This window comes from Hypomesus transpacificus, chromosome 2 (assembly GCF_021917145.1).
Source record: "Hypomesus transpacificus isolate Combined female chromosome 2, fHypTra1, whole genome shotgun sequence".
Classification (NCBI taxonomy): Eukaryota; Metazoa; Chordata; class Actinopteri; order Osmeriformes; family Osmeridae; genus Hypomesus; species Hypomesus transpacificus.
The window spans coordinates 1-68,841 of NC_061061.1; the positions used below are offsets into that span (position 1 = coordinate 1).

At 48.3% G+C, this 68,841-nt stretch overlaps 7 protein-coding genes across 12 annotated transcripts in view; 1 reads left to right on the top strand and 6 right to left on the bottom strand.

Annotated features, from left to right (window-relative positions):
• Positions 1-6: 6 nt before the first annotated feature.
• On the bottom strand, positions 7-2,027 carry rhbdl2 (rhomboid, veinlet-like 2 (Drosophila)). Of its 4 annotated transcripts, none has more exons than XM_047033308.1 (3): positions 1,714-2,027; positions 690-923; positions 7-292 (listed from the first exon to the last, which is right to left on the bottom strand). In XM_047033308.1, exons 2-3 carry the CDS (start codon positions 906-908, stop codon positions 140-142), a joined length of 372 nt encoding a protein of 123 aa, XP_046889264.1. In that variant the 5' UTR covers positions 909-923; positions 1,714-2,027; the 3' UTR covers positions 7-139. The 4 variants fall into 4 exon arrangements, with proteins under 4 accessions (XP_046889264.1, XP_046889255.1, XP_046889234.1 ...); XM_047033299.1 differs by having other exon boundaries at positions 690-956; positions 1,714-2,026; XM_047033278.1 differs by lacking the exon at positions 1,714-2,027 and adding an exon at positions 1,332-1,707 and having other exon boundaries at positions 8-292.
• A 1,062-nt stretch (positions 2,028-3,089) lies between these two features.
• Positions 3,090-16,396, bottom strand: akirin1 (akirin 1). Its single transcript, XM_047033264.1, has 5 exons — positions 15,782-16,396; positions 7,055-7,186; positions 6,784-6,912; positions 6,136-6,207; positions 3,090-3,489 (listed from the first exon to the last, which is right to left on the bottom strand). Exons 1-5 carry the CDS (start codon positions 15,984-15,986, stop codon positions 3,479-3,481), a joined length of 549 nt encoding a protein of 182 aa, XP_046889220.1. The 5' UTR covers positions 15,987-16,396; the 3' UTR covers positions 3,090-3,478.
• A 3,816-nt stretch (positions 16,397-20,212) lies between these two features.
• Positions 20,213-22,187, bottom strand: cnr2 (cannabinoid receptor 2). Its single transcript, XM_047031879.1, has 2 exons — positions 21,506-22,187; positions 20,213-21,312 (listed from the first exon to the last, which is right to left on the bottom strand). Exons 1-2 carry the CDS (start codon positions 21,582-21,584, stop codon positions 20,213-20,215), a joined length of 1,179 nt encoding a protein of 392 aa, XP_046887835.1. The 5' UTR covers positions 21,585-22,187.
• Positions 22,188-38,934: 16,747 nt separating this feature from the next.
• Positions 38,935-43,139, top strand: pnrc2 (proline-rich nuclear receptor coactivator 2). Its single transcript, XM_047037799.1, has 3 exons — positions 38,935-39,107; positions 39,737-39,958; positions 40,187-43,139. The coding sequence occupies exon 3, from the start codon at positions 40,209-40,211 to the stop codon at positions 40,659-40,661; it is 453 nt and encodes a 150-aa protein (XP_046893755.1). The 5' UTR covers positions 38,935-39,107; positions 39,737-39,958; positions 40,187-40,208; the 3' UTR covers positions 40,662-43,139.
• A 2,611-nt stretch (positions 43,140-45,750) lies between these two features.
• On the bottom strand, positions 45,751-50,930 carry srsf10a (serine and arginine rich splicing factor 10a). The gene is made up of 6 exons (XM_047040965.1): positions 50,564-50,930; positions 49,777-49,881; positions 48,696-48,799; positions 48,215-48,383; positions 47,863-47,913; positions 45,751-46,903 (listed from the first exon to the last, which is right to left on the bottom strand). Exons 1-6 carry the CDS (start codon positions 50,626-50,628, stop codon positions 46,636-46,638), a joined length of 762 nt encoding a protein of 253 aa, XP_046896921.1. The 5' UTR covers positions 50,629-50,930; the 3' UTR covers positions 45,751-46,635.
• Positions 50,931-54,451: 3,521 nt separating this feature from the next.
• Positions 54,452-55,594, bottom strand: fabp10a (fatty acid binding protein 10a, liver basic). The gene is made up of 4 exons (XM_047037683.1): positions 55,466-55,594; positions 55,197-55,369; positions 54,704-54,793; positions 54,452-54,553 (listed from the first exon to the last, which is right to left on the bottom strand). Exons 1-4 carry the CDS (start codon positions 55,530-55,532, stop codon positions 54,503-54,505), a joined length of 381 nt encoding a protein of 126 aa, XP_046893639.1. The 5' UTR covers positions 55,533-55,594; the 3' UTR covers positions 54,452-54,502.
• A 1,457-nt stretch (positions 55,595-57,051) lies between these two features.
• myom3 (myomesin 3) overlaps positions 57,052-68,841 on the bottom strand; it is a 49,405-nt gene continuing 37,615 nt past the window's right edge. For 2 of the 3 annotated variants that reach the window (XM_047043418.1, XM_047043417.1), the window contains exons 27-37: positions 68,782-68,841; positions 68,417-68,484; positions 68,087-68,197; positions 67,591-67,678; positions 67,299-67,337; positions 62,101-62,206; positions 61,340-61,503; positions 60,672-60,708; positions 60,128-60,150; positions 59,548-59,603; positions 57,052-57,349 (exon numbers count right to left, since the gene is read on the bottom strand). In XM_047043418.1, coding sequence (XP_046899374.1) covers positions 57,080-57,349; positions 59,548-59,603; positions 60,128-60,150; positions 60,672-60,708; positions 61,340-61,503; positions 62,101-62,206; positions 67,299-67,337; positions 67,591-67,678; positions 68,087-68,197; positions 68,417-68,484; positions 68,782-68,841 — 1,022 coding nt within the window. In that variant the 3' untranslated portion in view covers positions 57,052-57,079. The remainder of the gene's footprint in view (positions 57,350-59,547; positions 59,604-60,127; positions 60,151-60,671; positions 60,709-61,339; positions 61,504-62,100; positions 62,207-67,298; positions 67,338-67,590; positions 67,679-68,086; positions 68,198-68,416; positions 68,485-68,781) is intronic. The other variant, XM_047043419.1, reaches the window with a different exon arrangement.

Consider the following 68,841-nt stretch of genomic DNA (forward strand, 5'->3'; position numbering starts at 1 on the left):
TCCTGTAGGTGTGGCTAGCAGTGACAGGTACTTCCTGTAGGTGTGGCTAGCAGTGATAGGTACTTCCTGTAGGTGTGGCTAGCAGTGATAGGTACTTCCTGTAGGTGTGGCTAGCAGTGATAGCTCTTTGTCGGCCATCTTACCCGGCGTGGACGAACATGTAGGACAGGAACCTCCAGGCTTCCTGGCGCAGGCCTGGCTTGTAGGAGAGAGGGCTGTTCCAGATGCCTTCCCCCAGGGTCACCCACTGCTTCTGGGGCTTCCACACCGCATAGTAGATAAACACAGCCAGCTGGACACACATGGTGGAGAGAGAGAGAGCGAGAGAGAGAGAGAGAGGCAGAGAGAGAGAGAGAGAGAGAGAGAGAGAGAGGGGGGGGGGAGGGATGGATGGAGAAAGAGATGTAAGTAACTGTAGGGTTTCTTCAGTTGTGGTCTTGGCTGCATGCGAGTTAGCCTGAGCTCTTAGTATCTGCTCTATTTAAAGAGAGAACTAGTTCATGTAATAACCCTATAATAACCCTATAACTGCACAGCAGTGAAGTCACAAAACGTTTCCTTAGTGCACCAGACGGCTCCAGTAGTTACTCTGGGGTGGCACACTTATAAACATTACTTTTAGTTTAACTGAAACTGTCCCCCCCCCCCCCCCTTCTGATACCGTCACTCCCGTGTGTAGTGGCCCCCACCTCTCCGATACTGATGAGGATGATGAAGATTGGCGGCGGGCAGCAGTTGGCACGCTCCAGGTACGTTTCTCGGATGTCAGAAGGAAGCAGCCACCTGGAGATAGACTGGTGCAGCTTCTCACAACATCCAGCCTTCCTCCGCTCCTCTCCTGCCCCCAGTCGTTTCCCATCTCTGTCCACAGGAAAGGGAGCCTGCTCCTCGATATCTATGTCCTCCATCGACCCTCCTGGGTCCTAGGTCAGGATCGTGTTTGCGAGAATAAGGAGCTTTATGAATGAGAGCAGGTTTTCTGTAATTAGCCTACTACTATTCTAGATACACTTTCAAATACGAATATCAATTGGACTGGATAGACCCTACTGTTCGAAAAACGACAATTTCGAAAACATTCGTTCTGTTGCTTTACAAGTGGTTGAATGAGAGAGACTCTGTCTCTGCTCTTGCATTGAACAGCAGTAACACTGTATTTTGACCTGCGCTCTCTTCTGTCTCTTCATAAACTAACCAAAAAATGCACTCCTCTAAATGTTTTTATACGAAACCTTCCTATTAATTTAAACGACTCCCCCTGAATACACACACTCATGGAATTGGGTGTCACACCTAGGCAACGTGTAAAAAATAAGAATTACTTCACTTACCTAAATACGGATTAATGAAAAGTTGCTTGCGTTTCCAAACGGAAAAAGCATAGGTCTGTATTAGGAATTTCTCTCCAATGTTTGTTAGTTTAAAAAAACAAAAACTATCCGATGAATTACTTCTAAACCTCGAATTCTGCGTATCCGGACATTTTAACTGAAAAACTACACCCACAGATCAATTCCACAAAAAAACCCGCTCGCGGTGTGTCTGCCTTCTTCGGAGCAAAAATATAGAGATAATTTTAGACCTTTTCCTGTTTCAACCTCCTTCCCTGCAAACAGACCAATGATGCGTTCCCCTAGTAGGCTATTTATCTTCAGTCTAAACAAAATACAAGAGGAAGTTCACATAGTGTAAAAGCAGCCGTCGAGAGGTTACCTGTGTTTCCAGTTATCTGCCACACCTGCGCTGTACTCCAATCCGGATATGTTCCTTTGAAGCTACTTTGAAGTGGATGTAAACAGACGTACAGTAGTCTACTTATGGAATATCGTTCATGTAGTTGACCAAAACACACTTTTGTTGTTGTTGTTGCAACACTGAACTTCACTCTTATGTTTTCTTGTCTTATTGTGGAAATGAAACACGCAAGGGGAGGCTGAACCGCGCTGGAATGAGACGCAGCCTTATTCAGTGACGCTAAAGGTGTCTGCAAGTTCAACTGGTTATGATGTTCAATTAACTGGACCTATAACACTGTATTGTTAATCATAAAATTTAAGTCCAACTGGTTATACTGGACCTATAACACTATTGCTCATCATAAAATGTACATTGTAGACGGTGTGTTTTGGACGGTGTACACGTGTTGCAAAGTACGTACCTTGTGTTATGGAGCAGAAAATCATAATTTAGGCAACATTTTCATGATGTAGCCTATGAAAGTTCCAGCATACAGGCTATATTTGCAGAATACCGCTAGAAGGCAAACGTGTTTAGAGAGAACACGCTTTTTCACTTCTACATCCCCGATACACCCACCGATTCATCCCTTCTCCTGTCAGCAGATGGCGCCAACAACACAATCCTACAGTGCTACGCTCCTGTCCTCAACTTCTACTTCCTGTTCCAGGTACAGCTCAGTGGTAGAACATGGGGATAGCTCAGTGGTTAGAGCAATTCACTGCAGATAGTCACTTTGGATAAATACTTCCTCATTGTTCTCCTTCATGGTGCTCAGACAGAGCAGGCGGGATGTCAGTAGAAACCCAGCGCACCCCTGGGCACAATGCAGGCGGGATGTTAGCAGGAACCCAGCGCACCCCTGGGCACAGTGCAGGCGGGATGTCAGTAGAAACCCAGCGCACCCGTGGGCACAGTGCAGACGGGATGTCAGTAGAAACCCAGCGCACCCCTGGGCACAGTGCAGGCGGGATGTTAGCAGGAACCCAGCGCACCCCTGGGCACAGTGCAGGCGGGATGTTAGCAGGAACCCAGCGGACCCCTGGGAACAGTGCAGGCAGGATGTTAGCAGGAACCCAGCGCACCCCTGGGCACAGTGCAGGCGGGATGTCAGTAGAAACCCAGCGCACCCCTGGGCACAGTGCAGGTGGGATGTTAGCAGGAACCCAGCGCACCCCTGGGCACAGTGCAGGCGGGATGTTAGGCTACTTGGACTAGAATTTCAGGTGGCAATTGTGCCATTTTGGATGAAGAAACACAAAACAGAACTGTATCACATATGGAATAACAGGGAAGTACCCAGTGTCTTTCTGGATGAAACTGCAAACCCAAGAAACAGAGAAGAACACAGATTTAATCACAGAACTTTTATTTTTCAAAAGGGAGAAAAAATCCACATGGTCAGGTGAGAGTTGAAGAGAGAGGGGATGTCTGGCAGATTATACAGGATTACAGCAGCCAAGCTTTCTACAGCGCAGATCCACTGATCAATACTAAATCTGCTTTAGTCAAGATCTCCAGGAAGAGGGCACGGCCACACAGGCATCTTCTCCTCAGATTCCTCTAATGTTTTGGCCAGCAGCTACAGTTTTGGAGTAGAAATCAGTTTTGGAAAATAATTGAAGAAAAAAAAGAAAAAAACAATGGCACCCAAATATCTTGAAATTAAAAGGAAAATCAAATGTAAATGAAGAGGCAGTAGAACAGCCATGTTGAGAAACTGGAAGCTGGTGGAAGGAGTTCAGGAGACGTCTGGAAGGAGAGGAGAGGAGGGGTGAGACGACAGACACACAGCTGCTACCACTGGCTAGCTGTCTCCATCTAGAGGACTGTCAGTCGTGTCGAGGATTGTCTGTTGTGTGAATACATAGACCTGACTAGACTGTAGTCTGAATACATATACCTGACTAGACTGTGTTGTCTGAATACATACACCTGACTAGAATGTGTTGTCTGAATACATATACCTGACTAGACTGTGTTGTCTGAATACATAGACCTGACTAGACTGTACAGTCTAGATGTCTGAGTTCTGGGGCCAGTTAAAATAGACCTGTCTAATAGTCTTAGACTTAAATGCAACTTTAAGTCTTTGCCATAGACACTTCAATTTACCTTTTGCATAAAGCTTCACTATCAGTAACTAATGTAAGACTGACTTAGATTGCCTATTGTGCTTTGCATTATGGGTAAAATAAGACACTTCACGAAAAAAGAAAAGATGACAGACAAAACTGTGACACTTTACGGCAAAAGATTGAGACATTTAAACTTGATAAAAACCTATATCTGTTTGAGGAATACAATATTGAGAAAGTTGTCTTATTAATAAATAGTGTTTGCGTTTTTAAGCTTCTTAATTTAACCTCAACGCTACTTCCATTTATCAACAACTCCAACGCAGTTGGCTGGCACTAGCGTCAATAAAGTGAGTTTTGTCATCTACTCACTCGTTTAATAAAACATTTTATTCTGCGGGAAAGCAGAACCCAGTCAACATATTCTGCAGTTACAAATTACACACTCATGCATGATGATGCATGTGCCACGTGAGGCTGGTAATGATGCATGTGCCACCTGAGGCTGGTGATGATGCATGTGCCACCTGAGGCTGGTAATGATGCATGTGCCACCTGAGGCTGGTGATGATGCATGTGCCACCTGAGGCTGGTGATGATGCTTGTGCCACGTGAGGCTGGTGATGATGCATGTGCCACGTGAGGCTGGTGATGATGCATGTGCCACGTGAGGCTGGTGATGATGCATGTGCCACGTGAGGCTGGTGATGATGCATGTGCACGTGAGGCTGGTAATGATGCATGTGCCACCTGAGGCTGGTGATGATGCATGTGCCACGTGAGGCTGGTGATGCATGTGCCACGTGAGGCTGGTAATGATGCATGTGCCACCTAGGGCTGTCACGATAAGTACTTTTTCTTGTGCGATATATTGCACCAAAATTAATTGCGATAAACGATATTATTGCACACACTTCAATTGTCAGTAAATTTTATGCCACTGATTACATAGAGACCTCCCCCCCACCCCCAGAGGCGATTTTTAACAGTTGTTCGCTTCACTTCATCATCGCTTCTTGTTTACAACGTTAACAGGGCTACTTGGTTGGCGTCGCCTTTTCAGCTTGAGATATACAAGGTGTGGCGTGAGAGCGTGTGAAATGGTTGAAATGTGTGTCTCACGGCCAATGCGTGAGAGTTGGCAGCCTTGTGTTTGTCAAAAGTTTGCAACATATTTGTAAATGATGGTTTTTCGACCGTCTTTGATGGCTGCATCTCTTTGGCTACATAGCGAGTTACGCTATCCGTGAGTGTGCACCATTTCGCGCTGTCACGTTTATATTTGGAAAAGGCATCTGTAACAGAACTGTATGGAAGACTCCTTTCCAGCTGCAGTTGTTGTTCACAGGTTGAAAAACTGGGTGGGATAGTTGTATATTGCTAGGTGAGATGTTAGGTTAGTTGCTTATTTTCGTTTCCACTGTTTTTAAACAAAGTCGACATACCGACTCGTTCATGTTAATTGGCTCTCATCTCATTCGGCTTAAAGTCTAAACGTTCCCACACCGGAGCTGAAGATTGCGGCTTTGAAACCAAGTCAATTTTTAATTGTTCTTCCTAACTAGCTGTAGATGTCACGAAACGGAACACCTTATAACACAGTGAGTTCATGCCTTCTCTTCACCTGTCAGTGTCCGCTCTGTGTGTGGAGACGCTAGTCCCGCCTACGCTTTCTACACAGAAAGCAGACAAGATGACTGAGGCAGCGGGATCGAATAAAATGTTGGTGACATTTGTTCTTTTGTAAAAATTGATATAATCATAATTTTTTAAAATAAAAATGATCAGTTGCAATATATAGCAGCACCAAAAATTATTGCGCTCATATCCATAAACCGTGCGATAAGTCAATATATTGACTATCGCGACAGGCCTAGTGCCACCTGAGGCTGGTAATGATGCATGTGCCACGTGAGGCTGGTGATGATGCATGTGCACGTGAGGCTGGTGATGATGCATGTGCCACGTGAGGCTGGTAATGATGCATGTGCCACGTGAGGCTGGTAATGATGCATGTGCCACCTGAGGCTAGTGATGCATGTGCCACGTGAGGCTGGTGATGATGCATGTGCCACCTGAGGCTGGTGATGATGCATGTGCCACGTGAGGCTGGTAATGATGCATGTGCCACCTGAGGCTGGTGATGCATGTGCCACGTGAGGCTGGTAATGATGCATGTGCCACCTGAGGCTGGTGATGCATGTGCCACGTGAGGCTGGTGATGATGCATGTGCCACCTGAGGCTGGTGATGATGCATGTGCCACCTGAGGCTGGTGATGATGCATGTGGCTGGTGGTGATGGGTTAGGGTTGCACTTACAGCTGGCCGTCCGAGCACCGTATCTTCGCATGATCTGGTCCTGTGTGAACTTCACAAAAGATTCGTATTGTTCTGGAAGAGAGGAGGGGGGTGCAGAGGTCTTATAACACATGGGGATGGGTATAGCTCAGTGGTAGTGTGAGGGGGGGGGTATAGCTCAGTGGTAGTGTGAGGGGGTGGGTATAGCTCAGTGGTAGTGTGTGAGGGGGGGTATAGCTCAGTGGTAGTGTTAGGGGGGGTATAGCTCAGTGGTAGTGTGAGGGGGGGGTATAGCTCAGTGGTAGTGTGAGGGGGGGTATAGCTCAGTCGTAGTGTGAGGGGGGGGTATAGCTCAGTGGTAGTGTGAGGGGGTGGGTATAGCTCAGTGGTAGTGTGAGGGGGGGTATAGCTCAGTGGTAGTGTGAGGGGGTGGGTATAGCTCAGTGGTAGTGTGAGGGGGGGTATAGCTCAGTGGTAGTGTGAGGGGGGGGTATAGCTCAGTGGTAGTGTGTGAGGGGGGGTATAGCTCAGTGGTAGTGTGTGAGGGGGGGGTATAGCTCAGTGGTAGTGTGTGAGGGGATGGGTATAGCTCAGTGGTAGTGTGAGGGGGGGTATAGCTCAGTGGTAGTGTGAGGGTGGGTATAGCTCAGTGGTAGTGTAAGGGGGTACCTGCTAGTTTGGTGTTGAGTATGTGTTCGTACTCCTCCCTGATCTTCTCGTCGTGGTCTTTGAGCAGACGCTCACACAGGAAGCTGACCTGCCGCAGCGTGAACGAGGGCTGGTCCTTCCTCGAGGCTCCTGGGTGCACACACACACACACTGATCCCCTGCTGTCCATACACTAGAGTTGAGTCTACAGTGTCTCCTGGTAGGTTGTGTGAAGCCCAGCTGTCACCCTGCCTCAGGCGGTGTGTACCCGGAGGGAAGTGTGTGTGTGTACCTGGAGGGGAGCTGGGCGGGGCGAGGGCGGTGCTGGGGGCATCGCTGGCCTCTGACTGGGTGAAGGCACCCTCCAGCTGCCGTCTCCTCTGGTAGCGGCTGTACTCCTGACGGATGTTCTGAAAGATCTGCTCTGTAGGGCCAGTGGAGCAACAGTCAACATCTAGACACACACGCACATCTTTCAAATTCAAAAGAAAGTTGTTCAAGTTAAACCTTTGTTATTCTGCTTTCATAAAAACAAAGAATGAGCATGTTTGAGCCAGGCCCAGTCCAACTTCCTGTTCCTCTGGAGAGAAGCCCTTCACATCCTCACACCAGCTGAGACACAGCCAGGGCTCACAGGAAATGCAGTTTCAAAACAAAACACTGACAGGAAGTGCAACTTTAAAGCCCCCCCGCCCCAAGTCTTGTGACTGTGGAGAAGAGTGAAGGAATCACTTTCATTTCTGATACTTCATGGAGATGTGCTCCAATCACAACCTGCCAAACCTGACCCATGACCACACCCACTCACCGCTAAACATCCAATCAAAACTATCACCCGGCACTCACATCAACTGTTGCCAACCAACACATCAAATCACAGCTTAAACTACAGAGCTCACACATCCAGATCCATGAGGTGGAAAATCTAAATGCTTTTCTGAAGAAAGTGTGTGTGCTGAACGTGTGTCTGCAGAAAGTGTGTCTGCAGAAAGCAGCTGAAACTTGTGTTTTTGATGGCTTGAATAGTGTCAAAGGTTTTTTTTTTATTATTCAAATGTAGCTGCAATACAATTGAGCATGAAATAGAATAGGGAAGTGTATCTGCCAGTGACTTCCATTCATTTTATAGCATGAAATATATAAGATATACATTTAAGATAAAAAGAAGTGTTTCAGCCTTAGACAAATAACATTTGAATGATGTTTCTAGCTGATATAGTGATGAAGTGCATCTTCATTTGAATTCCATTGATTTTAAAGCATGAAAAGTATAAACGTATAAAAAGATTGTGGTTTTACAGCTGGTCAGCTTGAACAAACTGATTTTTCACACTCCAAGTTAGTTTAGAAATGTAAGAAACCACTAATGTAATTTATGTTATAACAACAAGTTATCAGCGTAATAGAATGACATGCTTTGTGTACTATCAATTAAAGTTGTATAGTTGCTCAAGTTGAAACAGCGTTATGCAGGTGAGACAGGGATGAACGGACTTGATGACATCACAACAGACAGAAAAACACAAACATATCCATTCATTTTTAAGCCCTTTGGGCTGCAAGAACATAACAACCATAAGAGTTATCAACGTGTGTCATAGCACACCAGTGCAAGTCAGCCTCTATCTGACACAGCTGGAACAGAGTTTCTAGCTTAAAGGGGTCATTGATTGCAGAACAGAATTTACCTTGTCACACTTGAATAACGACACTTCAGTGGGTAAAATGGACATACAGTGAACCTCAAAGTCCATTGACACCTCTTTCCTATGCAAATCTCACAATTAAAATGTAGCTGTACAACGGTAGGTTTTGAAAAAGCCACCTAACTGACGTCAGTTGGTAGCTCCACCTTTTTTGGTTTGTCTGTACCTTTGTCACGACTCACGCCCCAAAATGTGCTGCGCGCTGCTCTGTGTACTTCAATAGAATTATAAAGAAGAAGAATGTTTTTCTAGCATATCGAAAATGGACTACGGTGGTAAATGCAGTGTTCCAAGCTGTACAGGGAATGCTAACAGTTATCAGAGTCTTCCTAAGGAACCAAACACTCGACAGACAGATGTTTGTCTATGAGAAGATTCCTGTTCAGTTCGACCCTCAATTACACATTGCTTGAACCACAGTTGAGGACAGTTTTGAAGAAAAAAAAATTAAGCAGGATTTGCTGAGCAGCTGTTGCTGAATTGAGGTGCTGTTCCAACCGTATGCTCATCACAAACGCAAGCTGTAAGTATGATTTTGCCTATTAGCAATGCTAACGTCTCCTGTATCTAGCATAGGTAGAATGCTAAATACCTTTCTAAGCACATCAACATACCTTACTTAGCAAATGACTCCGACTACACTAGCTGTAGTCGGCATTAGAAGGGAAGCTTCCGAAAAAATTGCCAGAAAACTAATAGCAGTCTAGCCTATTGCTAACGCCTGTCTAGATTATCTATTTGAAAGAACTGGAGAAAGGCAGGTTCTAGATACAGGATACGTTAGCATTGCTAATAACTGTTACCGACAAAATCATCCTACAGCTAGCGGTTGTGATGAACATAAGGTAGGAACGCACCTCTTCAGAAACAGCTTCATAGCAAATCCTACTTTACATTGTCCCAGGTTTTCAAAACCGTCCTTGGTAAAATGGTTCGCGCAAATGTGTCGAGGGTCGAGCTGCACATTTACATTTATTCATTTAGCAGACGCTTTTATCCAATGCACAGGGATCTTCTATGCTACGGTAGACAAATCAGCCATGCACGTCTAGTCAATGTTAGCTAGACTCTAGCTCATCTGCTTTTTATTAACGCTGATTTGCAAGGAATGCAAGAACAGCTAGATAGCGAAAACACCTAGACTGTAGGCATGTTAACTAGTTTAGCTTGCTAACTCAAGAACATAGGTAGAATGTGTGATGATTTAGCCTAGTTTATTGGCAATGGGGCTAACGTTATTTCATGTTCCTAACTGTGTTTCATGTAAATAAATAACCTGTGTTGTCATGTAAATCTACAATTCAAGATGCATGTTTGTCCAGATCTATTTTTCAGCAAGATAGTTAGAGCTTACTGAAGCTGAGTTGAATCACGATAGTTTGTTTGCTAAGCTGTAGTACTAACGTTACACACCTAAGGCGATCCTGTTTGCTTCGACAACAGAAGTGGAAACAACTAACGTAATAATTTCAAATGATATCTAGTCAATCTGTTAATAAGTGTTGTGTAGATTGTGGGCATAGAACAGCACTTGGGCCATTGTCAGCCCAACCAATGTTACATACCCTATTTGGAGACCTTAAGGAACAGTGTGAAATACCCCCAAAACCCAGTCAATCACCCCTTTAAACATTGTGAAAGCAAAAGAGTGGGCAAAAGAGGAATAATAAGTATGCAGGATACTTTCAGCAAAACACACTGAAAATTGTAGGATTCAAACTCTAAATGGTACAAATAGACATGGTCTGCTTCCTAGTGTGACATGCAGCAAAAGGCCCAGGCAGCATTCGAACCCAGGCTGGATCAAGTGGCAGTGCGACTGGCATGTAGTCTGATCACCACACGGTGAAGGCTGGGTGTACCCGGCCCCGGCACCAGGCCAGCCACGCCTCACTGTGCCAGTGGGCTAAACAAGTCCTGATGTGTCCAAACCACACGGGAGCCTCTGGTATCTGGTCAAACACGCTGAGCACAGTTCGGGGGACAGGTGTGGCTCCTCCCCCTACTGCAGACCTGGCACTGCTGGGTAGGGCTGCAACGATTAGTCGACGTTATCGACAACAAAAAATTTTCAACAAATATTTATGTTGTCGACAAATCATTTGATCTCATAGGACCTATTTTAAGTTCCTGCAATACCGTGATTTGACCAGTGCAGCGCTGTAGCGCCAGACTAAGCAGCCCTCCCGTATGATATCCAATAGAAGAAAACAGCTGTAAACATTTTAGGGTGTAAAAGGGCCTGAAAAAGTATTGTGTGGGAAAGTTTCACCAAAGATCCAACTAAAAATACTGTCATATGTAATGTGTGCAAGGCGGAACTTGTTTTCCATGGTAGCACAACGTGCATGCATGAACATTTAAAAAGAAAGCATCCCCGCACGATAGGAGATGGAAACGGCAAGAGGTGAGTGTGCTCAAGCTGGATGGCTAGTTAGCTACACCAGTTGATAATAACAAATTACGCAGTATTTCACGGATACTAACACCGTAGCAACATGTCCACAGACAGCAGTTAGACAGTTCAGTTCATACGACAATTGTAATGAGACAAACAAAAAGCCAGTCCAGAAATTACACTATTACTCACTGTTTTCATTGAACAGAACCCTGTTGTCTTACAAGAGATATGTTTACATTCCTCCTTTTTTGGTTTGTAATACAACTGACTTAGTTTTGTTTATTTATCTTTTATATACTTTAAAGCAACATGATTGAAACAATGCTTAAAGAGCATTTTTTATTTAAGTTGGACACAATTGGACAAAAAGAGATGTAATAGCCTGTTCAGTTGGCTCAAAGTGCAATACAAATATTTTTTTCAAAAGCTGAAGTGATTTCTTGGTTTTATTTATTAGTTAGAATAAGTATAACTCAATGTTTTAACAAATTACAGAAGCTGAATAATTGTTCAAAGCTTTCTGATTAATCAATGAAAAAATAGATGATTAGTCGACTAATCGATCAAATAATCGTTAGATTAGTCGATTATCAAAATATTTGTTTGTTGCAGCCCTACTGCGGGTGTAGCTCCTCCCCCTGCTGCCAGTCACTCTCAGCAACCCCCGAATCCCAACCCCGGACGTTACCAAGCAACGCTGCCCCTGCCACGACCCCGGCTATACAACCAATCAGGGAGGGTCCCAGGCAAGGGCTACAGGAAGGCTGAGCCTCTCCCAGGCTTAGCGCAGGCCTAACAACAACAGTCACCAAGGTAGGAGGCCCGGGGAACAGGGACCAGGGGAACAGACGCCCGGGGGAACAGACGCCCGGGGGAACAGACGCCCGGGGGAACAGGGGCCCGGGGGAACAGACGCCCGGGGGAACAGACGCCCGGGGGAACAGGGGCCCGGGGAACAGGGGCCCGGGGGAACAGGGGCCCGGGGAACAGGGGCCCGGGGAACAGACGCCGGGGGAACAGGGGCCCGGGGAACAGGGGCCCGGGGGAACAGGGGCCCGGGGGAACAGGGGCCCGGGGGAACAGGGGCCCGGGGGAACAGGGGCCCGGGGGAACAGGGGCCCGGGGGAACAGGGGCCCGGGGAACAGGGGCCGGGGGAACAGGGGCCCGGGGAACAGGGGCCCGGGGAACAGGGGCCCGGGGAACAGGGGCCCGGGGGAACAGGGGCCCGGGGGAACAGGGGCCCGGGGAACAGGGGCCGGGGGAACAGACGCCCGGGGAACAGACGCCCGGGGAACAGAAGCCCGGGGAACAGGGGCCCGGGGGAACAGGGGCCCGGGGGAACAGGGGCCCGGGAGTGTGGGAGAAAGAACAGCCTGACTCATGTTCCCCTCCGGGGCTGGGGAGGGGGTCAGGCAAGCTCACTGAGTCGCTGAAACAACAGACTTCATTTCATAAAGCCATCCACCATTACAGGCTACAACTGTTCTAACTAGGCTACCCCTTCACTAGAACCCTGGTTGTAAGCTGGGGAACCTGTCACTAGAACCCTGGCTCCATCCACTGCTCCCAAACCTGGGGAGGCCAGATGCATGCTGGGATAGAAGACACAGGAGAGTTCCAGTGTTCCACACAGCAGCACTGGGGGGAGGGGCTTACAGACAGCTGACCTTTACTGCTGGTCACAAACCTTCTTAATGAAGGGAAAATAGTGAGCATAGTAGCAGGTACTGGGACATAATGTCCACACACACAGCTGCTGGACTGCAAGTCAACCACACAGATGGATTGGAATAATGGGTGCAATATAATGCAGGCCCTGAATAGACAACAGGCAAGATCTGTTAACAGTCATAACCAAACAGCTGAGATCAAACTGTTTTTGCCTTACGTAAAACTAGTCCGAGCAGGAAGCTTCATCCAAGCAGGAAGCTTCGTCAGAGCATACACACACAGCAGCATCACACAGGAAGCCGGCCTTGTCACTTCCTTCTATCGTATGTGATGACACCTGCAGGTGTGGAAGCCTTGGTTCCTGCTAGCGCCCCTCACCCCCAGGAACACATACACCCTTATCTGACTGGTGAGGGTCAGTCAAAACAAAGTGCCATCATCAATCAAGACTTGCAAAAACCCCCCAGGCCTCAGTCCCTGCAGCTCACAGTGTGCGGCCCTGGGACACCCTCCCGCTCCATACAGATCACTGCTGGGAGGGACCAGGGAGTTCTGCTTCCACCACCGGCCCATGACCTGGGAGTCTAACAGGACGCGTCGAGGAGAGATGTTCTCAAACTAAACCTCAACACTCCTAACTTTCGTTTTGCCGGGACGTGTGGAAGAGGCGATTGGCCTGGAGGGTTAGAGTTAGAGAAGCTCGATTCCTGGATCCCTCCCCTACAGGTGGATGGGTACCATGTGGATCCACAGCAGACAAAGACAGAGACTCCACCAGCCTGGGGCTAACTGGAGACCACAGCTCCACCAGCCTGGGGCTAACTGGAGACCACAGCTCCACCAGCCTGGGGCTAACTGGAGACCACAGCTCCACCAGCCTGGGGCTAACTGGAGACCACAGCTCCACCAACCTGGGGCTAAATGGAGACCACAGCTCCACCAGCCTGGGGCTAACTGGAGACCACAGCTCCACCAGCCTGGGGCTAACTGGAGACCACAGCTCCACCAGCCTGGGGCTAACTGGAGACCACAGCTCCACCAGCCTGGGGCTAACTGGAGACCACAGCTCCACCAACCTGGGGCTAAATGGAGACCACAGCTCCACCAGCCTGGGGCTAACTGGAGACCACAGCTCCACCAACCTGGGGCTAACTGGAGACCACAGCTCCACCAACCTGGGGCTAACTGGAGACCACAGCTCCACCAGCCTGGGGCTAACTGGAGACCACAGCTCCACCAGCCTGGGGCTAACTGGAGACCACAGCTCCACCAACCTGGGGCTAAATGGAGACCACAGCTCCACCAACCTGGGGCTAACTGGAGACCACAGCTCCACCAGCCTGGGGCTAAATGGAGACCACAGCTCCACCAGCCTGGGGCTAACTGGAGACCACAGCTCCACCAGCCTGGGGCTAACTGGAGACCACAGCTCCACCAGCCTGGGGCTAACTGGAGACCACAGCTCCACCAACCTGGGGCTAACTGGAGACCACAGCTCCACCAGCCTGGGGCTAACTGGAGACCACAGCTCCACCAGCCTGGGGCTAACTGGAGACCACAGCTCCACCAACCTGGGGCTAAATGGAGACCACAGCTCCACCAGCCTGGGGCTAACTGGAGACCACAGCTCCACCAGCCTGGGGCTAACTGGAGACCACAGCTCCACCAACCTGGGGCTAAATGGAGACCACAGCTCCACCAGCCTGGGGCTAACTGGAGACCACAGCTCCACCAGCCTGGGGCTAACTGGAGACCACAGCTCCACAGTCTATAATGTGCCGAGATCCACTTATCCAATTCTGCACTTCTGATCCTTGGTTTTCCGCTGTCTTTCTATATCCGCCATTTGTGTGTCCCTTTGGATAGAAGAGCCTGAATCAAATGTGATGTACGTGATGGTGAGTGTGAGAGCTGCTTGTCCTGCCAGGTTGACACACTGCTGACCCTGGAGGCAGCAGCAGACATATTACATTCATCTGAATCATTGATATTCTTCACACAGCATTCTGTGTGAGAGGCCGTCTATTCATTTAACTACAGCAGGAAATTGCGTTTTAATGAGATTTGGTCATATCAATCACATTCTGGGTTGGGCAGACTAAACGCATGCTTTACTGGGAAACATTGTAATATTCAAATCGTGCACTAGCAATTACGAGTAGAGATAAAAACAAAAGAATAGGATTTTGTACCCCCCCCCCCCCCCCCCCCCCCCCCCCGTGACTTCATATACAAAGGGACTGTGATCGCTGCAGATCCCAGGTAGTCTCTAGCCCCTGGTGCAGCTCATCACACTGGGGACGCATGCGAGCGGGAACGCAGCGTGAAGGATCAGAACAATGGCCTTCTGAGGCCAGGGGCTCACAAAAGGTACTAACCCAACCGCCCGGTTCCCACACTAGACAATGCCATTCGTCTAGTCCGCTAACGTTAGCCAACAGCAAACCGAAGACAGACAATACCCGTCGTAGCACCATTTAATGCCTGGGACGTTTCCCCGGCGACAATGTCACTGATTTATAGAATTACATCGGAAAACTATGAAAGACCGCTGTCGTTGTTATTTCTCAAAAAGCAAATGTCCCTGTTGGCTCTTAAGGTGTGACAATGTTTAGGTAGTTTGGCTAAAAAAGCGATTACCCAAACATAACTTAAGGTCAGTATTCATTATTAAGCAGAACTTATTCGTGAAGACGACTTTTTAATTCGCTGGCTTTCTTAACGTAATATCAACCACGCTACTGCACCGGGTAGCTGGTAAGCGGCTAGTCTATTTAATTTGCTAACACTCCGCAAACGTGAGCTAGCCACCATCATTCCATTATAACCGAATTCCCGATGCTTGGGCTTCGAGCTAGCTAGCTACCTAGTTGCTAACTAGCTAATTGTCTTCCTAGCAGCTGTCTAGATTAGCTAGCGACCCTGGTATCTAGTGCTAGGTACCAGCTTACTAACACAATGACAATCATGGAGACAATAACAGTTAGAGAACGGAACGAAACAACAACGTTAATGATTGCATAAGTACTGACAGCTAGTCAACAGTAAAATGAAAGCAAGTGGCTAGCTACGCACTCTATCCACTAGCTACTTTCAATTTCCATTCTTTCACAACTTGTCTGGCTAGCTACTGTAGCTCGCTAATATCAATTCCACTCCACCCAAACCCCCTCCCCCATTTCTTCACCCAGTTTTAAAAAAATACATTTTTTTCCAGTTATTTTTGGCACCGTTTCTTACCCGGAGTAAGCCTGTTTTCGCCTCCAATGGGTGGGGGAGACATCGAGTGCGAAGGGCTGTCAGCCGCCGGACGGAGGTTGCATCTTTGGGGGGACGGGGTGCTCGGAGTCCCCGTTAGCGGATTGCACCTTCTCCGCTTCGGAGACTGAGGACTGAGTAGGGCCTCAAACTCCATTGAGCGCTTTAACGTTGCTCCACACGCCATTGTGGCTGAATAAAAGAGACGATAGTGAAGTATTGCGGAAACAAACACCCACAAAACGCACAGTACGCACTATAAAATATTTTAAATTTGCTTTCTTCGGTTGTTGCGTCGCTGTGGTTGCTTTCAGCAGCGGTAAAAGAATAGACCAGCGCGGCGGCGTCGCCAGCTGCCGTACCGCTGCTGAATTTCTAGAACGTCACAGGGCAGATTAGACTGTACCATTTGTAAAGAAAAGAAGGGAGGATACATTTTCAAATGTATACTTTAAACGCGAAATCGTATCATTCAAACAATGAATTATTATTATTTCAATAAACATCATTTTTAGAGAGATATTATTAGTGTCGCAAATGTGTTTTAATAGCTCATCAAACACATTCTACGAACTTTGTTACTACAAGTCGACCCTACAGTTCACGTAAATTGTTTAAAATTCAGGCTTCACGAGAACGGAATGGATTCATTTACACTTTCGGAGGCTCATCTCTTTATTCACACGTTTACTGAACTTAATCTTCGATGATTATTCAAAGCTGTAACGTCAAATATGCAAATGTTGCCTGTATTACTTTTTTTACTTTAGTATCTTGCTAGCTAATCCTATCAACAACCGCCTACTTGATTTAGGCCCACAGCGTTGACAGCTGATTCATTAACCCTCGATCGCATGCCAATTTACTCTTTTAGTTCATTTCCTTGCCATTGTCTCTTTAAGATACAACTCTAGATCTCACCCTTCTGACGCCTTAACTTCATATTGTTTATGATGGGATCATGTCACGTAAGATCTGCTTTCCAGAGGCAAGATTCTTACTTAGGTCAACTACTCCTAGTTTCCTATGCCACTTATCAAGACAGAGTCATGTAAACAATCTGACATTGTGATGTTTACTATGATGATGCCGGGATGACATCATGTCCCTTGTGACAGGGCAGAAGGTTGAAACATCCACAACATCTCCCTCACTACACGTTCACCAGCCCAGGTTACACATGGTAGTTTTGACTATGGAGTCAAGTCCCACGTGCCTCCAGGCCGCGTGCTGCCAGGCCGCGTGAAGAGATGCAGTCTACAGCAGGTTTACGGACGCTCAGTCGTGTGAACCACTGAGGTGGGTGGAGGGGAAACCATCCACCATGTTCATCTCCTCATCCCAGACATGTCCTCCATGTTGATGGTGTGTGGTCATGGTTGAACTGGGCAGATCAGATACCAGACGCTGAGTTTGGCTCTGGAGCATAAGGGTTGACAACATCTTTAGTCTTGCCTCTAAACCCCCCACAACACCCACTGCCGGATTTCAGCATTCATTGACATTATTTAATTGAACCACGCCAAAACAGAACTTCTCATCATCCCAGCCAAACCCTCCATCTCCCACAATCTCTCAATCACCCTGGGATCCGTGACAGTGACCCCTTCATCCTCTGCCAGGAACCTCGGGGTGACCAGCTCTCCCTCACAGCCCACATTGCTGCAGTCTCCCGGTCTTGTAGATTCACCCTCTACAACATCCGGAAAATCAGGAGATACCTGTCTGAGTATTCCACCCAGCTGCTTGTCCAAGCACTGGTCCTCTCCAAGTTGGACTACTGCAACTCCCTGCTCGCCAGTCTCCCAGCATGTGCAACCCGCCCTCTCCAGAGGATTCAGAACGCAGCAGCCCGCCTGGTCTTCAACCTACCCAGACGCACCCATGTCACCCCGACTCCTCATCTCCCTTCACTGGCTACCCATCACGGCCCGTATCAGATTCAAGACCCTGGTACTGACCTTCCGAGCGGTGAACGGGACTGCACCGACTACATCAAGTCTCTCCTCCTGCCCTAAACCCCCACCCGCCACCTACGGTCTTCTTCTGACAACCGTCTGGTGGTCCCTCTGCTCAAGAGCGCCCGGTCCCAACACAAGCTCTTCTCCTGTCTGGGCCCCCTGTGGTGGAATCAACTCCCCACCTCCATCAGGGACACTGACTGTCTCTCCACCTTCAAGAAAAGGCTCAAGACTCACTTGTTCCGGGAATACAACGGCACCTAGGAATGATTTGCTGGACCTGATGTTAGTTTCCTCCAGGATCACAATGACTCTTACTTAGAGACTTGTTGCTCTTGTTGGTTAGCTTTAACTGATTTAAAACTGTTGCTTGCTTTTCTACAGGTACACTCCTGCACTTTTTTGAGGTCATGTTGTTTAATTGTAACTTGTTTAACTACATGCTCTTATGGTTCTTCCCTTTGGCACTTATTTTTGGTTTATCACAATGTATGCTTCATGTTTGGCTACCCGCAATATTGGTGGATATTTCGGTGTTATGATCAGTGACCTATGCACTTTTGTAAAGCTCTCTCTTGGAAGTCGCTTTGGATAAAAGCGTCTCTCTCTCTCTCTCTCTCTCTCTCTCTCTCTCTCTCTCTCTCTCTCTCTCTCTCTCTCTCTCTCTCTCTCTCTCTCTCACTATCTCTTTCACTATCTCTCCCTCCCCCCTCTCACTATCTATCTTTCTCTCCCCGTCTGTCACCATCTGTATCTCTCACTATCTCTCTCTCCACACTAAGTTGCGAATAAGTCATTTTTCAGTGAAGCCAAAAACCCAACACAAAGGGTATTGTCCAGCCTCACCTTTAATGTTTAAATAATGGCTTACACAAGCTCTACTATTACTATTCACAAGACACAACACACAGAAGAAGAAAAAAGAGAATGAGTCAAACTAGCTGCCAGTAGTCTCTGTCCCTCATCAGCAGAGTACCAGCCTCCATGTTCCACCTGGCTCTCTTCATGACCTTTGACCTGCTTACCTCAGCGCTCTGCTCGTCGTCACGTGGAGGACATTGTATACAGTCCCACAATGCAACTGGCTAGGCATTCATCTACAGAAGGTCACTCACATGTCGTCCTGTCTGGTTCACCTGTTCTCCTGTCCCCCAGTCCTCCTGTCCCCCTGTCTTCCTGTCCCCCTGTCTTCCTGTCCCCCTGTCCTCCTGTCCTCCTGTCCCCCTGTCTTCATGTACTCCTGTCTTCCTGTCCCCCTGTCTTCCTGTACACCTGTCTTCCTGTCCCCCTGTCTTCCTGTACTCCTGTCCTCCTGTCCCCCTGTCTTCCTGTACTCCTGTCTTCCTGTCCCCCTGTCCTCCTGTCCTCCTGTCTTCCTGTCCCCCTGTCTTCATGTACTCCTGTCTTCCTGTCCCCCTGTCTTCATGTACTCCTGTCTTCCTGTCCCCCTGTCTTCATGTACTCCTGTCTTCCTGTCCGCCTGTCTTCATGTACTCCTGTCTTCCTGTCCCCCTGTCTTCCTGTCCCCCTGTCTGCCTGTACTCCTGTCCCCCTGTCTTCCTGTACTTCTGTCTTCCTGTCTTCCTGTCCCCCTGTCTTCCTGTCTACCTGTCCCCCTGTCTTCCTGTCCCCCTGTCTTCCTGTCCCCCTGTCTACCTGTCCCCCTGTCTTCCTGTCCCCCTGTCTTCCTGTCCTCCTGTCTACCTGTCCCCCTGTCTTCCTGTACTTCTGTCTTCCTGTCCCCCTGTCTTCCTGTACTCCTGTCTGCCTGTACTCCTGTCCCCCTGTCTTCCTGTCCCCCTGTCTTCCTGTACTCCTGTCTTCCTGTCCCCCTGTCTTCCTGTACTCCTGTCTGCCTGTACTCCTGTCCCCCTGTCTTCCTGTCCCCCTGTCTTCCTGTACTCCTGTCTTCCTGTCCCCCTGTCTGCCTGTACTCCTGTCCCCCTGTCTTCCTGTACTTCTGTCTTCCTGTCCCCCTGTACTTCTGTCTTCCTGTCCCCCTGTCTTCCTGTCCCCCTGTCTTCCTGTCCCCCTGTCTACCTGTCCCCCTGTCTTCCTGTACTCCTGTACTCCTGTCCCCCTGTCCTTGTTTATCACACGACTATCTTACTTTACACAACACTTTTTACTTTCCATCATTAAAATACTGTAACAAACTACTGAATTATCTAGCTACTACCTTGACATTCTCTACAATGCCTCACCCCTCCAGTCCTCCTGTCCTCCACCCCACCACCCCAACCCTCCACCTCACCACCCCAACCCTTCACCCCTCCAGTCCTCCTATCCTCCACCCCACCACCCCAACCCTCCACCCCTCCAGTCCTCCTGTCCTCCATCCCTCCTGTCCTCCACCCCAACCCTCCACCCCTCCAGTCCTCCTGTCCTGCATCCCTCCTGTCCTCCACCCCACCCCTCCAGTCCTCCACCCCAACCCTCCACCCTTCCCCAACTACCCACTGGTGTGCAGCTGCTTGTTCACCCTCCCTGAGACAGAGTCCACCGTGCAGGTGTTCCCTTCTGCCCTGTCCTCCTCCAGGGCCATGCTGAAGCTTTTACTCTCTGCTGTGGGCAGGGCTGGAGCCGAGTCCCCCGACCCCATGGGCCTCTGGCAGCCCCCCAGCCCCCACAGCCTCGCCGCCAGCCGCAGCAGCGCCCCCCTCAGCTCCCTGCAGCGCAGGGCGTAGAGCAGCGGGTTCACGGCCGAGTTGACGAGACACAGCGTGCTGCAGAAGGCGAAGGCCCTCTGCTGAGAGCGGTTTAAGTGCCTCCTCACGTCCTCCAGCATGAAGGCCAGCACAGGCACCCAGCAGCCCACCAGGATGAGCAGGATGAGCCCCAGAGTGCGCGCCAGGCGGATGTCCATCCTCATGCGGGACTGCCCCGCCGGCGCCCCCTGCAGGCTGCTCATGGAGGCCTCGTGCTGGTGAGCCCTCCACAGCACCAGGCCGTACGCCCCCAGGATGAGCCCCAGCAACGCCAGGATGAAGCTGGCCCAGCACAGCATGTAGCAGGGCGGGATGTAGGGGAACAGGTCAGAGCAGGGCGAGTGGAGGCCGCCTGGGCAGCGCCAGCCCATCAGAGGCAGGAAAGAGATGAGGAGCACAAGGCTCCACAGGCCCAGCAGGGCGAGCAGGGCGCGGCGGCGGGTGAGCAGCGCGTGGTAGCGGGCCGCGTGGTGGATGCAGACGTAGCGGTCCAATGCCGTCAGCAGCAGGCTGCCCACAGAGCCGGAGAAAGCCATCGTGACGCCGCCCAGCTTGAACAGGTACGTGGCCGGGCTGTCACAGCGCTTGAACAGGTGGAAGTCCAGGAAGTTGACGGTGAAGAAGCAGCTGGCAAAGATGTCCGCCAGGGCGAGGCTGCCGATGAACAGGTAGGAGGGGCGTCTCCGCAGGGGAGCGCTGGCCGCGATCACGCCCAGAACCAGCAGGTTCTCCAGGAGGGTGATGGGACCGGCCAGGAAGCAGATGGAGCCAATGGCTACCTGCTCGGGATGCTTCAGAACCATGTAGCGAGTCAGATCCTTACACGAGCGGTTGGGTTGGACCGCTGGGGTCAGAAGAAGAGACAGAACACATGGAGCAGGTCTCAGCAGGGTTATGGGTCAGGGTTAAAGGTCAGGGGTCAGAGCCAGCAGGGATGACAGCTACTATTCCAGACAGCTCTGGGTTGATGACAGGATGAGATAAGGCTGTGATCGTCATTTCAATGTCATTTATTTCTAAGGTTAAGATATACATACCCATGGGAAGAGCTGTAGGACGACTCTGATTGGCTGTCAGCATTGCTGCTGGTGTGTGTAGCTCCTCCCATCCCTCCATCCCTCCTTCAGAGCACAGAGGCACATTAAACAGTCGGTCACAAGTCACATTAAATACTCGGTCACAAGTCACATTAAACACTCGGTCACAAGTCACATTAAACACTCGGTCACAAGTCACATTCTCTCTTCACATTAAACAATCTGAGCAACACCAACATGTGTGTGTGTGTCTCTGCCATTCGACACCAGCAGTATTACTACTCTGTTGTGGCATTAAAAAGAGAAGTTCTGGTATTAGTTCCAAATGTGACCACTAGATGGGAACATTTCTCTGCTTTCTGAAAAACATTCATGAGGCTGAAAATTATGTTTTTCAGTTTCATGAAAGCAGACGGACAGAGGGACCCCTTTTACAGTAACAATTATCAATAAAACATCATATTAATATGGGTAATATACAATATGTTCATTAATAAAAAAATATTAATATGGGTAATATACAATATGTTCATTAACAAAACTCAGACATCTTGATAAGAATAATCATAATGAATATAATACTTATTGGAAAAATAAATCAAGTAACATGAACAGGGAGAGAGATGGAGAGACAGAGAGAGTCAGAAAGGACAGAGAGAGACAGACAGAGAAAGAGAGAAAGAGCGCGAGGAGAGCAGGAGAGAGAGAGAGAGAGAAAGAGAGAGAGAGAGCGATTGACAGGTAAAAAAGGCCGCCCCCTTTCAGAATTGAAAGAAGGCATTCTAAAAATAGGATCATAATGACTGAATCACCACTTCCATAGGTGATCTATGCAATCTTTAGATGAACCTGACAGGTTGTGCCAGAGCTTGGGCCAGACAGGGTAAACCCCCAGTACCTCAGGGGACGTTTGGGATGTTTTACACACAGCTGAGAAAAACACTGATTTGTAAATAAGCTCCAAAAGATTTGGCGCTGAACCACCAAAGCAACACTAGCAATGGGAACATCAGCCTGTAGGTACACTAAGACATACAATGGGAACATCAGCCTGTAGGTACACTAAGACATACAATGGGAACATCAGCCTTTAGGTACACTAAGACATACAATGGGAACATCAGCCTTTAGGTACACTAAGACATACAATGGGAACATCAGCCTTAAGGTACACTAAGACATACAATGGGAATATCAGCCTTTAGGTGCACTAAGACATACAATGGGAACATCAGCCTTTAGGTACACTAAGACATATAATGGGAACATCAGCCTTTAGGTACACTAAGACATACAATGGGAACATCAGCCTTTAGGTGCACTAAGACATACAATGGGAACATCAGCCTGTAGGTACACTAAGACATACAATGGGAACATCAGCCTGTAGGTACACTAAGACATACAATGGGAACATCAGCCTTTAGGTACACTAAGACATACAATGGGAACATCAGCCTTTAGGTACACTAAGACATATTGGCTCAATGAGTCCAGTCCAGCATTCATACAGACCTGTCAAGGAGGCATAAATAACCACATCATACACATGATCAATACTCCACCAGCATTCTCCAGAACATTCCCCCCTGCAGGAGAATCACACTTTCTCTATGTGACAAAGGAGTTCCCCTTGCAACCAGGAGCACTTTCTTTTAATCCAGATCTTACTGAGCATCGTGACTATTTTGCCTATTAGTGATTATGATGTCTGGGAGGAAAGAGCGGAGATTAAGTTTCAGGAGACGTCTGTCTCCCTGTGGAGAACGCTGGAAGAGGTTCCTGCTTTCTGCTTTCTGCTTACTGCCTCTTACTGCCTCTTACTGCTTCTTACTGCCTCTTCCCAGCCTCTTACTGCCTCTTATTGCCTCTTACTGCCTCTTACTGCCTCTTACTGCTTCTTCCCAGCCTCTTACGGCCTCTTATTGCCTCTTCCCAGCCTCTTACTGCCTCTTACTGCTTCTTAATGCCTATCCCCAGCCTCTTCCCAGCCCCTTACTGCCTCTTATTGCCTCTTCCCAGCCTCTTCCCAGACTCTTACTGCCTCTTCCCAGCCTCTTACTGCCTCTTATTGCCTCCTCCCAGCCTCCCCCCAGCCTCTTACTGCCTCTTACTTCCTCGTACTGCCTCCTCCTAGCCTCTTCCCAGCCTCTCCCCAGCCTCTTACTGCCTCTTACTGCCTCGTACTGCCTCCTCCTAGCCTCTTCCCAGCCTCTTCCCAGCCTCTTACTACCTCTCCCCAGCCTCTTACTGCCTCTTATTGCCTCCTCCCAGCCTCTTCCCAGCCTTTTATGACCTATCCCCAGCCTCTTCCTGCCTCTTATTGCCTCCTCCCAGTCTCTTCCTGCCTCTTACTTCCTCTTCCTGCCTCTCCCCAGCCTCTTACTGCCTCTTTCTGCCTCGTACTGCCTCGTACTGCCTCATACTGCCTCATACTGTCTCCTGCCTCTCTGCGGACACCCAGGACACATCCTCACCTGCTGCTGGTGAGAAGCAAGAAGTTGTTCTGGTCATATGTGTTGTCTTGACTCATTAGACAAGAAAGTCACAGTTTAAATGTTGCAACGCATGAAGCAATTACTTCTTTCATCATTGTTCTATTCTGCCTTGTTTCTAAAGAGAGATACTTTCTTGCGTAAAAAAATGAGTTATACGGAAAGTCCTAGAGCATCTGACCTCTAGATTTCCATAAAAAATACAACAATTCAATGCAATGTAGTTTGAGTATGAATTATTACATTCAGTTTTTCATTACACTTCAACAGTTTAAGATCATTTAAAATATTTAAATACTTCATAATTCATCATTGTTACCACAAACCTAATGCAGCTGTGATTATATTGGAGAGTTAGTGATATTGAGCAACGAGGCTGGTCTTACCTCTCTCTGTCTGGGCTGCTGCAGAACCACTGTCTCTGGCATCAGCTCTCACTTAGTGGGCTGCTCCCACACTGCCCCCCCTCGGCACCATGAGGGGGGGAGGGGGGGGGGGGAGGTCTCATAAACCACATCCTGATCTCTCTCTCTCTCTCTCTGTGCTTGCGTGTTGTCTAAGAAAGCGTGTTGGTGTGTGTTGCCCACACGTTTTTAAAGAAGAGGAAATGGGTGATTGACGATGTACAGCCAACCCAAAGACAGTCACATGTCTCAGAAAAACGACCACAACCTGTCAGCATGTTCTGTTGTCTCTGATCTGTCTATTCTACAGGCTGGGAGGTCCAGACACACTCATTCATCCAGTCTATTAGGATCATTCATTTACATGTTACAATGGGAAGAGAAGACAGAGAGAGAGAGAGAGAGAAAGAGAGAGAGAAGACAGAGAGAGAGAGAGAGAGAGAGAGAGAGAGAGACGAGAGAGAGAGAGAGAGAGAGAGAGAGAGAGAGAGAAGACAGAGAGAGAGAGATAGAGAGAGAGAGAGAGAGAGAGAGAGAGAGAGAGAGAGAGAGAGAGAGAGAGAGAGAGAGAGAGAGAGAGAAGAAAGAGAGAAGACAGAGAGAGAGAGAGAGAGACAGAGAGAGAGAGAGAGAGAGAGAGAGAGAGAGAGAAAGACAGAGAGAGAGAGAGAGAGAAAGAGAGAGAGAGAGAAAGAAAGAGAGGGTGGAATACAATGAATGTTGGCAAATACTGTACAGCTCTTCCTTTATTGAAGTCATATTGTACACATTTTATGTTCTATATAATTTTTTTTATTATATATATTATCAAATCAAATCAAATGTATTTGTATAGCCCTTTTTACACGCAAGCATGTCACAGACGGCTTCACATACGCCCATAGAACTGCCCCTCAACCAACCTAAACCCTCAAGGAAGACAAGGAAAAACTCCAAAAACTCAAAAAATTGAAGAAGACTTGGGAGGAGCAATTCAGAGAGGGATCCCCTCCTCCAGAGACGGTTGGTAGGAGAGAGGAGCAGAACACAAGCTAAACATAGTCATACAGTGTCAATGGGTTTTGAAACACCAAAACCCATTGTTCGCCTTTATAGACGTTGGATGGGACCGGGAAACTCGCTGTTGGCCGTCATGGAGACTGGATTCCGGGTGACGACCTGGTCCAACGTTGGCAGACCGACGACCAAACAGGTCCTGACAGCTCAAACCCCCCACACCAAAGGGAATGTGTGGGGGGGGACAGAGAGAGGAGAGCAGGGATTAGAGAATGCCAGGAGTAGCTAAGAGTTACAGTCATAATAGAATGAGATCCCCACCGGTCAAGTGTGGACTAGTGCAGCAACTTAACAGAGCTAAAAAGGGTATTTGATGCAGCCCCACACACCAAAACAGTGACAGCCCCCCTCGGTTGGAACATGAAATCTGTTCCAGGGTGAAGAACTCTAAAATAGGTTATACTTATACGAATAAGGATGAAAACAACCAGTCCCCCGTTGTCTCCAACTAGTAATAAAAACTATAACAGTAACAATATACAGTAACCGGTTTACTTTATTTGTAACATCTAGATGGGCAATGTGAACATAAGCTATAATTACAATTTAAAAGTGACATGTGATACACACATAGGCAAGCACACACCCCAGGTTTACATAGAAAGTACATGAAACACATACATGAAGTACATACATACTTCCTTATATATGTATATATAATATGTATCTTATTGTACATTTACATTGTTTATATTTCAGTGCTTGTTGTGCACCAGTCGAGTGTTACCAAGTTGAACTGGTTCAAATCACTCTTCAGTTTTAACACCACCCGCACATGCCATCGTAGAGCCAGCTCAGGTGGTGGAGCTGTTTACAGTGGTATTGGTGAAGGTGGTGGAGCTGTTTACAGTGGTATTGGTGAAGGTGGTGGTGTAGGTAAGTCAGTGGAGGGAGCGACATGTTTACTGCTGGTCCTAACCCTGACCCTGACCCATGGTCCTGACCCTAACCCTGACCCACGGTCCTGACCCTGACCCACAGTCCTGACCCTGACCCTAACCCTGACCCACGGTCCTGACCCTGACCCTAACCCTGACCCATGGTCCTGACCCTAACCCTGACCCACGGTCCTGACCCTGACCCACGGTCCTGACCCTGACCCTAACCCTGACCCATGGTCCTGACCCTAACCCTAACCCACGGTCCTGACCCTGACCCTGACCCAAAGTCCTAACCCTGACCCACGGTCCTGACCCTGAACCTGACCCACGGTCCTGACCTGACCACCGGTCCTGACCCTGACCCTGACCCAAGGTCCTGACCCTGGACCCACAGCCTGGACCCTAACCCTGCACCCACAGCTGTCCAGGGCTTATCCTCTTCTGCTGTGAAGAACCGGTTCAAAGTCTGATGGAAGAGTTTAGGAGGTTTATGTTTCTGACACAAGATAACTTGTTTAGCAACATCTTGAAGACGCTTGACTTGTGTCTCAGAAACTGGATGTGTTGCATCATTTACTGGATGAGAAGACAAGTCATACTTTTCCATTTCTTCATTCAGCAGTTTGGGTCCAACTGTTTTGATCTAAAACAGAACACAGCACAGTAGAAGTGTGTGTTTGGCTTTTATAACTAATACATCTCCTTCCAACATGGAAGACAGACTCCTCACGAGGGAACATTCTAACAGAAATCAGTCCAACTAATTTAAGAATGTGTCCTTCGGCAAGAATCATTCAGTACCATCAGAAACTATCTAATCAGGTTACAAGAGCCTTTGCCCAAAGGAAAAACTAAACTGATTATTGTACTATTTTAAATTCATGTTAAAAGTTCAGTAAGTAGGGCCACACTGATGTCAGTAGGCCTCCCTTTTTCCAGACAGGCAGACAGGCTGGCAGACAGGCAGGCAGGCAGGCAGGCAGGCAGGCAGGCAGGCAGGCAGGCAGGCAGGCAGGAGCAGGAGCAGAGACAGAGACAGAGACAGACCAGCACCTACAGAGTCTTCAGCCTCCTAATCCGAACCCTTCACTGCTGCCCGGTTACAAGCAGGCAGAGCAGCCAGTAACCAGGGGGGTGAAGTTAGGTGGGGAGGTCGGGTGAGGGCAGGAGGGGGCAGGGTGGTCAGAGGGGCAGGGTAGCAGTGGGGCGGGGGGGCACAGTGGTCAGGGGGGCAGGGTGGTCAGGGGGGCAGGGACCTTTAGGTCCATTTCCTAAAGTGAATCAATGCGAGGATGATACATTGTTTGCATTTGCAAAGGCCAAACTCTAACAATCCAGAAAGAGTCATGATTAGAAATGAGTCATGTGATTCGAAATGAGTCATTTGATTTGAAATGTGGTTCAATCATTAGTACAATTTGCAGGTAAATTAAAACGGCAATATATTAGGGCCGTTGTATGTAAAAAAATAAATCGGTTGTTTGGTCCGCACCAGAGTTCGATTCACACCACCCCAAATGAATAACATTAAGGGGATGAATGCTGCAGAGTTTGGTTCAACCAGACGAAACAAGGTTGGTCTGAACCTGCCCTTAGTCTGTATGATGCAACTGTGTCACAAAGGGTGTTATAAATACTTTCACACACAACCTTGATGGTGTAAGGTGTGTGTACTGTGTGTGTGTTCAGGGGGAGTGAGTGTGGTGGGGGTGGGGGTATATACAGTGCCCTCCAAAAGTATTGGAACAGTGAGGCCAATTCCTTTATTTTTGCTGTAGACTGAAAACATTTGGGCTTGACATCAAACGATGAATGTGAAACCAGAGATCAACGTTTCAGCTTTTATTTCCAGGTATTTACATCAGGATCTGATGCACAAATTAGAAAATATCACCTTTTTGTTCGAACCCACCCATTTGTCACGTGAGCAAAAGTATTGGAACATATGACTGACAGGTGTGTTTTGTTGCCCAGGTGTGTCCTATTACATACATTATTCAATCAATAAATACCACTGAATGTCTACACTCAGGTTCAGATTGGGTAAGATAGGTTTTGTCTATGCAGACTGTATTCAGAGGTAAAAACAACATGAAAACCGGAGCGCTGTCTTTGGGTGAAAAACAAGCAATTGTGAGTCTTAGAGAAGATGGAAAATCAATCAGAGCCATTGCAGAAACATTGGCCATAGCCAGTACAACCATTTGGAATGTCCTGAAGAAGAAGAAAACTACTGGTGTACTAAGTAACAGACGTCGAACAGGTAGACCAAGGAAAACATCAGCAGTTGATGACAGAAACATTGTGAGAGCTGTAAAGAAAGACCCTAAAACAACTGTTAGTGAGATCAGCAACAACCTCCAGATGGCAGGAGTGAAGGTATCACTATCTACTGTTCGCAGAAGACTTCATGAACAAAAGTACAAGGGCTACACCAGAAGATGCAAACCACTCATTAGCAAGAAGAATAGGAAGGCCAGGCTGGAATTTGCCAAAAAGTACAGAGATGAACCTCAAAAATTCTGGGACAAAGTTTTATGGACTGATGAGACAAAGATTAACTTTTACCAAAGTGATGGAAAGGCTAAAGTTTGGAGAAAGAAAGGAACTGCTCATGATCCCAAACACACAAGCTCATCTGTGAAACACGGTGGAGGTAATGTCATGGCTTGGGCTTGCATGGCTTCTTCTAGGACGGGCTCATTAATCTTCATTGAGGATGTAACACATGATGGCAGCAGCAAAATGAACTCGGAAGTCTACAGAAACATTTTGTCTGCCAATTTAAGGAAAGATGCAACCAAACTGATTGGCAGAGCCTTCATCATGCAGCAAGATAACGACCCAAAACACACTGCCAAAACAACAAAGGAGTTTATCAGGGGCAAGAAATGGAAGGTATTAGACTGGCCAAGTCAATCTCCAGACTTAAACCCTATAGAGCATGCATTTTACCTGCTTAAGAGGAGACTGAAGGGAGGAACCCCACAAAACAAACAACAACTGAAAGAGGCTGCAGTGAAAGCCTGGGAAAGCATCAAAAAGGAAGAATGCAAAAGTTTGGTGACGTCAATGGGTCACAGACTTGCTGCAGTTATTGAAAGCAAAGGATTTGCAACTAAATATTAAGTCTTATTCACTTAAATATGTTTTAAGTATATCTGTTCCAATACTTTTGCTCACATGACAAATGGGTGGATTCAAACAAAATGTGATATTTTCTTAGTTGTGCATCAGATCCTGATGTAAATACCTGGAAATAAAAGCTGAAACGTTGATCTCTGGTCTCACGTTCATTATTTGATGTCAAGCCCAAATGTTTTCAGTCTACAGCAAAAATAAAGGAATTCGCCTCACTGTTCCAATACTTTTGGAGGGCACTGTATCTGGACAGTGTATGTGGTGGAGGTATATATCCGGACAGTGTGTGTGGTGGGGGTATATATCTGAACAGTGTGTGTGGTGGAGGTATATATCTAGACAGTGTGTGTGGTGGGGGTATATATCTGGACAGTGTGTGTGGTGGGGGTATATATCTGGACAGTGCGTGTGTTTGGTGGGGGTATATATCTGGACAGTGTGTGTGGTGGGGGTATATATCCGGACAGTCTGTGTGGTGGGGGTATATATCTGGACAGTCTGTGTGGTGGAGGTATATATCTGGACAGTCTGTGTGGTGGGGGTATATATCTGGACAGTGTGTGTGGTGGGGGTATATATCTGGACAGTGCGTGTGGTGGAGGTATATATCCGGACAGTGTGTGTGGTGGGGGTATATATCTGAACAGTGTGTGTGGTGGAGGTATATATCTAGACAGTGTGTGTGGTGGGGGTATATATCTGGACAGTGTGTGTGGTGGGGGTATATATCTGGACAGTGCGTGTGTTTGGTGGGGGTATATATCTGGACAGTGTGTGTGGTGGGGGTATATATCCGGACAGTCTGTGTGGTGGGGGTATATATCTGGACAGTCTGTGTGGTGGAGGTATATATCTGGACAGTCTGTGTGGTGGGGGTATATATCTGGACAGTGTGTGTGGTGGGGGTATATATCTGGACAGTCTGTGTGGTGGGGGTATATATCTGGAAAGTCTGTGTGGTGGGGTATATATCTGGACAGTGTGTGTGGTGGGGGTATATATCTGGACAGTGCGTGTGGTGGAGGTATATATCCGGACAGTGTGTGTGGTGGGGGTATATATCTGGACAGTGTGTGTGGTGGGGGTATATATCTGGACAGTGTGTGGTGGAGGTATATATTTGGACAGTGTGTGTGGAAATTATATATCAGAATCAGAAATCAGAATCAGAAAGGGTTGTAATCGCCATGAAAGTTTGCACAGACAAGGAATTTATTTTGGCAGGAAGGTGCATACATTAAACATATAGGAATCTTAAAACTTAAATAGGTGATCTAACTACACCAAAGGTACAAGTCTAACTAATACTAAGGGGAATTATAATTAAAAAACAAAATATATATAAGAATTAAGGAGCCATAATTTACAATGTAAAAATAAATAAAACTAATAGTACAAAAGATACAAATAGTGCAAATTGCAATGTTACAAGGTATCATTGTGCAGTTTGTTATTAGAGTCAGTGTGAGTCCTTGGCCTTGTTGAAGGGGCCCAACATCGGATGGGAATTGGTCCTGATGGACTGCAGCCTTCTGCCGGAGGGGAGTGGCTGAAACAGAGTGTGTCTGACATATCTGGACTGTGACTGTGTGTGGTGGGGGTATATATCTGGACAGTGTGTGTGGTGGAGGTATATATCTGGACAGTGTGTGTGGTGGGGGTATATATCTGGACAGTGTGTGTGGTGGGGGTATATATCTGGACAGTGTGTGTGGTGGGGGTATATATCTGGACAGTGTGTGTGGTGGGGGTATATATCTGGACAGTGTGTGTGGTGGAGGTATATATCTGGACAGTGCGTGCGTGTGGTGGGGATATATATCTGGGCAGTGTGTGTGTTTCAGTTTGAGCGTTGTGCCATGACAGTGCAGATGGCAGGGTTCATGACAGTGCAGATGGCAGGGTTCATGACAGTGCAGATGGCAGGGTTCATGACAGTACAGATGGCAGGGTTCATGACAGTGCAGATGGCAGGGTTCATGACAGTGCAGATGGCAGGGTTCATGACAGTGCAGATGGCAGGGTTCGTGACAGTACAGATGGCAGGGTTCATGACAGTGCAGATGGCAGGGTTCATGACAGTGCAGATGGCAGGGTTCGTGACAGTGCAGATGGCAGGGTTCATGACAGTACAGATGGCAGGGTTCATGACAGTGCAGATGGCAGGGTTCGTGACAGTGCAGATGGCAGGGTTCGTGACAGTGCAGATGGCAGGGTTCATGACAGTGCAGATGGCAGGGTTCATGACAGTGCAGATGGCAGGGTTCATTACAGTACAGATGGCAGGGTTCATGACAGTGCAGATGGCAGGGTTCATGACAGTGCAGATGGCAGGGTTCATGACAGTGCAGATGGCAGGGTTTGTGACAGTGCAGATGGCAGGGTTCATGACAGTACAGATGGCAGGGTTCATGACAGTGCAGGTGGCAGGGTTCATGACAGTACAGATGGCAGGGTTCATGACAGTGCAGATGGCAGGGTTCGTGACAGTACAGATGGCAGGGTTCGTGACAGTACAGATGGCAGGGTTTGTGACAGTGCAGATGGCAGGGTTCATGACAGTACAGATGGCAGGGTTCATGACAGTGCAGATGGCAGGGTTCATGACAGTACAGGTGGCAGGGTTCATGACAGTACGGATGGCAGGGTTCGTGACAGTGCAGATGGCAGGGTTCGTGACAGTGCAGATGGCAGGGTTCGTGACAGTGCAGATGGCAGGGTTCGTGACAGTGCAGATGGCAGGGTTCATGACACAAAGTTCACCTGCAGCTCTGTGGCCCGTCACATTTACCCCCTGGATCCCTCCTTCCTTCACCACCTCCTCTCCTCTCTCCACCCTCCCCCCCCCCCCCCCTCCTCCCTGCTCAATTGTGACCTGTAGACCTGCTTCCAGCGCCTCATTTCCAAACGTAACTCCCCAGGAAGTATCAGCAGGAAGTGGGAGTGGCCTGCTGGGGGGAGGGGCCAGTCCTCTCGTAACACCATGTTTACACAACAGGCTGATGTGGAACTGTGAGCCACAAACAGGTCACAAACACGAGCCTGCTAATTGGACTTTACCCCCTCATAACAGGGGCATAACCTCACTTTACGACACAGACCTGGACCTGCCATATCTCTGTACAACATAAACCTTCTCTTAAAACCTAGAAGATCTCTGTTAGACGTGATGGTGGTCTACATCACCCTACAAGGACACAGAGCACGGCCACAGCGTGGCTGACAGAGACACACAGCAGGAGGAAGTGGCCTGGCTCTCTCCAGTGTCAGCTGGGATCCCTGGCCAGGAGAAACAAACGTGATTAGAAGCCAGCAGAGCCAGCCTGCAGACAGACAGCTCATTAGCACACAGGATGCAGAGCTTCAACACCTGCCCACGTCATGACATGGAAACACTGTCGATACAGTGCTGCTTCTGCAGGCTCCATGTCACATGGAGGTGAAAACCTCCTCCGTGCCACATACATTTGATCAAGAACAGTATTTATTTGCATAAAAGAAATAATGTACAATTTTGGTGGCATACACTCCCGAAATTGTATCTGTGATAATCGTTTGCAACCTGTTTTTATTTCTTAACAAAATACTCGCAAATTAGCCTCCTACACAGAATGTGCCTGTTGTGAGCTGATACAGTCCACAGTTATATCCAACGTTACATACAGGGGCGAATCTAGGTTCCTACTTTTGGGGGGGCTAAGCCGGATGAAACCTTTTATTTTTCCTGTGTGCAAAACTAGGGGGGTCTGGGGGCATGTTCCCCCAGAAGACATTTTTGAAAATATCCTTTAAAATAGTGTCCTCTAGTGGGTTTTAGGAAAATAAATTAACAAATTTAGATTTAAAATATATAAAAAATAAAGTATGTCTATTTTTTTAGGGGGGGGCTAATGAAACTTTTGGGGGGCTCCAGCCCATTGAAGTAACCTAAGCCTCATTTACGATGAAGAACAAGCATGCCCGTCTCCTAACAGCAGAGGGATGAAAGAGTCTCGAGGAAGACACGTTGCTGATCTGACTGGAAGCTGTTAGACGCATGATAGGCATGTTTTGTGATCTTAGCAGTTTTAGCTTGAGTTTGAAAGGATTCAAACCAAAATATCCCCTTCAAAGCCACTCCTTCAAAACACATAAACGCACGCGCTGCCTGACAACTGCCGGGAGGCAGACAGACATGGTATAGGTGGCCCGTCCAATCCTTGCATTCGGTCTGAATGCTGTCCAATCATTAGTGCCAGTCCAGCCTTAAAGACAGGTTGTGTTTACTACGGTCCAGCGACGCCCACAAATATTGGATTGATTTTATTTTAATGTCAAAGCTTTATACTTATTGTTTGCCAACAGGATGTGAAATTATTTCGGCAAATATGACAAAAAGTACTTCCCAACAACATTGCCTACTCTGACTTCAACCGTCACACCAAACAGCCGTCTCAACAAAGGACTTCTCCCCACACCTACACCCCCCTCTGCCACACACACACACTTCTCCCCCTGGTGGGTGCCAACGAGAACAGAGACCTACTTTGAAGTCAATAGCCTTGGCCAAGTTTGACACCAGTTGGTTATGCAACAGTATCAGGAGGAAAGGGGCTGTGTGAGAGTGAGACCAGGCTCTGGTCTATAGGCTTTCAGGCTGAACACTTATGACACGACATGGAGGGGTGAGCCCTCCCAGAAGCCTGCATGCATTGAGAGCCCTGTTTGGGGGAAAAATTGATTTAACATGGGAGAGGTCCGGGGCGGGATTTTGCCCCTAATCGCCCAGGAGGGGCGGGGTCATTGGAAGCACGACTTTAGGCTGACTGAATGACTTAACTGATTCAACAATGACATACAGAGGCAGATCAGACAGTCCAGTGGTGGAATCCAACAGAAAAAAATTATCACATTTAAATGTACATGTCGTCATTTACGCGACTTACAAGGATGTAATGCGCTTATAATTTTTTTTTGTTGAGGCAGTGCGTCGCCCCAATCGCCCTTATGGACAGCGATGCCCACCAAAACACCCCTATATATAGGCTACAGCCAAAAGACCCCCTGGACCCCCCCCCCCCCCAAATCCAGCTATCCCACAAGCCCAGGTGCAAGTAGCTGTAAGCTGCTGTACTTTCGACATTTAGAAAATTCAAATATCATTCCAAACCATATTATTTTAATTTTTCTAAAAACATTATACATTTGGTATTACTGTTAGCCAGTATAGAGGCTATGAAGTAAAAGAAATGGCCAAGAGAAAAAGGCACTCATCTAAATATGCACAACATGTTTTTTGGCTTTAAATAATAAATGTGTTATGTGGATCAAATGCAATTGTCTTGATTTTCTGTTCTGTGTAATAAAGCAGCCACAGGTGACACAGGGAAAGAGATGGAGGCTGCTGTGGTGACAGGGTCTAGTGGAGAGACTATGACAGGTGCAGCACTAAAACTGTACACAAGAGTCAGTCTGTTAACAGGGTTATTATATGGAAATTAGTTTGTTGAATTGATTGTCATTATTGAATATAGTTAACTTATTATTGTTCTTTTGCAACATCAAATAGCAGATGCAGAAACAGACAAGTATGGAAAAAGAAAGTGAGGGAGAGGGTGGAGGGGGGTGGAGGGTTGGGGGAGGGGAGGAGGGGGGCGGGCCGGTCTGTGTTTCAAAGTCCCGGGCTGTTTTTCAGTCCCAGTCCGACCCTGCCCTAGCCTGGCTGCCAGCCAAACTTCTCCCCGCCTCCAAAAAAATTTGGTCGGGAAGTTGGGTCTGAAGGGTCTCGTATTGGGGACAACTACAGAAAACCAGAATCAGGACTGACCAAGGAAATTGCCAGGGCGGGCTTTATACGATGATGGACAGATGATCAACAGTAACGTAATCAACAACGTCACGAAAGAGCGCTTGGGTTGAATTCGTTATCAACAAACAACATATTACGTTGCTCTGATTGGTTGTAGGTATATCCAATTGAGCGAAGAGGCATTTGTTTTACGAGTTCGGTTGAAACACGCCCCGTAGTCACAGCCCAACGGAGAGTTTTCAGACTCATATTCTGACTAGAATTATGATTATGACAACGTCAGGCTAACCCTGCCCCTGACACAGGGTATATGTTGACTGCTGATATGTGATCTGCTGGGGGCTATTCGTCGTAGCGTTTAGCGAGCTAATTTTCAGGCTAAGATAAAACACGCCCCTCTTTTTGCTTCGTGGAAGCAACTTTCGATAAACCACCATAGTAACATATCAATTAGCACTAGTGCAGGTTAAGCTTGCCACACCCCCGGAAAATAATTGGCAGCTCCCTTTTTGAGAGACCCAGCTGACCAAGGAGATATTCTAGTTCGATTAGCTTTCCATACCAATAGAGTTCTTCGCGATCGCCAAGATCCTTTATTTCACACGGATGAGTTCTTATTTGAGCGATATCGATTCAGCCGACGAGGACCCATTTGCAAGACCTTTTCGGGCCGTAGCCTACATTGCAAATATCACACGCCGCATAAAGTTTTAAGGTTATGCTGCTGTATGTGAATATGTAACGCTATGTTTTAAGACATTTCTTATCTGTTGTGCCTGTGCTTTTTATGTTTCACTGTGGGAGAGTGGGAAACGTCATATCGATTCCTTTTTATGTCTTGACGTGAAGAAATGGACAATAAAGCTACTTGAAACTTTTACTGTGCTTCAGACTCTCTGCATAGCCTTGAGGTTTTTCGCGTCAGGTAGGCTACATTTTTATACAGTATAAGCGATGCAGAAAACATTGGCAAAGCCACAGCATGCGTTGCTGTAAGAAAAGCTTATGAATCAATTCATCATATTCCCTGGCCATGTCCCAGTCAATGAAATCAAAGAGGGATTTCCACATAGGCCTACATGCATATACACATATATAGGGTGATATCAGGTAAAATGGGTAATTTAAGGTTTGGGGGTCCCAGCCCTGACAAGTAACAGGGGATTTGATTGCTTTATGGTTGCTATGGTGGGCAGGCCAATAATTCAAACAAGCCTGCACCAGAAAGCTGCATGGTAAGTAGCCTGGCATACCAAATCTAACTAAACTATTATAAGGATGATAAATTTATTTTTTTTAAACACGCGCATAAAAAACTATGCATAATATCTGTCTTGATGGCATCAATCACAAATAATGTTGTTAGTTTGGTATATGAACATATTTTTTGAAAAAGTGATGTTTTTCTTGGTGGTCCAATTTACCTTAACCCACTGAGGTAAAATGGGCAACATGGTTTCAGATTAAATGGGCTATCATCTGTGTCACTCACAAACACACATACACATGTGTTGGAGTGTATGTGAGCGTGTGTGTGAGGGTGTGTGTGTGTGTCACACCATGACCTCCCCAACAGTAATAATGGTAGTGGATATTTTATGTACAGTGAGTATGGCAAACGAGAAGGAAGCGAGAGGAGAAGACACAGGGAGAAGGAAGAGAGAGAAAAGAGAGTAGCAAGGACCAGAGAGGAAAGGATACAAAGATAAAACAGGGATGGAAAGGAAGGCCAAACAATTACAATCTGTGGAAAGAGGAGAGGATGAAGGGGGTCTTAGATGAATACATGGAGGGAGAGAAGAAAGGAATTACAGTGAGTGTGCACCTCTTATCAAGAGCATGGGGTGTGCCGCAATCCACATTGCAAAGACGCATCAGTGGAAAGGTAACTGGCAGTGAACATGTGTCAGGGCGGAAGCCCTACCTTCCTTAGGAGGTAGAAAGGGAGCTTGCTGCCACCCTCAAGACATTGGCGCAGAGGGGGTTTTCCTACACAAAACGTGATGTCCAGCAAGTGGCCTTTGATTTTGCAGCCAAGAACAACATATCTGGTTTCTCCAAGACAGCAGGGAGGGCCGGATATTACTGGTTTAAGATCTTTCTAAAGCGCAACCCCGAGCTTGGGATGCGCAAGCCAGAGGTCCTGTCTGCAGCACGGGCTGCTGGACTCAACAAAGAGGTGGTTAGCCAGTGGTTTAACCAGTATGAGAGCCTTTTGGTCAAGCTGGGTATTGAGGGCACACCGTCACATAGGCTATATATGGAACTGTGACGAGTCTGGGCTTCAGGACATTTTTTTTTATTATGGCACATATGAATATGTTTGTTTAATGCAGTTTAAATGTTATGTGGCTGTATAAGCAACTGTGTTTTAAAATTTAAATTGATGATAAATTACTATTTCCCTTTGCAATTTCACTGGCCCATTTTACCTGAACAGCTGGTCCATTTTACCTGAAACTGCTTGTGCCAAAAAAGTTGGCACAGCTGATGTTTCAAGAACTGTAGGGCCTAAATAATTATATTTTATTAGGCCTACATCATTTCAACAAAAAGGATCAAAAACAGTCATTAGTTATCATAAAAACACGTGGAAAAGGCATATATGGTAAAGTATTATTGTCCCAAACGATTTACCAAAAAGTGGCCCATTTTACCTGATATCACCCTAGTACATGCGCTTTCAGTAGGCCTACATATATCCTCATAAGTGTCTATGAATTCGTATCAATTAGATACTCGGTCTTGTTTTTATACTTATTCTGAAAGAGTTGATATCATAATTTTCGCTAGCAAGATCTCATTCGATGATTAATTTCCATTAAGCCTACTGCCAGCAGGCACATTTAAAGAAATGTGATCTGATTGATCGGGGTAATAAGGCACTAAAGATGAGCCTATACATTTTACCAAAATACGTATTTCGTTTATCGCCAAGCTGCCTGTCTTGCTCTGGCAGCAGTGGCGGTGTTTGACTTAGCCATAATAATATGCTTATTGTCTTCGTAAAGATTCATTATAATAGTTTGCTCAGATGGCGAGAATATCACCGCTCTCTCTTTCGTCTTTTCCGCCATCATACCGTTAGAAAATCACGGTTTTGGTGATCGACCTTTCCTGCCTTCTGAAGTAGGACGTGCTCGTGCACTTGCCCTGATAAGTTTAGCCTGATTGAAATTAACCACATGATTTGGATGCGGATCAGCCGTCGACGAACCGATATTTGCGGTTCTCAGTTAGCTCGCTAATGTTAACGGGCTAAAGGGACAATTGATTAACTTAGCTTCAACCCTTACGACGAACGGGCCCCTGATCTGTGATATTTCAAAGGTTCGAACATTTGAGCTTGCACACCAACGAACAAGTGTTGGTGTATCGGAAATTCCTGTAAGTTTTCACTTAATAGAAAATAACGGCTCATACCCAACATAAACATTATTTTACATTCTTACTTTTGTTTGTACCCATATTTGTCTTTGTCAAACGCCCTGTTTTCGTCTTGACGGAAAACCCCAACAAAGGACACGAGGGGGGGTCGGATGACGTCAGCGCTATGGCAACACGCGTGAACGCGCTTGCAGGCGCTTTTACGATTGGTCGATGTGATTCTAAGCTGGTGTGTGATTGGTCAGAAGTGAGATAGTCGAGCTACATTTGCCCAAGTCAGGATCCATTTTGTTGCCATTCAGAGTCGGAGAGGAGAGACAGACCATCGCACCATTAAAATAGTGGTTTCACGAATTGGTGGAAATAACGTTCTACCATCACACATACTTTAAACGTCAACCTGACACATATCTGACAAAGGGCTTTCACCATCCAAGCCAGAGGAAGTCGGTAAGAAAGATGCCTGGAAGTTAGCAGCAGCTAATGTTGCTAGCATTGCAACAAAGCTAAGCTTGTTGTTTTCAGACTGACTGGCGTCGCCATGTTAGAGGTTTTCTTTGTTTTGGTTCTGTGCCAGAGACGGAAAATTGACATACTTCCGTTTTTCATATTACTACTGTTAGATTAGACTAATTATAAGGACACTAAAGTAGTACTTTTTGTCAAATTAAGTCATATTTACGTTGTAAACTTGGGATTGGAGCTAGCCGTTGGTGTAATTGCTTCTGCTGTCAAACGAACAAAAGCTTTAGTCGATTTACAGAATGGGTCCTCTTCGTCGACGATAATGATTGTTTAAATAATACCGTACTTGACGTACTTAGTATGTTTTATAACTGTTATTATATAGTTTACTATTTGGTTTATACTATATAATCAACACCTTCCCATCAATTTACACGGATTTGTGCCATTTGGTGTTATTGTGCTGACGCAGTAAAATAACCCGAGGCTTTACATTATTGTACTCCTAGTTGTCTTGAATATAGGACTCTTAAATAGATAATGAAGAAGTAGGCAAAATGCCAGAACAGTTTTGAAATATTTATGAATTGCGGATTGTGTTAATTTTCTTTCAGATATTCGTCTTCTCGGAGCACCGTGTTCCGAGGTGAATTGATGTTCAGCTCAGGAACGCGAGAAAACATCGCTGATCGGCACATGAAAACCTCAGACCTTGCTGGACACAAAAGTGCAGCGAGAAGTAGATCGAAAACTACTTTGAGGACCTGGAGCCCAATTGGAGAGGAGAAATTAAGAAAGAAAGATCTCTGCTCATTCAATTTTCTGACAACAAAGAGGTGAGACGAAGCCGTTGGCTGGTGGGGGAGGGGCGGTGGTTAGCCAGTCTGTCTGGTAGGCCATTTTGCAGTATCTCTGACGCACGTATCCACACAGACTTCATAACATCAAGAACAACAATAAATGAGATTTAAGATACAATCCTATTAAGTTATTACATGTTTTTTTTCTTTCTTTATGTAAAGCATTCATTAAATGAGTAAATTCAGCTCCTGTTCTCCCCCCAGGTGACAGTAGAGTGCTAGCAGTATGGGAGGAGGAGAGAGGTACAACATTCCTGTGTCCCACCCCGAGCGCCCCCTGCCCAAGAAAACCCACCATCTGGGCCGCGGCAAGCAGAAAGGCCGCGATGCGACCGTTGTGTCCGCGGTGGCGTTAGCCGGGTTCCACCAGGCCCTCCGCAGGGCCGACAAGGCCCCGCTCTGCCCCTGGGCTGCCCAGGCGCGGCAGGCCGCGTCCCCCGACAAGAGCTCTTCAGTCCGCTTCACCACCAGCTACCATCACAGCTGGGAGGGTGCTGTGCCCCACCTGAGCATGCTGCTGGGGGCACAGGGCGGGGTGAGCTACGCGGGGGCCAAGTTCAGCGAGCCACCCTCCCCCAGCGTGCTGCCCAAGCCCCCCCACCACTGGACGACCCGGCCCGGGGACCACCGCGAGATGATGGCCTTCCAGTTGAAGAGTCTCCTCAAGGTCCAGGCCTGACCCCACTCCCCCACCCCCACCCTGGACCACGGCCTCCCAGGGCTCGCCCGCCTGCAACGCTGCAGCGCTGTAATACACATACCTGTTTAGACGAGGCGCCACCTAGAGGTGGGAGGTCAGGCATGGTGGGCCTTCATGGCCAGTGTTCGTCACCCGATGGTTTATGTAGGATTTTAAACAAGTCTACAGATATTACAGTGCTGCAGCCTTGCTGGTGGGTGCTCTCACTGGAGCCGGTTTCTGTAACTAACAATGAACTGGATATCCTCTTGAGCTTTCTCTTGTTTAGTTCTTTATTTGGTGGCTGTTGCAGTCGTGAGCCTTTCCTCCTCGTGGTGGAAGACTCCTCCCTGTGGTGGAAGACTCCTCCTCGTGGTGGAAGACTCCTCCTCGTGGTGGAAGACTCCTCCCCGTGGTGGAAGACTCCTCCTCGTGGTGGAAGACTCCTCCTCGTGGTGGAAGACTCCTCCCCGTGGTGGAAGACTCCTCCCCGTGGTGGAAGACTCCTCCCCGTGGTGGAAGACTCCTCCCCGTGGTGGAAGACTCCTCCCCGTGGTGGAAGACTCCTCCCCGTGGTGGAAGACTCCTCCTCGTGGTGGAAGACTCCTCCTCGTGGTGGAAGACTCCTTATGGTAGTTGTAATCTCTTGAGGTCCGTTTCTCTGGACAGGTATTGATGAACAGTTCATAGGAGAAGACTAAGGTGCTAAAACCCCACATTTTGTTGAATTTTAAATTCTGACTGGTCTTTTTAATTTCCCATTCCCTGTTTCCCTGTGTGTTTTGGGTGGTACAAGCCACGGACTGTTCTGCAGGGAAGCCTGCTCTACTGGAGGTGGCTATAGTGGGAGTGTGGAGTTTCCCCTCAACCTGAAGTGTAATATGAGACATGGCACGCAGGCTCTGGACTGACACTCCTGTACTTTTTTATAGCGCTGCGCGCACTGCACTATAGGAGTGTCCATGTCAGGGGCCCCAAGCTCAGTCGTGGCATTATTCTGAGATTCTGTTTAGCGTCGTAGTGTAAAAGAAGGTGATAACTGTGGGTCCGTTGTGTGTCTTAACCAAAGCAATGTTTTTAGCTGTACTGTTGGACCTGGTCCCCAGGGCCACATCCTCCACGGCCCCCACAGCGGGGTGACCAGCAGGGTGTCCTCCAGCCACGTCTCTGGCACCCCCCGCAGGGTGAGCGGGAGGGCCGTCCCACTGGGGCCCCAGGACTGTTATGCTTCTGGAGCTCCAGCTGGGGTGGCCTGCCTGCGGGGGGGGTTAGGGTGGAGGGTGGGATTAGAGGGGGAGGGGGGTGGGTGGGGTCGGGCATGGTGTGGCCCAGGCGGACGCAGGGTCGATCCGGAGGTGTTTACATTTAGAAGCAGGTCTCAGAATGTGGCCGCACTGCCTCTTGCACTGCAGTCAGATCTGTGTTCATGTGTTACTGGCCAACATGCATTCCTGTCAGACGTGCGTTATTGACTATCTCCCGGTGGACTGTGGCGGCACGGCGGTGTCTTGTTCCTCTCCTGTAGAATGCAAACTGTAACGGCCAGTTTAGGGATGACTAAACAAGCGTTGAGAGCTTGCAGATATGTTAAGAGCCATGTAAATAAGGAAATGTATAAGAATACTTGTAGCATATGTACATTTTGCAGGGCAATTTTAAACCTGCTTGATAAAGTATTTTTAGTAATACACTGAATGTATAAGTCATGCTAAGGACTTGACTTGACTTCAAATGCTGAAGATTATTTTTGTAAAAAAAAAACATGAAAACGACCTGCCTCCGGCATGTCAATACCCCAGCACTGTGTCCTGCTGCCAGTGATCTTGCACATCATGTTGTTATTGTTTTGTATCATGCACAGTGTAGGGTATATGATGCTGCTGTGCACAAAGAAAAACTCACATTTCCATTACTTAAGGAGACTTTGATATGTATGAATTGTTCCTTTATTTCTGAATGCTCTTATAACTTGAAAGCTTTTTTTGTTTTCATTGTCTTAACCTTATTGTGCCTGCCATGGATTCCAAAATTGAAAAGTGAAGTTATTGAACTGTAACAAGTAGATTTTGTGTTTTGGTAGGTACAGTCTAGACAGTTCTACAATGATGATACATTCATGTCTGGTTGTGCAGCCAGCCTGATGTGTGTGCCCTCCCCGCTGGGCAGACGCATCACGTTGGCTGGTACGGAGATATTTACCACCAGTTCCTGCTTTTATTTTGTGTTTAAAAAAAAAAAAAATGTTTTATTTTGTTACAATTAACGATTCATACATGTATAAGTCTCTTTGAAAGAAAAAAAATTGTGAACTCCTGAAGTTTAGCAAATTGGCTGTTAATTAATCCCACTTGTTCACGTCACCTGTTATGAAATGCCCAATGACAAGTTTATTCAATTTGGAAAAAGAGAAAAATACGTTTTTAATTGGTAAAGACTAAAGTATAAACCAAAAAAAATAAATCCCTTCCCTCCCCCTAATTATTGTCTCTTTACTGACCATCTCTCTCAACACCACATCTAGATCTTGACCACATGGACTCATGTAGTCCATAATACCTTGCAGAACTGGTGATTTAGTCAATGCACATTTATCGAGTCCTGCCACAGAAGATCCGAGAAGTTGTCTTGTGATTCATGTACCAACAACCAGACGCAGATAATCCCTACATACCACACTTTTAATTGGGTCATTGGTCGACCGCCTTCTCAGTGTTGCCAGATGCACGATAATTATGGACAAGACACATTAAAGCTTAGCTGCTAGCTGATTGCTGTTTAGCTGATTGGTTGGTTTTAGAGTGAAGCTGCGGAGCCAAGACGCAACACGGCTAACAGCACTCACTGAAACAACGAAGGTGGAGACTTGAGATAAAAACGTACAAATAAATCTATTGTGTCTACACAACACTGTTTAACAGATTGACTAGATATATTTTAAAATTATTACGTAAATTGTAATCCATTTTTGATGTCGAAGCAAACAGGATTGCCTTAAGTGGGTACGTTAGCACTACAGCTTAGCAAACAAACTATCGTGATTCAACTCAGCTTCAGTAAGCTCTAACTATCTTGCTGAAAAATAGATCTGGACAAACATGCATCTTAAATTGTAGATTTACATGACAACACGGGTTATTTATTTGAATGAAACACAGTCAGGAACATAAAATAACATTAGGCTCATAGCCAATAAAATAAGATAAATCACACATTCTACCCTCTTGCGTTAGCAAGCTAAACTAGTTTACATGCCTACAGTCTAGTTGTTTTTTGCTATCTAGCTGTTCTTGCATTCCTTGCAAATCAGCGTTAATAAAAAGCAGATGAGCTAGAGTCTAGCTAACATTGACTAGACGGGCATGGATGTGCATCTCACTGAGGACGATGTGATACACATCTCGATGCGCTGCCAACGATCCGATACATTAAAGATACATAAAAGCAACCACTAATGCCATACGATTCACCCCTATTGCGATGCAGTGCGATTCGACGCGATACGATTCAATGAGATGCGATGCAAAGGAAATGATGATATGGAATTTAATAAGGTAGGCTATTATGATTTGTTTATTTGACAGACTGCAAATCATCAATTAACTAAACAAGTGAAAGTTCTATTAGTTTTATTTGTATTAGTTTTATTTAACATATTAAACAAAGTCTCTGACAATAGATAAAATAACATCAGGCCTGGACCTTGCCTTAAACCAGTCCTTCTTTCCTGTTCTATGGGTTCTCTGAATGTAAAAATGGGTAAACTATTACTGGCAGTCACAAGCTGCTGTAAACACTGTCATAACGCCACACACTAAATTGAACTCATGCGTCCTTTAAGGACCTACTTTTTTCAATGACTCAGCTATCTTTCGTCTTTGTCTACACAACAGGGATTTGTTTCTCGGAGAATAGCTTCCTACCGGTGAGGCTAGCCACTGACTGTAGCCGTAGCTGAATCCGAGGGGGAGGCAGACGTAGGGTTGCCAACTGCCCCGAATTGTCCGGGACATCCCGAATTATGGGTGATTTAGATTTGTCCCTTCAGGGACAGCTCCAGTCCCGTATTCCAATCACACAGGGGCGTGTCCAGACATTTTTGATAGGGGTGGCACAAGGGGTGGCCCGCCTCTGACTGGGCATATAGCCAATCATATTTTAAGATATTGGGGTGGCCAATAAGATTTCAGGAGTGGCCCGTGCCACCCTAGGCCACTCCCTGAACACGCCACTGCAATCACAGCCTCACCAGAAAATAGGCTAATAGGCTACTGTAAACGCGCAAAAACTCACGCAAACGTTGCTATGGGACACGGTTGTTGCTTGTGACTATGAACAATACATCCAAGTGAGTAGCTATTAGTGGTTTGCCAAAATAATACTGAAATTAGTAGGTTTATGGCTAATGAAAGCTTGCTATTTCGGTTATTGTTGGTCAGCTGTTGGGGCGCGCGCGTGTGCGTTTGCGCACCTGGAAGAAAGTGTTCCTCATTTGGGGTTGAGAAAGTTGGCAACCCTAGGCAGACGTCTCCACACGAATACCATGTAGCCTCTTCAGGTGACTGATTATCCGTGCTGCCTGTGTACTTTATAGCGTGTAACTCTTCCTCTGCCATGATAACACTCGCCCGAACACAACAAATGTCTAAATACTAAAAGTGTTTGCATACACATACTTCTATATAAATATATCAGATTATATCGATGCAAAGATGTTAGAAACGATGCATCGTTTTTTTGTAAAAAAAAAAAAAAAAAAGAAAAAAAAAGGGAGATGGATCTGAATTTCACCATTTGAATTTGGGCAGCCTGAATTTTGTTCCATTTGAATTTCTGGAGGTGGACTAGTTGCATTGAATTAATTGCATTTCTGAATCGATTATTTTTTCCCCCCAACTGATTTGCTTCCATATATTCAGAAGTAGATAACCATCAAGCTTGGTGAGTGTAAAGTCTTTCTAAACAGCAGCACACGTGCACAGCATCAAAAGGTTTTTTTCTTTCATTCAGATTAAGTAAATGTTTTGATCACAAATACATCTAATAAAATATATCCCATCAAGTACTCCAAAGAAAGTTTCAAAAGGCAAACTGAAATAGAATGGTTTATTGACATGAGCAAAAAGCATGTGTAATAAAACAGCATTAAAATAATAACTATGGGCACTTCAAAAAATATATATGGATTTGGATCTTGATCTTCACGTGCAGATAAACAAAAGAAAACAATTGAGTCACATGGACTCCAGAAAGCAGACATCTTGCATTAGGGTGCAATTACAGAGCTGTTCTTTATACACATGTAACCCAACAGTCACACAATCTGCGCAGCTAAACACACGTAGCACAGACTACAAACAGAACCAAGAGGAATACAGGATGGTTACAGAATTGGTCTGAAAGGAAGTCAAATTTGCTTAAACACTTTAATTGACAAAGACCTACTGTCAACAGATCTGAAAACTACCATAAAAATAATCCAAATGACATTGATAAAAACGTTGCTGCCACTTGATCTTTAACAAAAATATTTCCACTGATACAGGATGTTTCACCCACCGTTACATGGAAGTACAAAAAGAGTCAACAGGAGCTAACCCTAACAGGCTACTCTGGAGCTACCCACTGTCATCTCCTCGTCCTCTCTCGTCTCCCCCCTCCCTCCCTCTGTCACCCCCCGCTCCCTCCCTCCGTCACCCCCACCCCCCCCGTCTTCCCCATCTCTGCATGGGACCAATGAACCACTATACAACACTTGACTTCATATCTTCGGTGGGGGGCGGGGTTAACATGTAAACCTAAATCTGAAGCTACCCCGTCTCCCTCCCAAACTGGCCACACATCCCACTGCTACCATGACAACTGAGGTAGAACCAGAGAGACAGACGTGGAAGTCAGCGCTCGCTAGCTACCGTACTCAACACAGTGAACACCAACGCCTTCAGGAGACAGGAAGATGGAGGGAGGAAGTGAGGGCTCAGTGGCCCCCAGACTTGCGTCCGGCCCAGGACCGGGAGCGAGAGCGCGAGCGGGAGAGGGAGCGGGAGAAGGAGCGCGAGGGGGAGCGTCCAGGGGCCTGCCTCTGGGACGCGGAGGGGTGGAAGTCATCCACGGGGCCGGGGGACTTGGAGGGAGACTTCCGGGCCTTGGGCCGCGCCCTGGGGGGTGAGGCGGAGCGGGAGGCTGAACGGGAGCGCAGGGGCGGGGCGTGGTGCATCCGCTGGTCTCGGGGGGGGCCTCGGTACCTGGCAGGACACAACAGCCCCTTCATTAACAAACATCCACAGCCCCTTCATTAACAAACATCCACAGCCCCTTCATTAACAAACATCCACAGCCCCTTCATTAATAAACATCCACAGCCCCTTCATTAACAAAGACTACAGACAAGCAGGAGAGAGAGCGAGACACTACAGACAAGCAGGAGAGAGAGCGAGATACTACAGACAAGCAGGGGAGAGAGAGAGACTACAGACAAGCAGGGGAGGGTGAGAGACTACAGACAAGCAGGGGAGAGAGAGAGACTACAGACAAGCAGGGGAGAGAGAGAGACTACAGACAAGCAGGGGAGAGAGCGAGACTACAGACAAGCAGGGGAGAGAGCGAGAGACGACAGACAAGCAAGAGAGAGAGCGAGATACGACAGACAAGCCAGAGAGAGAGCGAGATACAACAGACAAGCAGGAGAGAGAGCGAGAGACGACAGACAAGCAGGAGAGAGAGCGAGAGACTACAGACAAGCAGGAGAGAGAGAGACTACAGACAAGCAGGAGAGAGAGACTAAACAAGCAGGAGAGAGAGACTACAGACTAGCAGGAGAGAGAGAACAAGAGAATGATAAGATTAACAGACAGCGATGGCAGCAGTAACTAGAGGCTGACACACAAGCAGGAGAGCAGGAATATTGTTATGCTGGGGACACACCACAGGATAATCGGGCCGATTTCGTCCCTTCCGACAATCCTAGGTAATGTCCCGATTAACTGGATGGTTCTACAGATTATCCTGTCAGATGTTCCCTTGGTGTGAGGTGTGTTAAGAGTGACCACACACTGTAGGAGCAAAACGGCTAAATCTAGGATTTTTTGTCCTCATGTTTGTGGTCTCTCAGTTTTGAAAATCGTATAAGATTTTTTTTTTTATGGTTTAGTGTGTCCCCAGCATTAGACACCATGAACATCAGTCCAGCTGGAGGTCCACCTACCGCTCGTTGTCATGGCTTCTGCTGCGTCTATGTCGGCCGTACGACCTGGACCTGAGAAACACACCACACCTGTTCATCAGTCACAGCCCAGACAGCAGGGGTGGAGGTGAAGCTGGGTGGGACTGCAGATCACATGATCTACTAATAATACATCAATTCAGTTGCTAGCTGGTGACCCCATTTTAGCATGTACAGGAGGGGAACTGAAACCTGCAACCTCTTGATCTGCTGTCTGATACTCTAACCACTGAGCTACACATGTCCCCATATCCCCCTCTTAAGGTTAAATGCCAAATAAAAATGCTAAATGCAAGCTAAATGAAGGCAGAAGTGGCGTGCGAGGCAGACTCACTCCCGGGGGCTGGGGGAGCGGCGGGGCCGCCGGTCATAAGAGGGGCTTCGCGAGCGCCGCCGGTCGTAGCTGCGGCTACGGGACCTGCGGCGCCGACCCTCGCGCTCGTAGTCGTCATGGCGAGAGAAGCTGCGCGGGGAGCTCTCCTTGGTCTTCATCTGGCCGGGCGCTGCGGAGAGACGAGAGGCTCAACACTACTGCATCATCTACACCTGGAACAAAGGCTGCTGCTGCTCATACAACATCTACACCTGGAACACAGGTTACTGCTGCTCATACAACATCTACACCTGGAACACAGGATACTGCTAATGCATCTATACATTACACATTTATACCTTTAGGGTCTGAAAACAAGTTGAGATGCATTTCTGTTGTCTCATCATAAACAGTTTACTCACACAGCTACAGCCAAGTAAGACATTAATAAGATGAAAAGCAATTTGACAGAATATAAATAATAAACATGATGAGGTCTTACTTTTACGATCGCCCTGCGCAAACTGGATCTCGATCTGCCGCCCACAGACCCACTTCCTGTCCAGGTTGTGCAGGGCATCCTCAGCGTCACGGACGTCTTCGAACGTGGCGACAGTTAAGGCTTTCCACGCAGGGTCGGAGTGTGGACACAACTAACTAAAACACTGCTTCTAAACACCCTGAACACTCGGCCAGACCAAGGACACAACTAGGACCAGCTGTACTGACGGAGGAACATTTGAAACAGCTAAGATGATCATGTTAAAATAAATCACATCAGTGTCTTGTCTTCATTTAGTGTACAATCACAAAGTCGAACACTTTAATAAATCGGATCCGGATACTTTTCCTTTTGGTTGGAGAGAATGCAAACACAGAGGTGATGATCTGGATTTGATAGGATACAAATATTTTGCTTTTTACCTTTAAAACGCTTGGCCTTTGACCTTCAGCTTGGCCTTTATGCTCTTTAAACGGCTTGTCAGAAGAACTTGAGACTTGTCTTTGCCCAATAAACTCTTTTCCTCTCTGCGGTAGACAAACGGGAGGCGGTACACCACTCTGGTGCCTCTTTTCTCCTCTTTGTATCTTCATGCTTTAAATTTCTCTTTATTTTCCAAATTCCATCTATTTTCATGTCTCCTGAAATCCTTTGTCTTGCCTCTACCCTACACCCGCCTTTCAACTTTCTTTGCTGTGGGCGATTCCAGGTCTGTATGTCTTTACAATGTCTAAGGCAACAGAAGAAACGTTGGTTAGGCGATATAGAACCATTCCTTGATACATTCTGTTGTGACTAAAATAAATTACATTTTGTTCCCCATCCGTATGCATTACGCTAAACAGACATTTAATTTTTTCCTATGCATACCCAAATACATGTTGGCTACGACACACACACACACACACACACACACACACACACACACACACACACACACACACACACACACACACACACACACACACACACACACACACACACACACACACACACACACACACACACACACACACACAAAAACATTGAACTAAAACAGTGGAACGTGGCAATCATCAGATACACAGCGAATAAAGGATATTGAATGTAAGCAAATCCTCTTGGTCGTCGAGTATAGAAGTCAAGCGGAATGTAGACATCTACAATAGGCCCGTAACGACCAAACTCACGACGTAAATCCTCTGGCCTGAAGTGTCGTGAAATAAGGACATTTAGACCTATCTGGATGGATCCATGATAGCCCTACAGTGGCCCGTGTGGACCATTCCTGATAATGCATCTCTGCACAGCACAGCCGCGTGTTAACGTAACACACCGGCCCAAGTTACTTTGGGATGCCGTGTAACCAGCTTTAACTAACCGTGCATTCAATAAATGTACGAAGACTTGGGCTTTTACATATGTAAGTGCAAGTGTACCAACATAATGTATAACCCGCAACACAAACAGAGTTTCAAATAACATTAGTTCCCATTATCAGAAGTAGGCTAACTTGGCTAGCTTTGTTGCTGGTATCAAGGCATCGCCGTTTTTGGATATAAAACTTTCCATTTCAGATCATTCCTAGCTAGACTAGCTACATTTGATTGTAGCTGCCTACTGTAGGACTACAATTCCTAGGTAGCTAACTACATATAGCCTATTTATAAGACAGCTAGCCTACCGTTATCTTTTAAGCTCGTGATTCTAGAAGCCTGCTAAGGCTAACCAGCTAGCGCTAACCTAGTTTATAACCACTATTACCAGCAATCATTTTAGCTAGCTAGCTAGCGACTAGCACTGTGTAGCCAATCGCTAGCTAGCTAGAGCTAGTTATACGAGCTAGTTTGCCTAACCGCGTAACGTTAGAGGCCAAAGATTATAGCTACCTGGATTCGTCCGAGATGTTTCTAATGAAGAGAGAGGTGTTTGGAGGCCTCAGATACCTGGCCATGGTAAATCTAACCAGTAACAGTAATATAACTACACTTGCGGTAACTCCGAGCTTGTAGGCGGATGGCTCCGGGCTGTCTCGCCGCTGTGGAAGGTGGAAGTGATGGGTTGTTCACGAACGATTCGTTATTTTTGAACAAATCTTTAAAGTGAACGAAATGAACTGAATCTTCCCCCAAAAAGATTCGTTCGTTTTAGTCTCTGCCTAAGCTTCTGCTTTAGGAGAATTGAATGAACTATATAAGAAAGAAGGAAGCCGTTCAGAACTGTTTACGCGAGTTTTTTTTAGGTTTGTTCAGTTCACCAATTCGTCCGCGAATAAGTGAATCACCGGAAATCGTTCGCAAATTAACGAATGAATCAGTGAACAAATCTTTTTGGTGAACGAAATAAAAAGATTTGAGTTGCCGAAAGGAATCAAAACTCCCGCACTGCGCATGCTCAGCAGTCTGTTTGGCTCCCAAGAGAAGGGAGGTGATCATAGATATATATCTATGGAGGTGATCGCTGACCTCACGGCCATTTTAACACAACTGCTCAGACACAGAGACTGTCCGTCATTTATCATGCTTTAATATGCTGTTAAAGAGGCATCGGCCCCACACTATTATTATAAAGAAGCAAATGAGAATAAGAATTAAAGTAAAATTGTTTCCATCTTCGGAATTTTTGTTGTGGAAGTCGAATATCCGTACAGACTTCACATCCGAAATGACACGTGCGTCGTATGTCGGGGTACTAGTGCATTTCATTGTATTCATACTGTTAAGTCTTGTTTTTCCCCCACTTAACTACACGCCTTGAGTCACCGACAGATTGCTTATCCATTTGAATTCTGCACCAAATAGAGCGTGGTGACAAGTAAATGTTAATGCAACAGACTGGGGGCGCGGTTTCGCTGCCACATGGAATTGCCATTTGAATAAAGAGTTAAAAAAGAAAACCTTGCCAATATTAAATGCAATGTAGCCCATTAGGCTTTCGTTAAAATTGCATTTAAAATATTTCCAACTGACTTGAGGATTGCATTTTCATTTGCGCATTGAATTGTACGGTTGCCCTGAAGTGCAAACCACACCCCCTAATATGAGTACATCCCCCAAATGAAAATACCCCCCCCAAATACGAGTCAACTCCCCCCAAATCGGATGACTTGTTCACCTCCCCCCAATACAAAAACGCGCTCCCCCCCAATACGAGTAAACTCCCCCCAAATCGGATGACTTGTTCACTATGGAGGATTATAGGGGCCAAAACTAAATAAATAAATACTTGGATAAATAAATAATTATATAACACAAAGCTTAAATAAATGACACAAAATAAATAAATGTTACATGTATTTGTGTATATATATATATATGTTTACGTTTTCATGTGTTTACATTTATTCATTTATACTTACATTTATTCATTTATACTTACATTTATTCATTTATACTTACATTTATTTATTTATACTTACATTTATGTATTTATACTTACATTTATCCACGGTGAAACTTCCTGCAGCAAAATAAATCTGTCGTCCCCCCGTCACCAAGTCAGGGGGCGGGTCAAAGCCTCTGATTGGTGAATGAACAGTATTACACACCAGGCAGGCTCAACCAGTCGGTCAAGCTCTCTTCAAGCTAGAGGGATCCTCTATCCCTCACTCTACAGCTGCTAGGGGTGTGCGACACTGCATGATGTGGTATAGATCCGATACCAAGGAGTAAATACAGGGCCAGTATTGCCAATACCGATACTTTGGGCTTAGAAAAGCAGTGAAGGGGCAAAGTGAGTTTGAGCAAAGTTAGACGGTGTTTGCACAACCACTATGATGTAAAGGGAGTTGTGTACTCAGTGTGGAATGAAACTTAAGTATCGATCTTATCACGCTATCAATCAGGCTATTGATACCAACGTTGGTATCGATAGTTGCCGGGTTTCCCAACCCGGCCACTGTCGGTCTTAAGATCGATATGCCCACCCCTATGCTGTATCATCTCGCTGAGGATCGTGAACACATTTTCATTGATGTCTGTGTCAGTTAGGGCCAATATCATTCCTATAATTTCAGCGAAGCTCTCAATATGATGTAAAAAAAAAGTGAACTGGCAGGTGCCTCCATCTCTTCAGCTTCCGCCAACATTTCGACCACTGTAGCATTCAATATTTCATTCATTGAATCCGCACAAGGTGCTGCCACCTTGGAATAGTCTAAAGTAGTCGATTCAAGTTGAACCACCAATCAGCGGCTTTGACCCGCCCCCTGACTTTGTGACGGGGGGACGACAGATTTATTTTGCTGCAGGAAGTTTCACCGTGGATAAATGTAAGTATAAATACATAAATGTAAGTATAAATAAATAAATGTAAGTATAAATAAATAAATGTAAGTATAAATGAATAAATGTAAGTATAAATGAATAAATGTAAACACATGAAAACGTAAACATATATATATACACAAATACATGTAACATTTATTTATTTTGTGTCATTTATTTAAGCTTTGTGTTATATAATTATTTATTTATCCAAGTATTTATTTATTTAGTTTTGGCCCCTATAATCCTCCATAGTTCACCTCCCCCCAATACAAAAACGCGCTCCCCCAAATGGAAAACGACATTACATTAACTCAAAAACACATAACATTAACTCTGAACGGAAAGGGCAGGTACTACACTTTAGCGCTGATTGGATGCAGTAGGCGAACTAACAAGAAATAAGAAATTGATCGACAGAAGTACAAAATGCAATAGCCTGGCAGAGTTAAGTGCACCAGAACATTTGTTTGGGTATCGAAGAATGTAGCAAATAGTAGGCTACATAGGCAAAAGTATTTCGTGTTAAATGTATAAATCGATAGCCAAACAACTATCCTGGTCCACGTTACTCTGTCATTGTGGCATTTCATTCTTCTGTAGTAGACTAGTCTCTTCTGAAAAGTCCTGCTTCCTTCAACTGCGTTTTTAGCGTGCGCATAGGCTAGCCTACTTATATCGTGAAACGTTAACAGCAGATCTAGGATTATTTCATAGGAATGACCCTGATTAAAATAAAGAGTAGGCTAGTGTAATGACTCTGAATTGTCAACATTAATGTTTCCTCTTTCCTTCCAATCAAAACGATTAATTTCATGATAATGACAGAGTTACGTGGACTAGTTGTTTGGCTATCGATGTTTACGTTTAACACTGCAATTTATGCTTTTGCATACGTACCCTATGCTACATGCCTCGATACCCAAATAAATGTCCTGGTGCACGTAACTATCAGGCTATTGCATTTTGTACTTCTGTCAATCAATTTCTTATTTCTTGTCAGTTAGCCTACTGCATCCAATCAGCGCTAAAGTGTAGTACCTACCCTTTCCGTTCAGAGTTAATGTAATGTGTTTTTGAGTTAATGTAATGTCGTTTTCCATTTGGGGGAGCGCGTTTTTGTATTGGGGGGAGGTGAACAAGTCATCCGATTTGGGTGGAGTTGACTCGTATTGGGGGGGGGGGCGCGTTTTTGTATTGGGGGGAGGTGAACAAGTCATCCGATGTGGGGGGAGTTGACTCGTATTGGAGGGGAGTATTTTCATTTGGGGGAAGTACTTATATTACGGGGTGTCATTTGCACTTCAGGGCCACCGTAGAATTGCCATTAGACATATTTTCCCATTGGAATTGCGTATTGCATTGCCACTTTCCCCTTCGAATTGCCATTTGAAAAATGCATTTCCATTTGAATAAAGAGACTAATAAACTACCATAAATAACAACAATTGTTCCCCTCTCTGCTTGCTCTGGTGTAAGTAGTTGACAAATACAATCAGACAAGTTGGATGATAATGTCAAGCAACAAGTTTATTTAAATAGCCAGTATGTCTCCCTCCAAGATCACATCTTTTTGCTCTTCCTGATGAGTGACGTGGAGCCCACCGTCAGAGTCTATAGCAGAAGAAAATGTTGCGTCATTTAGTCCTCATTTCCCAATCACATACAGCTTTATTATACACATACTCGCTGCAATCAAAAACAATGTCAGCTGAGGGATTGTGGGACCTCTGGAAGGCCACAGACAGTGACAACATTACCCACCTCCCACATCTCTCCTCCCTTGAGCTCCTGGACATGGGAGAACTTCTCTGTGTTGCACATCATCTTGCCACCCTCCATCTTGACAATGCACTAGAGGTCAAAGTTCAGGGGAGACAGGGTCACAGAGAACATGAATGGATTTAATACAAAGTTGCAATTTACATGTAATATTTAGTTCATTTAATTGTGCTTTAGTAACTTAAGTAAAACTATAAATATATATCTGGCTTTTTTCCCTCACACAGTAGGAGAGAGACAGGACAGCAGGGAGAGAGACAAGTATAAACAGACTTGGTAAAGACCTGCTGCAGACTTGGTAAAGACCTGCTGCAGACCTGCTACAGACCCAGACAGCCTGCTACAGCCCCAGACAGTCTGCTACAGACCTGCTACAGACCTGCTACAGCCCCAGACAGTCTGCTACAGACCTGCTACAGATCTGCTACAGACATGCTACAGACCTGCTACAGCCCCAGACAGCCTGCTAGCGTACCTTCAGCTTTTTGCCGTCCATGGTTGTGATCTCAGCCTCTTTGCCGATGGTGAAGGAGTTAGTGACAGACTTGCCAGGGGTTTTGGAGGTGATGACGAAGTCGTTGCCATTTTGCTGGATCTCTGTCACAGGCTTGATGTCCTTGGCCAGCTTGATGACATCTTCTGGAAGGGCTGGGGATAAAGACTTATGGTTAGGATTAGGGTAGAGGGGTTAGGGTGAAATCATCCCCAACACCCCCAGTGTGTCTGAGTGACAGGCTCACTCACAGATGGCTCTGAGGAACTCCTCGTAGTTCTCCTGAACGTACACCTGCCATGTTCCACTGAAGGCCATGTTCTCCTGGGGCTGCTCCGGGCTAGCTGGGGAGGTCCACGCTGCCCCAGGTACTTATGCTGTTCTTCAGCAGGCGGTCTGGCCTTTGTCTAATCAGTAACGCTGACTCTGAAGTAATCCACTGTTTGAACAACCTGGAGTTCGGTTACTCCTGTGTTTGGCGTGACCCTTACTCACAGAGTAAAGGAGTGAACCCGGAGGGAAGTTTGAGCTGGTGAGATGTGCATTCATGAATGCTTTCATTCAAACAACTCATAACACAGGAATGAAAGCACCCCAGGCTGGAAGGTGATCAAATTGGACCCACCCTAAATGGCATTTTCTAATATTTATGAGTTTAGAGACAACACACACATTATGGTATCCAACGTTTGTTCAATGTTTGACAACAAAAGTTGATCAGATTTCTCAACAAGTGACTGACAGCCCTGACAAGTATTGATGAGGTAAAGATGGATTGAAAGATTTCCATCATTTGACGTCTGTGATCTGTATGTATCCCATAATAAGCCTGTCCTGCTGGAAGTGCAACCAGGCAACCCGACAGTGGTCCAGGAGGTCAACAACACTGTGGACAGTTTGCAGGAGACACTCTTGCATAATCATACTGGGAGAAAATCATATCACGCATACAAGTGTTCCATGTCTTAAGCATTTGATTAAATCTGTATTGATTGATGGGTATACCGACCATCAATGCACAGCAAGATCTGGATGTTGTGTAAGATAATAAAGTCACATGCATGTTTGTGGGAGTGAGTTCAGGAGAAAACAGCTGAGAGCAGACTAACTGAGGAGCTTTATTAAGACAAGGACCAGCTCAGTGGGAGCACAGGGTTACAGATCAAGAGGTTGCAGGCTCAAATCCCCCTGTACGCTTTGGATTAAGGTATCTGTGAAATGTTTGCTCTCTATTACTGCAGCGTGTGACAGACTGGCAGTGTTGTGCTGGCCAAGTCAGCTTCAGATTCAGATACAGGGTGAGCTAAGTGGCTACAGTCACTGCATACATTAGACAGATAAACATGAAGGGAACCTCCACTTCCTAAATTCCCCTTCGTGAGGATCAATGAAGTGTTGTGTTCTTCAGTCTTTAACTGTTCACATGGCATCTCTACCTGAAATACTGTATCTTCTTATCTGAGATCAGAGCTGGGCTGTTCATGTTAGCAGCTGTACCAGGAACCTTGTCTAACAAGCTACGACGGTCTAAACGCATCATTTGAGTTTCTAGACTGCTGTGATAGGATCCATTGGTATATTTCAATTAACATCTTGGAATATTTCTCTGGTAGTCTAGTGAAGTGATTTAGGATTCTCGTTCTCACATTATAATGATTATTTCTCTTAAATGTACTGTATAATGCTTCTTATGTACTGTGGTATAGGCACAGGTACTAACCGTATACACACACAAACACACAGGTACTAACCATCTTTTTGCTTCAACTCGAGGCTGCCCTCCACACAAGAACCTCAACACATCACACTGGACCAACCACTCTCCCTCCCTCCCCCCCCCCCCCCCCCCCCCCCCCCTCCCTCTCTCACTCCATCTCCACAGCGTCCGGGGGGGGCCTCTCCCCGTGCTTGTAAACGCTCACAGTCACGTTCACTGTCTGGGAGCCGTACTGGTTGCGGACAAAGATGCTGTATCTCCCGGAGTCCTGGCTCGTCACATTGTTGACAGTGAGGGTGCTGGACTTGGGCTCCTTGGTGACGGAGAACTGACCCCCCGACACTATCTCCCGGTCGTTCCTCAGCCAGAACATCTCCGGGGCGGGGTCCCCGTCAGCGAAACAGGTGAGGCACAGAGACTGGGGGGGGGAGGAAGGGGATAGGGGGTGGAGGAGAAGGAGGGGCAGAAGAGTGAGGATCTGAATCAGAATCTTCAGCATCAGTCACAGCTGGTGTGATGTTTCACTAAGAGAGAACTCATCCATACTATAGGCCTACCAACCACCTTAGAGGCCTGGCTATCAGGAAGGGTTAGCCTGCTAGCGGGAAGGGTTAGCTTGTTAGCAGGCAGGGTTAACCTGCTAGATACACAAAAGGTTAGCCTCCTAGCAGGGAGGGTTAGCCTGCTAGATACATGAAGGGTTAGCCTCCTAGCAGGGAGGGTTAGCCTGCTAAATACATGAAGGGTTAGCCTCCTAGCAGGGAGGGTTAGCCTGCTAGATACACGAACGGTTAGCCTGCTAGCAGGAAGGGTTAGCCTGCTAAATACACGAAAGGTTAGCCTGCTAGCAGGGAGGGTTAGCCTGCTAGATACCCGAAAGGTTAGCCTGCTAACAGGGAAGGTTAGCCTGCTAGATACACAAAGGGTTAGCCTGCTAGCAGGGAAGGTTAGCCTGCTAGATACACAAAGGGTTAGCCTGCTAGTTACACAAAGGGTTAGCCTACTAGCAGGGAAGGTTAGCCTGCTAGCCTGCTAGCAGGGAGGGTTAGCTTGCTAGATACACAAAAGGTTAGCCTGCTAGCAGGGAGGGTTAGCCTGCTAGATACACAAAAGGTTAGCCTGCTAGCAGGGAGGGTTAGCCTGCTAGATACATGAAGGGTTAGCCTCCTAGCAGGGAGGGTTAGCCTGCTAAATACATGAAGGGTTAGCCTCCTAGCAGGGAGGGTTAGCCTGCTAGATACACGAACGGTTAGCCTGCTAGCAGGAAGGGTTAGCCTGCTAAATACACGAAAGGTTAGCCTGCTAGCAGGGAGGGTTAGCCTGCTAGATACCCGAAAGGTTAGCCTGCTAACAGGGAAGGTTAGCCTGCTAGATACACAAAGGGTTAGCCTGCTAGCAGGGAAGGTTAGCCTGCTAGATACACAAAGGGTTAGCCTGCTAGTTACACAAAGGGTTAGCCTACTAGCAGGGAAGGTTAGCCTGCTAGCCTGCTAGCAGGGAGGGTTAGCTTGCTAGATACACAAAAGGTTAGCCTGCTAGCAGGGAGGGTTAGCCTGCTAGATACACAAAAGGTTAGCCTGCTAGCAGGGAGGGTTAGCCTGCTAGATACATGAAGGGTTAGCCTGCTTGCAGGAAGGGTTAGCCTGCTAGATACACAAAAGGTTAGCCTGCAAGCAGGGAAGGTTAGCCAGCTAGATACACAAGCCTAAATTGTAGGCTTATGAAGGTTGATAATTCCACAACACATATATTCAGATTTAATGAGACCAGTGGTAACTTGTTTCCTATACATAATCTTAAATGAGCTCACTGCTAAGGGTAGCCTACTCCTGAAATGGTAGCCAACTACGAAAACTGACAATGCAAACAATCGCAAAACCAAGTTATCACACAATGTATAATAAAAATATATTTTATCCAGTTCTACATAATGTCAACAAACTATATAGGTATAAATCCTCTCAAGAGGTCAAATTTAGTTAATCTTTAGTCAGCCAACCCATGTCGGCATACTATCGAGCAATTTACTTTCGCAATATATACAAAGGCTCATTTGTAATCTGCTGACGTATCTCATGCTTCATATCAATCTCAGACACAAGCCAGGTGATGGTCTGCTGCAGGTGACAGTGACGTGGTCTGCTGTAGGTGACAGTGACGTGGTCTGCTGCAGGTGACAGTGACGTGGTCTGCTGTAGGTGACAGTGACGTGGTCTGCTGTAGGTGAAAGTGACGTGGTCTGCTGTAGGTGACAGTGACGTGGTCTGCTGTAGGTGACAGTGACGTTGTATGCTGTAGGTGACAGTGACGTTGTATGCTGTAGGTGACAGTGACGTGGTCTGCTGTAGGTGACAGTGACTTGGTCTGCTGTAGGTGACAGTGACGTGGTCTGCTGTAGGTGAAAGGGACGTGGTCTGCTGTAGGTGACAGTGACGTGGTCTGCTGTAGGTGACAGTGACGTGGTCTGCTGTAGGTGACAGTGACGTGGTCTGCTGTAGGTGAAAGTGACGTGTTCTGCTGTTGGTGACAGTGATGTTGTCTGCTGTAGGTGACAGTGACGTGGTCTGCTGTAGGTGACAGTGATGTTGTCTGCTGTTGGGGACAGTGACACGGTACCTTATTCTCCATGATGGCAACAACATCTGGAAGGCCTTTTGTCACTCTGGCGCAATCTGAAAAACATGAACACATGAGGCAGAGGAATGCCCTGTTATGATCACATGAGGCAGAGGAATGCCTTGTTTTGAACACATGAGGCAGAGGAATGCCCTGTTATGAACACATGAGGCAGAGGAATGCCCTGTTATGAACACATGAGGCAGAGGAATGCCCTGTTAGGAACACATGAGGCAGAGGAATGCCCTGCTATGATCACATGAGGCAGAGGAATGCCCTGCTATGATCACATGAGGCAGAGGAATGCCCTGTTAGGAACACATGAGGCAGAGGAATGCCCTGCTATGATCACATGAGGCAGAGGAATGCCCTGCTATGATCACATGAGGCAGAGGAATGCCCTGCTATGATCACATGAGGCAGAGGAATGCCCTGCTATGATCACATGAGGCAGAGGAATGCCCTGTTAGGAACACATGAGGCAGAGGAAAGCCCTGTTATGAACACATGAGGCAGAGGAAAGCCCTGTTATGATCACATGAGGCTCAGAAGTACAGAAGTAGAATCAGGGTATACTCACTCTTCTCTGCCACTGCCACTTGCCTTGAGAATAGAAACAGTTATAAATGTTGTGCACATGTCAAATTTTCTTACACATGTCATTAAGTCTTTTTAGTACAGTTAGCGTGCCTACATTAGACACAACCACAGCTGCTACACACAACATTAGAAACAAACACAGCGCTGCTACACACAACATTAAACACAACCACAGCGCTGCTACACACAACATTAGAAACAAACCACAGCTGCTACACACAACATTAAACACAACCACAGCGCTGCTACACACAACATTAGAAACAAACCACAGCTGCTACACACAACATTAAACACAACCACAGCGCTGCTACACACAACATTAGAAACAAACCACAGCTGCTACACACAACATTAAACACAACCACAGCGCTGCTACACACAACATTAGAAACAAACCACAACTGCTACACACAACATTAAACACAACCACAGCGCTGCTACACACAACATTAGAAACAAACCACAGCTGCTACACACAACATTAAACACAACCACAGCAGATAAGGCCTGGGGGAACTCACTTCAGCCTCTGGAACTCCAGCAACGCGTCTGCAAACACTGGAGCACAGAGACACAGTTCACATCACCACCAGACTAACTACATGCGTGACTAAACACCTTGAAGACTGGGACATTACACTTTTATTGTAAGTATTTCTTGAACAGATTGGGAGGCAATTAGCCTGGCTGCCAGACCAATTTAGCCCCGCCCACAAACAAATTTGGTCGGGAAGTTGGGTCTGGGATAGAAAAGTACGTCCGAAAAGGAGCTGTTCGGACCAATCAAATTGTCAGGGCGGGCTTTATACGATGATGGACAGATGATCAACAGTAACGTATTCAACCACGTCACAGAGGAGCCCTTGGGTTGAATTTGTTTTCAACAAACAACATATTACGTTGCTCTGATTGGTTGTAGGTCTATCCAATTGAGCGAAGAGGCATTTTTTTTACGAGTTCGGTTAAAACACGTCCCAAACTCACAGCCTAACGGCGGGGTTTCAGACTCGCATTCTGACTAGAATTATGAGTATGACAACGTCAGGCTAGGAGGCGATGCTCCAACCAGAAGTTAGGAAGAGGGACAGGAGGACTGTTGAGTACTTCTGGAAGCATTACGGCACTGATGTAGTGAAGTGTGTGACGAGCCAGCATCACCTTCCTAGCACGGCGTGCAGAGCAGACTGACCTTGCCCAGAGAGGTCGAGCGAGCGCTTGTGTGTCTCCTGCCCGTCAGACATCTCCAGAGTGTACTTCCCCTTATCGCTCTCAGTGGGAGCCAGGATCTGGAGCCACAGCTTCTGCATGCTGCTGCCCGGCTTGGCTCTCGGATCCTGCTCAATATGCTTCTCCCTGGTGGACGGAGGTGTGGGTTAGTGGTTAAAACATCTGACAGCAGATCAACAAGTTGCCATCCAGTGTAATGGTGTCAGCTTTGATGGTGTGTTGGTTTTAGTTGTTACTTTGTCTCTCTTTTCATAACAATATTGAGCCTCCAGTACTTCCACAGAACCAGGAACAAATCTGGTTATCATACAAACAACCAGCAGGGAGCGGCATGGGCCTGCATTTGGGATTTCAACTGTTTATGTCAGTGATGAAGCCAGCCCGACAGCCAGCCATCCAGCCCGACAGACAGCCATCCAGCCAGCCAGTCAACCAGTCCACCAGCGAGCCAGCCAGCCAGCCAGTCCGACAGTCAGCAAGTCAACCAGCCCGACAGACAGCCAGTCAACCAGCCAGTCAACCAGCCAGCCAGTCAACCAGTCCACCAGCCAGCCAGCCAGTCCACCAGCCAGCCAGCCAGCCAGTCCGACAGCCAGCCAGCCAGTCAACCAGCCAGTAAGTCAACAACCCAGCCAGCAAACCAGCCAGCCAGCCAGTCACCCAGCAAGTCAGTAAACCAGCCAGCAAAGGAGGATGGGAGAGGAGCCAGGCGATGCTACTCACTGGAGGCTCCAGCTGGTCTTCATGTAGCTGAGGTAGTATCTGAGAGTGCAGTACAGCTTGAAGCCTTCAGCAGTGCACTGAACCCTCAGGGGACTGGCCGACAGCGCTGGGAGAGACAGGGGGGAGAGAGAGAGACATGTCTCTAACAAGTCACAACATGAAGAATTGCTCTGCGTGTGTGTGGGTGGGGGGGAGGGAGGGGGGCAGAGGGTACTGTAGTCACATCTGTGGAGCAGTGATTGTACAGTGACAAGGCTCTCTCTCTCTCTGTCAGGATCAAACCCAACTCTATGAATTCATGCATGAATGAATGTCTGAATGTTAATGTTCTGAGTGTTAATGTTCTGAATGTTAGCCATCGCCCCTGCTGGAGATCCGTTGCTCAGGATGTCTGGAAGGGGAGCGGGGTGCCTGCAAGGGGAGCAGGATGTCTGGAAGGGGAGCGGGGTGTCTGGAAGGGGAGCGGGATGCCTGGAAGGGGAGCGGGGTGCCTGGAAGGGGAGCAAGATGTCTGGAAGGGGAGCGGGATGCCTGGAAGGGGAGCGGGATGTCTGGAAGGGGAACAAGATGTCTGGAAGGGGAGCGGGATGCCTGCAAGGGGAGCGGGGTGCCTGGAAGGGGAGCAAGATGTCTGGAAGGGGAGCGGGATGCCTGGAAGGGGAGCGGGATGTCTGGAAGGGGAGCAAGATGTCTGGAAGGGGAGCGGGATGCCTGGAAGGGGAGCGGGGTGCCTGGAAGGGGAGTGGGATGCCTGGAAGGGGAGCGGGGTGTCTGGAAGGGGAGCAAGATGTCTGGAAGGGGAGCGGGATGCATGGAAGGGGAGCGGGATGTCTGGAAGGGGAGCAAGATGTCTAGAAGGGGAGCGGGATGCCTGCAAGGGGAGCGGGGTGCCTGGAAGGGGAGCAAGATGTCTGGAAGGGGAGCGGGATGCCTGGAATGGGAGCGGGATGTCTGGAAGGGGAGCAAAATGTCTGGAAGGGGAGCGGGATGCCTGGAAGGGGAGCGGGGTGCCTGGAAGGGGAGCGGGGTGCCTGGAAGGGGAGCAGGATGCCTAGAAGGGGAGCGGGATATCTGGAAGGGGAGCGGGGTGTCTGGAAGGGGAGCGGGGTGCCTGGAAGGGGAGCAGGATGTCTGGAAGGGGAGCGGGATGTCTGGAAGGGGAGCGGGATGCCTGGAAGGGGAGCGGGGTGCCTGGAAGGGGAGCGGGATGTCTGGAAGGGGAGCAGGATGTCTGGAAGGGAAGCAGGATGCCTGCAAGGGGAGCGGGGTGCCTGAAAGGGGAGCAGGATGTCTGGAAGGGGAGCGGGATGCCTGGAAGGGGAGCGGGATGTCTGGAAGGGGAGCAGGATGCCTGGAAGGGAAGCAGGATGCCTGGAAGGGGAGCGGGGTGCCTGGAAGGGGAGCGGGATGTCTGGAAGGGGAGCAAGATGTCTGGAAGGGGAGCAAGATGTCTGGAAGGGGAGCGGGATGCCTGGAAGGGGAGCGGGATGTCTGGAAGGGGAGCAAGATGTCTGGAAGGGGAGCGGGATGCCTGGAAGGGGAGCGGGGTGCCTGGAAGGGGAGCGGGGTGCCTGGAAGGGGAGCAGGATGTCTGGAAGGGGAGCGGGATGTCTGGAAGGGGAGCGGGATGTCTGGAAGGGGAGCGGGGTGCCTGGAAGGGGAGCAGGATGCCTGGAAGGGGAGCAGGATGCCTGGAAGGGGAGCGGGGTGCCTGGAAAGGGAGCGGGGTGCCTGGAAGGGGAGCGGGATGCCTGGAAGGGGAGCAGGATGTCTGGAAGGGGAGCAGGATGCCTGGAAGGGGAGCGGGGTGCCTGGAAGGGGAGCGGGATGTCTGGAAGGGGAGCGGGGTGCCTGGAAGGGGAGCAGGATGCCTGGAAGGGGAGCGGGGTTTCTGGAAGGGGAGCGGGATGTCTGGAAGGGGAGCGGGGTGCCTGGAAGGGGAGCGGGGTGCCTGGAAGGGGAGCAGGATGTCTGGAAGGGGAGCGGGATGCCTGGAAGGGGAGCGGGGTGCCTGGAAGGGGAGCAGGATGCCTGGAAGGGGAGCGGGATATCTGGAAGGGGAGCGGGGTGTCTGGAAGGGGAGCGGGGTGCCTGGAAGGGGAGCGGGGTGCCTGGAAGGGGAGCAGGATGTCTGGAAGGGGAGCGGGATGTCTGGAAGGGGAGCGGGATGTCTGGAAGGGGAGCGGGGTGCCTGGAAGGGGAGCAGGATGCCTGGAAGGGGAGCAGGATGCCTGGAAGGGGAGCGGGGTGCCTGGAAAGGGAGCGGGGTGCCTGGAAGGGGAGCGGGATGCCTGGAAGGGGAGCAGGATGTCTGGAAGGGGAGCAGGATGCCTCGAAGGGGAGCGGGGTGCCTGGAAGGGGAGCGGGATGTCTGGAAGGGGAGCGGGGTGCCTGGAAGGGGAGCAGGATGCCTGGAAGGGGAGCGGGGTTTCTGGAAGGGGAGCGGGATGTCTGGAAGGGGAGCGGGGTGCCTGGAAGGGGAGCGGGGTGCCTGGAAGGGGAGCGGGGTGCCTGGAAGGGGAGCGGGGTGCCTGAAAGGGGAGCGGGATGCCTGGAAGGGGAGCAGGATGTCTGGAAGGGGAGCGGGATGCCTGGAAGGGGAGCGGGGTGCCTGGAAGGGGAGCGGGGTGCCTGGAAGGGGAGCGGGATGCCTGGAAGGGGAGCAGGATGCCTGGAAGGGGAGCAGGATGTCTGGAAGGGGAGCAGGATGCCTGGAAGGGGAGCAGGATGCCTGGAAGGGGAGCGGGATGCCTGGAAGGGGAGCAGGATGCCTGGTGCCTGGAAGGGGAGCAGGATGCCTGGAAGGGGAGCGGGGTGCCTGGAAGGGGAGCAGGATGCCTGGAAGGGGAGCAGGATGTCTGGAAGGGGAGCGGGGTGCCTGGAAGGGGAGCGGGATGTCTGGAAGGGGAGCGGGATGCCTGGAAGGGGAGTGGGATTCCTGGAAGGGGAGCGGGATGCCTGGAAGGGGAGCGGGGTGCCTGGAAGGGGAGCAAGATGCCTGGAAGGGGAGCAGGATGTCTGGAAGGGGAGCGGGGTGCCTGGAAGGGGAGCAGGATGCCTGGTGCCTGGAAGGGGAGCAGGATGCCTGGAAGGGGAGCGGGATGCCTGGAAGGAGAGCGGGGTGCCTGGAAGGGGAGCGGGATGCCTGGAAGGGGAGCAGGATGTCTGGAAGGGGAGCGGGGTGCCTGGAAGGGGAGCGGGATGCCTGGAAGGGGAGCGGGGTGCCTGGAAGGGGAGCGGGATGCCTGGAAGGGGAGCGGGATGCCTGGAAGGGGAGCGGGATGTCTGGAAGGGGAGCGGGGTGTCTGGAAGGGGAGCGGGGTGCCTGGAAGGGGAGCGGGGTGCCTGGAAGGGGAGCAGGATGTCTGGAAGGGGAGCGGGATGTCTGGAAGGGGAGCGGGATGCCTGGAAGGGGAGCGGGGTGCCTGGAAGGGGAGCAGGATGTCTGGAAGGGGAGCAGGATGTCTGGAAGGGGAGCGGGATGCCTGCAAGGGGAGCGGGGTGCCTGGAAGGGGAGCAAGATGTCTGGAAGGGGAGCGGGATGCCTGGAAGGGGAGCGGGATGTCTGGAAGGGGAGCAAGATGTCTGGAAGGGGAGCAAGATGTCTGGAAGGGGAGCGGGATGCCTGGAAGGGGAGCGGGATGTCTGGAAGGGGAGCAAGATGTCTGGAAGGGGAGCGGGATGCCTGCAAGGGGAGCGGGGTGCCTGGAAGGGGAGCAAGATGTCTGGAGGGGAGCGGGATGCCTGGAAGGGGAGCGGGATGTCTGGAAGGGGAGCAAGATGTCTGGAAGGGGAGCGGGATGCCTGCAAGGGGAGCGGGGTTCCTGGAAGGGGAGCAAGATGTCTGGAAGGGGAGCGGGATGCCTGGAAGGGGAGCGGGATGTCTGGAAGGGGAGCAAGATGTCTGGAAGGGGAGCAAGATGTCTGGAAGGGGAGCGGGATGCCTGGAAGGGGAGCGGGATGTCTGGAAGGGGAGCAAGATGTCTGGAAGGGGAGCGGGGTGCCTGGAAGGGGAGCGGGGTGCCTGGAAGGGGAGCAGGATGTCTGGAAGGGGAGCGGGATGTCTGGAAGGGGAGCGGGATGTCTGGAAGGGGAGCGGGGTGCCTGGAAGGGGAGCAGGATGCCTGGAAGGGGAGCAGGATGCCTGGAAGGGGAGCGGGGTGCCTGGAAGGGGAGCGGGGTGCCTGGAAGGGGAGCGGGATGCCTGGAAGGGGAGCAGGATGCCTGGAAGGGGAGCAGGATGTCTGGAAGGGGAGCAGGATGCCTGGAAGGGGATTAGGATGTCTGGAAGGGGAGCAGGATGCCTGGAAGGGGAGCAGGATGCCTGGAAGGGGAGCAGGATGCCTGGAAGGGAAGCAGGATAACTGGAAGGGGAGCGGGATGCCTGGAAGGGGAGCGGGGTGCCTGGAAGGGGAGCAGGATGCCTGGAAAGGGAGCGGGGTGCCTGGAAGGGGAGCAGGATGCCTGGAAGGGGAGCAGGATGTCTGGAAGGGGAGCGGGGTGCCTGGAAGGGGAGCGGGATGTCTGGAAGGGGAGCGGGATGCCTGGAAGGGGAGTGGGATGCCTGGAAGGGGAGCGGGATGCCTGGAAGGGGAGCGGGGTGCCTGGAAGGGGAGCAGGATGCCTGGAAGGGGAGCGGGATGTCTGGAAGGGGAGCGGGGTGCCTGGAAGGGGAGCGGGATGCCTGGAAGGGGAGCAGGATGTCTGGAAGGGGAGCGGGATGCCTGGAAGGGGAGCGGGGTGCCTGGAAGGGGAGCAGGATGCCTGGTGCCTGGAAGGGGAGCAGGATGCCTGGAAGGGGAGCGGGATGCCTGGAAGGGGAGCGGGGTGCCTGGAAGGGGAGCGGGATGCCTGGAAGGGGAGTGGGATGCCTGGAAGGGGAGCGGGATGCCTGGAAGGGGAGCGGGGTGCCTGGAAGGGGAGCAGGATGCCTGGAAGGGGAGCAGGATGTCTGGAAGGGGAGTGGGGAGCCTGGAAGGGGAGCGGGATGCCTGGAAGGGGAGCAGGATGTCTGGAAGGGGAGCGGGGTGCCTGGAAGGGGAGCGGGGTGCCTGGAAGGGGAGCGGGGTGCCTGGAAGGGGAGCGGGATGCCTGGAAGGGGAGCGGGGTGCCTGGAAGGGGAGCGGGGTGCCTGGAAGGGGAGCGGGGTGCCTGGTGTGTTGAGTGTTTCTACACCAGGACAGTCTCCACTAACTCACCACACTGTTTGCTCAGGTGTTGGAGAAGCTTGTCGTACTCTGTAAACAAACAAAGAATGAGGACGTCGTCAGGCGGTGCATTCAGCATGCTGCAGCACGAGAGGGTTCCACACCTCAGTATGCTGCAGCAAGAGAGGGTTCCACACCTCAGCATGCTGCAGCACAGTGTATTGTGAGTGTGTGTGTGTATATTGTGTGTGAGTGTGTATAATGTGTGTGAGTGTGTGTGTATTGTGAGTGTGTATAATGTGTGTGAGTGTGTGTGTATTGTGAGGGTGTGTGTTCTTCTCACCTTCCTCCAGCAGCTCCAGGGTGCTCACATCCTGTCCTCTGCTGTCAGACACCTCGGCCCTGAAGGTACCTGCCTCCTTCCTGGTCACCTGACCAACCAGGACACAGCCAGCTCAACAACACAGTACACTACAACACACGGCACACAACAACATGGTGTGTGTACCTGAGGGGTGTGTGTGTGTGTGTACCTGGGGTGTGTGTGTGTACCTGAGGGGTGTCTGTGTGTACCTGGGGTGTGTGTGTGTACCTGGGGTGTGTGTGTACCTGGGGTGTGTGTGTGTACCTGGGGTGTCTGTGTGTACCTGGGGTGTGTGTGTGTACCTGGGGTGTCTGTGTGTACCTGGGGTGTGTGTGTGTACCTGGGGTGTCTGTGTGTACCTGGGGTGTGTGTGTGTACCTGGGGTGTGTGTGTGTGTACCTGGGGTGTGTGTGTGTACCTGGGGTGTGTGTGTGTACCTGGGGTGTCTGTGTGTACCTGGGGTGTGTGTGTGTACCTGGGGTATGGTAAGAGAGCTGTCTCCAGATGATGGGTCATACACAGCGCTGGAGATCTCAACTCCATCCTTAAACCACCTCAGAACTGTGTCTTTGTTGACGTTCGTCACCTGGGAAACAGAATCTCAGTTTAGAGAACAGTGAGATGACATGTGACCAGCTGGTTCTGGGTTAGCATCAGACTGCTACAGCTGGTGCAAGTTAGCATCAGACTGCTACAGGGTTAGCATCAGACTGCTACAGCTGGTGCAGTTAGCATCAGGGTTAGCATCAGACTGCTACAGCTGGTGCAGGGTTAGCACCAGGGTTAGCATCAGACTGCTACTCACCCTGCAGCTGATGATGAGCTCACACTGCTCTGTAATGAGCCAGGAGAGAAACTTCTGGAAGTATGGGCCTGGGGGGTAAGAGGACATGATCAGCTGCCTGCTCTGAACCACAGCCCAACATAACCCAGAGGCTGAAAGTGCTTTTCAACCCACTGTCCTGCATGTGTTAGATGTTTCCCTGCTCCAACACAAATAAAACACGAACAAATAATCAAATGAATGGCCGTTATAAAGCTCTTCAGAAGCCAGATATTGACCCAGTCATTTTATTCAGGTGTGTTGGAGCAGGGAAACATCTGAAACATGCAGGGCAGGGGGTCTGAGGACCAGGGCTGAAGCGCTGGTCTGGAACAGTGACCTCTCACCTGACTTTCTCTGGTAGTCCAGTCTGTTAGCCTGGGACTGAGCCAGGGTCTGACGGAACT

Coding starts and splice junctions, on each gene's coding strand:
- rhbdl2 (XM_047033308.1), bottom strand. CDS start 908: ATGGAGGACATAGATATCGAGGAGCAGGCTCCCTTTCCTGTGGACAGA. Junction 293..689: donor TCCTCATCAGTATCGGAGAG/GTGGGGGCCACT, acceptor ATGTGTGTCCAG/CTGGCTGTGTTTATCTACTA.
- akirin1 (XM_047033264.1), bottom strand. CDS start 15,986: ATGGCGTGTGGAGCAACGTTAAAGCGCTCAATGGAGTTTGAGGCCCTA. Junction 7,187..15,781: donor CGAAAACAGGCTTACTCCGG/GTAAGAAACGGT, acceptor CTGGCCCTACAG/AGCAGATCTTTCAGAACATC. Junction 6,208..6,783: donor ACTCAACACCAAACTAGCAG/GTACCCCCTTAC, acceptor CCTCTCTTCCAG/AACAATACGAATCTTTTGTG.
- cnr2 (XM_047031879.1), bottom strand. CDS start 21,584: ATGGAGGGATGGGAGGAGCTACACACACCAGCAGCAATGCTGACAGCC. Junction 21,313..21,505: donor TCCTACAGCTCTTCCCATGG/GTATGTATATCT, acceptor TTCTGACCCCAG/CGGTCCAACCCAACCGCTCG.
- pnrc2 (XM_047037799.1), top strand. CDS start 40,209: ATGGGAGGAGGAGAGAGGTACAACATTCCTGTGTCCCACCCCGAGCGC.
- srsf10a (XM_047040965.1), bottom strand. CDS start 50,628: ATGGCCAGGTATCTGAGGCCTCCAAACACCTCTCTCTTCATTAGAAAC. Junction 49,882..50,563: donor AACATCTCGGACGAATCCAG/GTAGCTATAATC, acceptor ACGACACTTCAG/GCCAGAGGATTTACGTCGTG. Junction 47,914..48,214: donor CGCTCCCCCAGCCCCCGGGA/GTGAGTCTGCCT, acceptor TGTGTTTCTCAG/GTCCAGGTCGTACGGCCGAC.
- fabp10a (XM_047037683.1), bottom strand. CDS start 55,532: ATGGCCTTCAGTGGAACATGGCAGGTGTACGTTCAGGAGAACTACGAG. Junction 55,370..55,465: donor GGAGTTCCTCAGAGCCATCT/GTGAGTGAGCCT, acceptor CTTTATCCCCAG/CCCTTCCAGAAGATGTCATC. Junction 54,554..54,703: donor AGGGAGGAGAGATGTGGGAG/GTGGGTAATGTT, acceptor CTTCTGCTATAG/ACTCTGACGGTGGGCTCCAC.